Below are 72089 nucleotides of genomic sequence, written 5' to 3' on the forward strand. Positions count from 1 at the left end.
AAATGCTACTCTCCATTTGCTAAACGAAACAAAAACATCATATTTGGTCTTTTCAGTCATAACTTTCATCGGTGCAGATGGACAATTATTGTGTTGTCATTTGTGGACTTATTTACCGTGTTTATGTGTGTTTGTGTCTGCGGGAAAAGGCGCATGCAGGTCAGAAGACAATAAAGGAACTGAAGGTGACATGTTTTAATTTTTTCCAGCAGGTGGTGCCACAGAAACAATGGTAGGTTGGTTATCCACATTGAAATCCACATTCCTTTAGGCCCAATAAATACATACATACATCCATTCTCTATACACCGCTTTATCTTCATTAGGGTCGTGGGGGGTGCTGGAGCCTATCCCAGCTGACTCGGGCGAAGGCAGGGGACACCCTGGACAGGTCGCCAGTCTGTCACAGGGCTACATATACAGACAAACAATCACACTCACATTCACACCTACGGGCAATTTAGAGTAACCAATTAACCTCAGCATATTTTTTGGACTGTGGGAGGAAGTCGGAGTACCCGGAGAAAACCCACGCATGCTCAGGGAGAACATGCAAACTCCATGCAGAAAGATCCCAGGCCCACCCCGGGATTCGAACCGGGGATCTTCTTGCTGCAAGGCAAAAGTGCTAACCACTACCCACTGCGCAGCCCCCAATAAATACATGGGGATATTTATTTCAGTGTATAATGATGAACAGCAGCTGCAGCTTCCCTTTGGACTCACACCTCTGACATATGCAGGAACAGATCCACCGAAGCAACACTCGTAAGTATTCAACCACCCTAAACTCATTAGTGTCTCTCAATAGTATTTGCAAACATGAAATTTTTTCCAACTTACTTGATTCTGACATTTTAACCAAGATATTTCACCATTTCTGTTTTCTGTCTTTGGCAGACATCCCAACGTGGCATCAGCAACACAGACTGATGCTACCAAACAGCTGACGAAATACTCAGAGGTGAATAATGGTGGTTATGGTTTACAAAAGAGTTTGTCTTTACAGATCAGGGATCCTGAGGGTTAGCGCTCCCTCTCTCTTCCTCTTTCCTACATTATGACGGCAGCTTCGTCTCATTCATGCTGCTGAATGGACTCTGCTCTCACACGACTACAAACCGGGCTCACTGTTAGCCTCAGTGTTCACACAGGCCTCACATAAGGCTTAAGTGGCTTATTCAAGTCTCAGCTGCATTTTTGCTTTGGGATATTAAGGCATGTATCTTTATAATGTTATTACATATTGGCCTTTTGACTGAGATGACATATGATGTGATTAAGTGCTGAAATGTGAGATCATCAACATGCTGGGAAAAATATTCTCAATTTCATTCTATACTATAAAGCAAAAATGTAGCTCCAGTTGAAAGGATGCTTACTGTAAAATGTTATATTGTATTTTCATTTAAATCATCTTTAATGGATAGAATACAAGAGGTGCTTTCTATTTGTGCACTGTAAAAAAAAATACATTTTGGTTGGCAAGAACACATACAGTACTAAAGACATTACCATCTATCCAATAGCTTTCTTTATAAAATATTTCAAATTCGGACAGTTACGGAAGATGAAAAAAAAACACATTTCATGGATTAAAACACAACAGACTTGCATAATAATTTCATGATTCTCGTGGAACATTGACTAACAGTTAATCATTGTGAAAATAGCTAAATAAAGTTGTCTTGAAGTTTTGAATATATCAACAAAAAAAACCCATAAAAACTGGAATAGAAGCCGCTGTTCCTCACATCTACAAATACTATAGAAAATCATTGTATTAATGTCAAATTTTCCACATACACAGCATGTTAAGTTTAAAAATGGTGATGTATTTCTAGTATTCTAAACATATGGGCCTATTTGAAACTTTTAAAGTGCATTTTTCTTGCATATTTCTAATTGGGATATAGTAACACAAATGAAAGGAAAAAACATTTTCCTGCTTGTTTGTTAGATAACAAGATAAAAGCCATGAAGAGGTTCAATTAACAATTAACTAAACATTATATTTAGACTGTAAATGTCCAAAACTTGAGGCACATTGAGATGAACAGATATCTTCATCAATAAAGAGATGAACAAATCACATACTGTACAATGTTCTATAAAAAACAATAAACAGAAAGAAAGTGGGCTCTTCACTGTTTGCTGAAGGGATGCTTAAAAAGTCTTTTGTTTCTAAATTCCATTGCAGCTTTCATGAAGTTTTAATAGGTACCAGGAGCCCACTTACATTTTTTGAACAGACTTTCATTGTCTGTCTCAGTAAACAATGAGTCAATGAAATGGCATTTTAATTTACAATCCAATTAGCAGGCATGTGGCTCATCCACTGTCATGTTCCAAGTCCAGACATGCATTTAGTTTAATTATCAGTTCCAGAGACTCATGTCAGCTGCCTGTACTAAAGCAACAGAAAAGGGAAATAGTCATTTTCTGTGCAAAACTTACAAATTCCAGCATTGTAAGTGTCTCCAGTATATATTTAGGCCTGTTCTTTCCATGTTATTAGAAGCTCTTGGGTATTTGTGAAGCTCTGGATACCTTCTTTAATAATCCTGGACAGTACAAGCGGCTCTGTGTTGTTGCCAGGCCTACTTTGGTCATTATATGGACATACATGGTGCACTTTTATCTGCGTAGATTCTGCTATTTGTGTAACTTATTATTTGGCCAACAAAATCAAACAATAAGACTACCAGGAACCCAAAACAGTAGAAAAATTATGAAACAATAAAAAGTTTACATATCCTTCGTGATGTTAAGTCAAAATAATAGTTAAAAATTAAAAAAAAATCAACATCACTATACAATACACTCAAATAAAGCAAGAAAAACTGAAAAAATATGACTATAATGCAGTCTACCTGAATGTGCTCTTGATATACGAATACTACGCGACCACTGTTCATTGATGAATAGACCGACTGTTTCACCATGTTGTTCTTCATCTAGCTAACCTTGGTGAGGTTTCCTTCTTTCTTCTAAATCAAAAGACTGAATAAGAATAGGAAAAACTTTTTCTAATTGTGTGAAACTCGGGCTTATTTAGCTGCTAAAAAGGAACTTGTAGTGCCACAGCAGCCCCTTAAATGTGGCAGTGAGTAGCGCTGATGAGGTGAGAAGCAGAGAATGCCTAAAACAAACTGTAGAGGGACTCCAGCAAAACAGCCAGGGGCTTAAGATATATTAAATTACCATGATTGGGACTTAAAGCATGGTTAAAGCCTGTTTGAGAGGCTGGGGAGCCTCAAAGCAGAGCTATTCATGTCTGGGGAGTTGGGTCAATAGGTTGGGGAAGTTCACAGGACCTGATTCTATTCTTATGCAAACGCAGAGAACAAGACCTAAAGCTCACTCAGTTGGAAGATATAAATGACTGGACAATCATCTGCAGCCCTCCACAGACTCAAGACTGGTCTACAGCTGCCTACTCGTCATTCATGAGGTAGAGCAGCGACATCTGAGTTCACCCTAAACGTCTCACTTCTGCATGCCAAATTGAATGTATGTGTTTTCTAACGTAATGCTACACAGTGACAGCTCTGACAAGCACATAAATTCAGTCCTGTCTCATGGAAAATGTCACCTGTCATTCAGATTCTAGTTTAGAGCTGTTTCATGTATGGGATGTCATGATCCTAAGGCGTGAAGTGTGAGTTTACACTGCAGCCTTAAAACTTCTTTTTCACCTTTGGTGAGTGATAAGACAAGAGACTATTAACACAACAGACATCTATCTGTTTCAATAATAGTTTTAGCATTGTTTTTTCTCTTTGCTTGTTTAGTATTTTCAGCTGAACTAAAGACAGACTGTGATTTTTCTGCTCACATGTTGTGTTGATGTAAACTTACTCTTTTAAATAAATAGCCTCCTAACCCCCTGGAAACCAGTGTTTGTCCCTTTTTTGTGTCGCTCCTCGGCGACCCTAGACAGCCGGTCGTAATGTTTTTGAGCAACACACCATACTATGACGTTTTTACAGTGAAGGTTCTACTATATAACCAGTTTGACATGTTCAGGCATTCTATGTGTGAAAACGCAGATTTCAGGTATCAGAAGGTAGTTTTCAACTTTCTTTGTTAACTTTCTGCTTCAACTTTAAACTAAATTTACTTCACTAAGCCAGCCCCCTGGACTTCCAGTAAGCTGTGTTCCTATTGGCTGTCCAGGTGGCTGCTTGGTGTTATCAGGAACACCTGAGCAGCTCAGTGTCTTCATTTGTCTGCAGTCAAACATTTCCTCTGCTTGTCTTCACTGAACCGGGTTTGGCTCCGTTGCTTTAGGCTCCATCCACACAAAGACAAACCGGGATCTAAACGCATAAGTTTCTTGCCAAATCTGCGTATCATCCACACAAAGACGGCGTTTTGGGGGTCTGTAAACGATCATTTTTGAAACCAGGTTCCAGAGTGGAAAGATTCTGAAATGCCGTATACGCAGCTCTGTGTTTACTGGCTCTCCGCTACTTTTCAGATACGCTTGTGTCACAGTTTCGTATCTTCATTGACACGCATGCGCCACACGGAGCAACGACAACAACAATGGCGGCGTACAGTGTAGCAAATGTGCTGATGAAGCTAGTGACACTACTATCCCTGTTGCAGCAAAATCTCCTTCTCAATCACCACCGAGTTGAACAAACAATTATCGAGGACACATTTCAGCACTTTATGGATACACCCCGGAGAAGGACCCACTGTTTTTTTCTTCTGTTTGCGCGTGTTTCTGTCATATCGTTACAGTGCCCCTAGAGGTCTGGCATGTGTTTTACAGCGTTTCCATGCGTATCGAGTGCATTCATGTAGACGCACACATTTTCTGAGACTCCTTCGTCTTTACGCCGATCGTTTTTGAAACTGTTAAGTGTTTTGTCTTCGTGTGGATGGGGCCTTAGTTTGTCCCTTAGGTGTTGGCTTGCAGCTTCCAGCAGTAAAATTATCTTTAATGTGTTTATTGGTATGTTTTGAAAGCTTTGTACTGGATAGTTGAAAAAAACACTATAGAGCAGTTTTCTTTGAAAAAAAAAATTATCATGAATTTTGTCCAAAAAAAAGCCATAGTATACTATGTCGAAAAAAATTTAGATTTTTTTTCAACATGTCGCAAAAACATGCCATATGAAGAAATAATGTAAAGTAGGCTGTGAAAAACACTATAGAGCAGTTTTCTTTGGAAAAAAAAAAAAACATCATGAATTTTGTCCAAAAAAACGCCATAGTACACTATGTCATATTTTGGACGACATACTAAACTATGATGTTTTTGTCACATCCTGTTCCTGGTCACCTTAGTGGGGCTGTGCGGTGCTCTGAAGCACCACCAGTTCCTGCTCTTTTTTTACATGATCATTCTCTTTGCAGTGTTTGTCTTGCTAAACTGTGACATTTTTGTCATATTTTGGACAACATACTAAACTATGACGTTCTACTGATATTTTCGACGACATACGAAACTGATGTTTTTGTCATATTTTGGACGACATACGAAACTATGCCGCTTTTGTCACATTTTGGATAACATACTAAACTATGACGTATTACTGATATTTTGGACGACAGACTAAACTCTGACGTTTTAGTGACATTTTATCTATACTTGTAGTTGGAATACTTCCTGAAACCATCCTTTTAGGTCGATATTCAAAGATTTAAGGTGGAATATTCCTTTAAACCAAACTAAATTTCATTTTTTGATCATTATCAAGTGAGAAACCTCAATCCAGACTTCTCATAAAGACGTTTAGATTTATGCTCCTGTAATTTGTTTAGTCCAGATTAAATGACAGCAATCCACAACTGCAATTATATTTCAGGACTTGGTTATTAAATGTCAAAACAATCCATGTTACTCTAAAAACTCAACAGCTTTACAACTTATAAGATTAAACTCTCCACAAGGATCCAAAATGTTGGACCTCTACATGAGAGCTGTCATTAGTTTTCATCTAACTAAAAGTTTGGTCAACAAAAAAAAACTAATATTTTCAGCTGAACTAAAGACAGACTTTGTGATTTTCTGCTCACGTGTTGTTGTAAACTTACTCTTTTAAATTAATAGCAGCCTAATCCCCTGGAAACCAGCGCTTGTCCTGTTTTTGTCTCGCTCCTCGGCGACCCTAGACAGTCATAATGTTTTCTGAGCAACACACCATACCACGACGTTTTTACAGTGATGGTTCTACTATGGAACCAGTTTGACATGTTCAGGTGTTCTATGTGTAAAAGCTCAGATTTCAGGTATCAGAAGGTGGTTTTCAACTTGTTTTGTTAACTTTCTGCTTCAATTTTAAATTTACTTCACTAAGCCAGCTCTCTGGACTTCCAGTAAGCTGTGTTCCTATTGGCTGTCGAGGTGGCTGCTTGTTATCAGGAACACCTGAGCAGTTCAGTGTCTTCCTGCTTTATGGCTGCAGTCAAACATTTCCTCTGCTTCTCTTCACTGAACTGGATTTGTCTCTTAGGCGTTGGCTTGCAGCTTCCAGCAGTAAAATCCTCTTTAATGTGTTTCTTGGTGTGTTTTAGGGCTTTGTACTGGATAGTTGTCTTGTCAAATGTGGTTCTTTAGCCACAGTTAGCACATGGTGCTAATGTGTGCGGTGATTAGTGGATTTGGTGCAGCTGAGTTGTGTCTTTATCTTGTCTGTAGTGAGTCTTTAGAGGTTTTTGATCAGACACATTCTGTATTCTTGTTTGTGAACCAATATTGGTTGTCCAGAAGGTAAGAGTTCCTGTCCTGATTCTCTGTTTAAAGAGGTGCTCTGGTAGGCTGCAGGAGACTTAAGCGTTTGGGTTGTACTAGTTTGGTTTTTGTACGGTTTCATTTGAACGACTATCTTGAGGCCCCTCCATGTGGTTTACTGAGGTTTTCTGTAACAGTTATGCAAAGCAACCTGCAGCAGAAGAGACTTTGAGAGTTTTTGGGAAGTTCTGGAGACCAGACTTTAGAGCAGCAGAAACATTTGTCAGCAGTTTGAGCAGGAGAAGGTGAGCTTCAGAGTAGCAATAAATAGAAGGAAACCTTCTTGACCCGTGTAGTGAGGTCCTGTACCAAGAGTTTGAGCAGGTTGTGAAGAGTCTGTAGTTCTTTGGTCTGAAAGCACATGAAGTCGATTCATTAAAGGAGAAAACAGGAGGTATTGTTGGTTCTTCTGTTGCTCTGCAGTTTCCTTAAACTGAAAATCAAGTTTCTCACTTAAATGATTTACTGTGCGAGCCCAAGAAGACTTCAATAAACTCCCTCCATCCCCTGCACACAACATACTTTACCATGTTAAATCTTTTTTTCAATATGTTTTGAGTTTCAATAATGGTTTTAGCATTGTTTTTTTTTCTTTGCTTGTTTAGTTTTGTCATCTGTGTAAAAGGTGCTAAACAAATAAAGCTGAATTGATAAACTGAATAATTGACTAACTCATGATTGTGACAACAGAAATATTTTCATTATGATTTAAGGGTTTGCTTCATTTTTGGAGTTGGGGTTAAAATCTTGACAGAAAAAAAAAGATTAAAGAAATGAATTACATTCAAAAAGCAAATAAGTCAAAGGAAAAAACATTAAATACAATAAAACTTTAAAAAAGAAAATTAAACATTAAATACAATAAAACTATATTAAACAGAAAATATTTAATTAGATAATTAAACAGAAGATACAAAACATGTAATTATGAAATTAAACATTTTTAAACAATTGTCAAACATTAAAGATGAAATATTTTAGAGTATTAAACATTTAAAAATACAATTAAAGAAGAATATCAAAACAAAAAATACAAAACATTTAATGAGATTATTAAACCTTAAAAACCTTTAAAACATTTAATTAAAAAATTTAATGTTTAATTTTTAATTTAAATGTTAAAGACAATTAAACTTTAAATGGGAATTAAACAGAAAATACAATGAAGCATTAAAAAATTACACATTAAAAGGTGCTAAATCATTTAAAAAGAAAAACCTTAAAGATTTAATTTAAAAAATTAAACATTGGGAAAGAAAAGGAAATTTTTCAAACAAGCTGATAAAACATTTGAAAAAACAACAGTTAAACATTAAAAAGACAAAACATTTCATAACCAAATCAGACATTAGAAAAGAGCAAAACTAAACATTCAAGAAGAATCAAACTAAAGACAAAACATTTGAAAAGACACCAGTTAGACTTTAGAAGATCAAACTAAACAGAAGAGACGATAAAACGATCAAAAAGAGCAAAAACAGATAAAGGTCTTAAAGCATTTTCTAGTCTGAAATGAAAACATCAAGTTGTTTCTTCAAACATTTCCTCTTTCTATGTTCTGGGTTTGATTGTGGACAGATTTACTAAGACCTCATTTCAGAAAACTGCTTTCCAGATAAAGTCTACTCGTAGTTGAAGGCATCGATCAAACTAATGTTACCTTCTGATCTCCACAAACTTTACTGTTCAGTGAAGAGAATCAAAGTTTGTTCAGGATTTCTAAAGAACCCACAGGTGAAGGTCTGAGAAGAACTCGAATGGATGGTCTAAATGTGAAATCAAGACTCATGGTCACAAGTTTTAAGGCTTCTGTTAACCACAAAGTTCAAACTAACAGAAGTGCTGAGAAACTTTTAAAACTTCAACCCTCAGACTGTCTAAAGGTTCAAACTAACAGGGATCTACTCAGGAACTTCTTAAATTTCAGCCCTTGAACTGTCTCAAAGTTCAAACTAACAGGGATCTACTCACTTAGAAAATTTCAGCCCTCAGACTGTGTGAAAGCTCAAGTTCTGAGGACTCGGGAGGTCTCGAGGCTTTGGAAAGTCTTGGAAGTGAGGGTTAAACCCTCCAGCACAAAGGCTGAAGTCCACCCCCCTGAGAAAAACAGTCAAGACGAAACTCAAGTTAAAAAAACCTCGAAAACGACAACAAATAGATGATAAATATGCAAAAAAAAAGAAGAATTACTATCTGAGCAAGTAGCTTAGGGGGTAAGAAAAGAGACTACACAGTGGAAGGTAGCAGGTTCAAGACCTACCAGTGGCATTTTCTTTCTTTGTCTAAGTTTTTCAAAAAATTTAAGAAGGGTCTAGCCTTGAACCAGCAACCTGCAGCTCTATAGGCAAACCCTTAACTCACTGAGCTACAGATCAGATAAAAACTGTAATTTCGTCATCCCTTTGTCATTGTAGTTCCTGTTCCTAATAAAGTGACCATATGGGTGGAGCCAAGGTGGAGTCAGGGCCTCTTACATGTTTATTAATAATCTCGATTTTTTTCTGTTTTGTTTTTTGACAGGATTACCACAGACCTGACCGTGAACACCGTTGACACCCACCTGAGGGAGATGCTGCCTAAGATCTCCAGGCTGCTTGGTCGTGGTCTTTCTGGCCCTGCTGAAGAACATCTTCATCAACTACGTCTTCTTTTGAAGAGGCCCTTAGATGTTGCAATCTCTGACCTTAAGGAGAAACTTCTACTTTCACTCTGTAACGAGACGGCGATTATTTTAAAGACCCAGCTGCTGGCGGCTTTGAGTAAAAATTTAACATCCATCAAAACAGAACTGCAGACAGTTAAATCTGAGCTGTCGGTCAGTATTTCAAACATCAAGTCCGACCTGGGTGTCCTAAAGCACGATGTGGGTGAAACGGAAACTTCCGTCTCCACATCACCTACGACATCGTCACACTCCAAAACAGAGCACCTGTCTGCTGAACTTTGAAAAGTGGACTATAAAGGTGAAGAATGTGAGCAGCGGAACAGATGTGATCAGAAAGAAGTCATTTTATTTTTTCTTTTCTTTCTGGTTGACTTGATGCTGTCAGATGCAGATGTTGGAGCTGATTCTGCTCTTTCAGGATAAAAAGCTGCTTTTCATTCGTAGACTTTTATTTTCTTTCTTGTACTTCTGATACTTGAACTAAATGTGTCTTCAACATGGATCATCTGGTTTTAATGAATCAGCAGCAACATTACAACAACAAATGAGACAATTTTCAACAAATTAATGAAACCGATGTCATTTAAAACTATCAGAGTCTGTTTAAGTGTCAAATTAAAGCTCATTACTGACAAAGAGAACATTAATGTTACTGTTTTAATCACATTTAAGTTTCCTGAACGTTACAGTCAAGTTACCGGAATTATGGATAAACAATGTTTCCAGGTTGCAAAATAAACCTGGAAAGACGGAAAAATTACATGATTTCAAAAATGTGACTTTGAAAATGTAAATCAAACTTTAATTAGCGTTAGTTAGCTGCTCCACTTGGTCTGAATATTTTTGTTCTCATCTTTGTCAAGCCCAAACGAAAAATGAATCCATATTCTGACTCCATTACCGGCAACCGCATCCATGGAGTGACCGGAAGTTGGCCGACCTAGCGGAAGTGCTAATGAGGTCTGCTCTGGCACGGATTGCTACCGTTACACGTGTAGTTTTGAAAATAAATTCTGTCCAAGTCACAGAGCTGTAGCTCCGTTTCAGTGTGAGGTCTCATGTGTCTCTGTGTGACTGTCTCTGACTTCCTCTAACAAAACCCTCCTGTTCCATGGGAGCTGCAGCCATAGATATGTATCTATCTACTGATTCATATCTATGCTAACTGGTCTGGTCCGAGGCAGTCTGGATGATGACGTTTCACGAGTACGTGAGAACGCAAGTACGGACAGTTACGTGCTGAGAAACGGCCAGTCTTCTTTGTACCGCAAAGGTACAAAGCTGCTCCTCTTCTCCTCCGGCATCAGGAAACTTCTCTAAAGCTTCTTCAAATCCAAACGAAATACAATCAAAAGATCAAACAAACGTCATTGGTGCATTCTGGTGCAGTCAGACAACAAAGTTGCGTTCAGGAGCGTCGGAAATCGGAGTATCAGTAATGTAAATTTCCAACGAAAATTTTGGGGGGACACATGGGGTGGCCAATCAGATCACGGGGTGGGGGGGGGGCACTGATCCACCACTGATTGATACTCATATTTTGCAGAAAAATAACAATTAATGTAGTGACAGTATACTTTATGTTATAGCTACAAGTATGTGGTGACCTGAAAACCACACACACAAAAAATAATTTCTGAGATCTTTTGTGTAGAGATAATCTCACATTAGGACATGAACATGATCGAGAATGCAAAATTCTCTCCAAAATCAAGTGCATTTTTTAAGGAATTCTGATATTTAATAAATGTATCTGTAAACAGACAGATGACAAATAAAAGGAAAAATGAATATAAATTGTCTTAGTAAAGTGGCCGTGACATTCCACCACAGCACCTTCAATGCAGCTTGACAATGACTCTGTAACTCTGGAGGAATGGGCACAATTCCTCCACAAGCTTTTCCCATATTTGGTATTTTGATGACAGAAAAGCCAAATCATATTATTCACATCACTTTCATCAAATCATTCAGTGTCTGACCACTCAGTTCTGTCCTATGGATTGGGGACATTGTTGTCCTGGAAGAGAAATGTGATGTGTATTTTGCATGAATTTTCAATGAACTTTTCCTCTAAGGAGTCAAGTGGCCCCAAGTCATACCAGTAAAATGCCCCACAGTATAACAGAGCCACTGGATCCCCACACTGTAGAGGCCAAGCATTCAAGAATGTTCTGCTCTTTTGGTGTATGCCACACATGCACTCACTCACCCCTAAAAAAAAGATAATAATAAAAAAATGGCAATGGATGACTCATCTGACCATTCTTTCCACATCTCTGTAGAGCAGTGCCTGCAGTTTCTGCACTGCAGCTCCATTAATTTATTGTTCCCCCCTCTGTAACTGTTGATTGATCGTTCCTACTGACAGTTGGATCACATCATACACCGACATTTACTGTCTTCTGTTTTTTCTTACAAATCACACTAATGTACGAGCATCGCTATCATCACGTGTCACCCACAATTTTCAACCACAGTTATCAATGAACTCTCTCATAAATCTAAATGCAGAAGTCATATTAGTCCCTGTTACCATTGAAACACTAACCAGTTGACCAGGCCTTGTGACTGAAGCTCCTGTCATCTGTGCCCCAACACCGAACCCTTTCTCTCTATTCATTAGATCGTCCTGCCATCCTTAAAGAAAATCAGAACCAAGTGGGTCTGCTGAGCATTTTTATTCATGCCACAGAGCATGACTGGATTACAATTTAATTTGCTTAATTGCAGCAAACAGTGCAACTGTATGCAAACATCTGCATTAGTTGTTCTATTTATTGGTTTTTGACCTTGAATTTGTCACCTTAGCTGAACTTCGACCTTTCACTGACCTAAAATATCCTAAGGACAAACTCTTCTCACTCGCTTTCTCTCTTTCTTTCTTTCTTTCTTTGACAAACTATATTATAAATATCGGCCTGCATCCCACAAGGATATCATCTGGCAAAGCCAGGTCAGGTTTAACACGAGGTTTATCTGGGTGTTTGACATTAGAACAGCAGTGGAAACAGAATAGAAGAGAATGGAACAACAAAAACGTTGCTTGTCACACAGTCTGAGGGGTCATCAGAAGAAAAGCCTGCACACGTGTCCGCAGTCTTGTGTCGGGTCAAGTTGTGTCCCAAGAGAGTAAAAGGTCAAGACTCTGTCCAGCAGCAGACTAATGCTCTCTGGACCTGAGGCAGTTTAAGCTCCAGCAAAACAACAACCAAATGGCTACAGAAAGCCACAAAGAGTGAGAGTGGGTTCAGTATTACTGCTGCTGTTATTTTTGTGTCTGGCAGCTGACATTTTTCAATTGTTGTACTTTTTCATTATAATCCTACAAATATATTTTTAAAACAAAGTTTGCACACAACGATTAATTAAGGGGCTCATGGTTTGAAATTTACTAAACTATTACAGGAACACAGTAGAACTTTTTTCCCAAAAACAAGCTTTTTTGAAAAAGAGATGCATTCACGCTCTTGTCCAGGTAAACCAACATTTTCGTCTATCATCTGTTTTTGAATCAAAATATGCACCTGATGTTTTCAGTCAGTGGCCTCTGTTCAAGGTGCCGATAGACATTATTCTTTATGAACTGTTTCAGCAAAGTAAATGACGACACAGTCATCACATTTCTGGGTCATTTTATTGAGTAAAGAGCAAACACATTTCAATCACCTTCCTTCAACAATCTCAAATACCATTTGAATAATTTCAACAAATAAGAACCTTTCAACATTATCTTCTTAAAATGTTAATACAAAATTAATATCAGTGTAATTTTTAGACAAATCATTCATACATTATTAAAATCAAAATAAAGAGACAATAACAATGTGGAAACAACCATTTTGGGAAAAAACAATTCAAATAAACTGGCATCACAGTAAAAAATCCATTTGTACTTTTGCTAATTTTGCAGAAATTGCTCTTACATTTTTTTTTCTAGAACATACAACACATTAAAAAAACATAAAGAATCTGGATTGTGTTTTTAAAATACAAAAATGTTTTAAACATGCGGTTTTGCAGCATAAAAAGTGTAAACATATTTTATTTACGGTGAACTGGTAACTTTTTGTTTAGTCTATCTTGCATAAAGTGACACAAAACCCCTTCCAAAATGTTGTCTCATTATGTTCAGGCTTGTTGTACTGAGAAAAGACTTCAGGTTTTGGCCGCTAGTTCCAACAGACTGATATGAAAATCCTCCACAGCATGTTGTGGCACCACTTTCATTATGGTCCATTTCTGAAGAAAAGAGAAAAAAACAAAAGCAATCCACATCAGCTGTGGTTGAACTTTAACACATTTTGTTGTTCATGTGTGGATATGCAAAAGTCAACAGAAAGTGCTGGTAGTGAATGAGGCTGGACATTTTCACTCTTCTTTAAGTGGTTGCATCATCTCAGCATATACGTAACTCTTGTCAAATTAAGTTCATTCAGACGCTCCGTGTACGATCAGGCTGAGTTCAACCCTGCAGCCATGCTGCTGCCAGATTCACCAAATTATATATAGAGAGGTTCCCGGACAATTTAATCCTACTGGGAGACATGGTAAGGCCCTTTCTCTGCCAATTTTCACCCTCTCTCTTATTCAAGCCTCCTCTTTCTTCCTCCTGCTCCACAATGCAGGATTGTGCTTTCTTTTTTTTCCATGTTCTCTCATATCTTTTCTCAGTATGGCTGCCTCCCCCAAAAAACCCTCAGACAGCATGCAGTTTATGCAAATGATTAGCCTTTCAAGCTCAAAGTTGAATGAGACCTCAACAAAATCTCTCTCTTTCTCACACACACACACACACACACACACACACACACACACACACACACAACCACACATGCGCACACACACATGCACACATAGACACACACACACACACACACAGACGGGGTGACTGAGTTTAAAAATACACTCAGGTATCATCTTGGCCATCATCATTCTTTAAATATCAGTTTTCATTTTTAAATATGAAATTCTTTGCTTTATACCACAGTACAGGTGGAGTTGGAGGGGCGCTGAGAGTATAGTAGATGTGTGTGTGTGTGTGTGTGTGTGTGTGTGTGTGTGTGTGTGTGTGTGTGTGTGTGTATGGAGGTGTAAGTGAAGAGTGATGTTAAATGATGGATGGATGTGTGGATACATACAGAGTTAGGAGTTGGTTAATAGTGGGAGAAGGCTGCTGAGGGGGGCGTGCACGGTGTGTGTGAGAATGATGAATGTGGAATTCTTAGTGTTCCCAGGGTCTGGATGGTGTTTGAAAGGCCTGAGGGGGGAGGCTGCAGGGGGGTGGCTGCAGGGGGGAGGCTGTGCCCAGCTGTTGGGGGGATCCTGAGTTTCTCTCTCTCCCTGACAGGCTGTCCTTTTCACCAGCACATAGCCGGACCGACCAGGCCGCTGCCATAACAACGCCACAGCCCCTCTGTCATAGCGATGGAGGGAGTTTGGGGGAGGCACGCCGGGAGTGAATGAAGAGTCGAGACATTTCTACCCTTGTGAACTTGAACTTGACTGACAGTCTGAACGACAGGCGGGAAAGTATGGAAATCAATTCCTGTCTGAAATTTTGCATCATGATTTAATAGAATGAATTATATGTTTTGAAGTTCCTAAAAAAATCGAGTTTGCAAATCATGGATGAGAAAATGTTTAGAATAAGTTTATGAAGATTAGGCAATTTTAATAATAAGATTGTGAAAGCTCATTTTTTACTCAGGAAACAGTTTTACAAAAGACAAAATTTATGTCAAGCTCTTTTTGTGAAGGTCAGATCCCCAGAAACTTACGTTAAATCGATTTTTAAGCAACTAAACAACTACACTAAATTGCAAATATAGCACTATACAATACTTTATCATTAAAACAGAAATCCAACGAGAAATAATATAAATATTACAATAAAATAAACACTAATCATAGTGATGATAATTATGATTTCTCTACCCACAGAAGGTAAAGAGATCACATCAGGATCTTCTCTGTTACAGACGGTGAGGAGCTGCAGCTCAGTGACTCTCTGGCTAATATTTTCATCGTTTAGTGTCTAGCTGCCTTCGGGTCGGTGTGACGTGCTTGTTTGCTTCAGGCTAAAGCTGATGAATGGCGACTGGTCCACATCGGGGGTCTTAGCTGCTCAGACCCACTCGGCCATGGGAAAAAGGGAGCTGTGAAAGGTCCCCTGTCGCCGTTACAAAGCCAAGAACAAGCCATAGCAGGATAATCGTGTTTATCCCCAGATTAAGACAGAATCGCAGCTGCGGTGTCCTTGTGGAGGGAAAGGGGGCTGCAGGGACGCAAAACATACAATGTTCTGCTTCAGGAGAGCCCACAGTCGCCATTACTCTACATTGGTTCTTACCCTAAGATTTGAGACCGTCCTGTTTGGAGGAGGGTCATTCCCCTGTAGGAGAATCCTGCAGTGAGATCATCAATCTCACAACAGTCTATCACTGTGGTCGCCACACCTCATCCAGACAGAGTTAATCAAAGCCTGATCTGTGCATGTGTTGTATTTGAATGTCTGTCTCTATTAACACTCTGCTGTCGATGACACATGACAGCAACACCGATCAGCCAAACCTGTGACGAAACACTGCTATGCCAACTTTCTCAGAAATTCTCCTTGCACCTCAACCAACCTCCCTCATAATCAAAGTTGAATTGTTTTTCATTTGTCTCTTTGTGTTTTACTCTACTGATGATGATTCTGCATTTCTGTACTTACTGCCCCTTTACAGAGGAATTTAAAAATGTCTCAGCTTTTTGTTCTGTTTTTCTTTACCTTCTATGCAACTGGTGCAGATTTAAGAGGGAAAATATCATAACATAGCAGCATCAGTGTAAAAGAAAATGTTTTGGAAAACGATGCTACACGTGTGTTGCTAAAGATAGAATAAAACCAAACTACAGGATAGGGAGGCTGCATCTGTGCAGACTGAAGAATTGTGTGGGAAAATGAGCTCTCTCCAGTAAAATGAATTGAGCAGGATGCATCTTTGAAACAACGGTCTCATTCTTTGTCATTAACATTAGCTCCTAAATGAGAGCACACATCCATACGCTGACTGTGAGAGTCAGAGGCAGACATAAAGAGGCAGGAAGACAAAGAGACAACTTCTCCAGGAGACACTCTTATGGCTGCTGTGCTAATGCAGGCATCTGCCACTGTCTGGTCTGGACTGTTGTTCCCACCTCATTGCTCGGGGTTTACTGCAGCAGCCGCTCACCTATACAACGTTGGGAAAAGCAGTGGCGGACCTTTGTCAAGTGCTCCTTTCACAAAGCAGCCATTGTGGAGAGAAGCCAGGATCAGAATTATAATGTGGACCGAGGCCACTGTTTACCAACAGGCCAACAGGTCTCCTGAAGCTGCACACGAGCAAACTGCAGAAAAAATAATACTTTACATGTGTAGAGGTGTATATAAGTGTAGATCAGTCTGAGTTTGTCTATTAATGCCTTGTATATATGACCTAAATCAAGTGTTTTTCATCAAAATCAATTTGTGTTCTATATCATTAGAGCTAGATATATTTTGGAGATAAAAAAAAAGAATTAGAAACCTGGTCACTCCTGACCTTCCAGAGGTTTAACTGGTTTACGGAACCAATGCAAATACATTATATTTATTATAATCTATGATTCAAACAACCATAAACACAGATAATTTGGAACAGATATTGACAGCTTTCATTAAAAGGCCAGTATAGGTGATTCACTCATGTTCTCTGTGTGTTTTGGTGCATGATTTCCTATAATCAGCCAGCCTCTCACTGACCCCTCCCCCAGCTGCATGTCTAATTACAGGCTGGTTTCTAATAAAGGAACAGTTCCCCTTTTATTTTACAAGTCCTGGTGCTGGTTATTAAATCCAAAGCATCAACCTTTACATAAAGCACAAGAGAGCGAGAGGAAACCAGCCAGTTAACTGCTTGAGAGGTTTAAACTCAGAAATTACAATTCATATTAAAACCAGTGACCTATTTTTTATTATTGTTATAGTAAGAATTATTATTGTTATAATAATAATTATCATTATTATTATTAAGAGTAACTTTGTGCATTGGCTGAATATTCTGAATTAGAGAGAAATGCTTACAGCAGGGCCTTATTGAAGATGTTCAGGTGAAGCCTTTGTAGGAGGGGTTTATCTTTTACAATAAAAAATGTGCACTTGATGGTTTCTATGGGCAATTTGTAAGACATGTGGAGCTACTCCGAACTCGGTAATAAAAGATTCAGTATTTTATTTGCAGAATTTGAAATAACAGCATTGTGGAGAAATAAATACATTTTACTGGTAACAACCTGGACAGTGAGCAGCACAGTAAAGATGCACTCTCATGACTTCAGGATCTCTATGTCCTATGATGGGTATCTTCATTGGCATATATGTGACTACAGCTATTTTTTTCCCCCCAGTCCTGTGCTGTTACAGGCATCTGGAGGCAGCATTTCTAAAGATATTATAGGTTAGGATAAACTAGAATGACAAATATACTGCATCTTTATAGAAATGTTTACTGGCGACAGAATTAGTCTTATTTCAGACAAACTGGAAAAACACGCAGTATTTTCTCAGTATTCCGGGCTCTCCTCCAGACCCTGGTACAGTAGGAGGACGTGCTGCTGCGCCTTTAAACAGGCCTGCTGTCTCTGCGCCCACTTCGCTGTAATTATGTTAATATGCGGAGCCTGTCTGCGTCCAATTCATTGCGGGATTGTTTCCTTTATTTTGCACCATTGTGGAGCTCTGGGTGTTTTTCGGCTGGTCTTGGGTCGAGACCAACAGAGAGCGCAAATGTCGGTAAATATTTAGTCCAAGCAGCGCTGTTCAGTGTGAGGCCACCGAGAAAACACACCGAACTGCAGGTAAAATGATCGAGTTTTTTTTTTTTTTTTTTTTTTTTTAATAAATGTTCGCTGATTATTTTGTTGAGCTGCAGGTTGAGCTACAGTAAAGGCCTCTATGTTCATAAGACCTCATATTCAGCCTTTAAAATCACTTCAATGTCACATCACGACAGAAGGACAGAAACGCTCAAACAATACCTCTAAACTGAAAGCAAAAAGAAACGCGTTGTTTTTAATCTACACAACACAAAATGCAATGCTCATTAAAAAAAAAAAAAGAAGAAAGAAACAGAGAAGAAACACGCGTGCTGTTTGGATGGGGGCTTGTGTTTTTCTCTGTAAATGTGCGATAATTAGCCTTTTAGGTGTGTTTTTATTATTTAAAAAAAGCCAAATTATTATTTATAATTTAAACATGTAAAACTTCAGTCTTCAGCTGACATATTTAGTGATTTTTTAAAACTAAAATGTCCACTAGTGTTTCCACCACTCTTTCTAATCCCATCTGTTTAATAAAAATGTTCGAAAAAAAACTTCATCATTCAGAGGACAGACTCGTGTATCTCTGCCCATTACACCTAAAAGTATTTTAATAGAGAAATATTTAACCAGTTAACATGCACTGATGGCCCATAACATTTTACCTGAGCAGGTTTAGAAAATAAAAGGCCTCTAATTATCTTCCACTTCCTGTTATTCTTTTACTATATTTGAAATGATTATATCTGGTCGTTTCTGCAAATCTAAACTAGCAATATTTTGTACAATTTAACTGAGAGATCAGCTTTAAGAGTAATAAATAAACAGAAATAATATACAGAATCATTTGAAATGCATCTGATGGTTGATTGGCTGTCTGGTTTTACTCAGTATAGATGGAGTTAAACAAAAGAAAGTGATAGTTTTAATTATCTAATGTCAGGAGAATATTTTTTTATGTTTCATGCTTACTATAATCTTTTATTTTTACTTGAATCAGGGTGTAAAGTTTTATTTTCACTATAGAAACAGAATAGTACTCATGCATTCTTTTCTTCAGTGGGCCGTTTCTGTAAACTTGACAGACTTTTTTTGCCCCCCTTGTTCCACTTGTGACATTTGTGGGATCAAAGAGAGTCAGGTGTAAGAACCAGCAGCTTCAATATCATCAAATGTCATGAGATCGTCAACCGGTGAATCGATGGCTTCTCCTCTGTCTGTTCAATTACAACAGCGGTTAAACGTGCAGTGAGCCGCCGGATGACCTTCAAAAGGCCACAGAAATGTGACCTCAGTAATCACCTACATCTGCAGCAGCCACGGCGAGATCACAGCAGAGAGGAAATTAAAGGCAGGAAGGCTCGATTGAGGTCTGATAGACGGCTAATGATGGAACAATTAACGTGGATCTGCTTTGTGCCAACAAAGCCGGTTTTAAGGCAGCAGGGAGACTCAAAAGACAACATGGAACTCCAACAGTCCTTCATATATCTGTACATCCTTCAGTTACAGGAATCCCTTTCATTCAGAGATGAAGATAGCACCTTTATAATGACTGTGAAAATAAAAAATAAACTTTTTAACACAAACAAAGGGGTGTTTTTGTGTCTTTTGTGATATATACAGTAAACTGGCACGTGTCCTTTCTTGTCTGCAGCTTGATCATTTTAGTATTGGGGATTTTTGGGACTGATAAGAGGAAACATTCAGACTTTTTCGTGCTTTAGTGTTCATGGTGTGCATTCTGCTGAGGGGAATTCATGTAAAACTTCACGTCTTATGGAGTAACACTGTTTCTACAGTCGCTCAGTTTGCATCATTTTCAACATTAGGATAAAATGTAGCAGCAGTCTGGGACGGTTTTGACCCATTTGTAAAAGAAAATTAGAATTTCATAACATTTTGAAGAATGTTGTAAGTAAAAAGCTGAATTTATATTCAATATATAATTGAACAGAAGTAGATTAAAATGAGGCCAATTGAAGGTTTTGAGTTTTATAAAAGCAATCTGAATCCTGACTTGGTGACATTTTAGATTTTTTTCCAGCTGAGATTTAACGAAGGAACAACTCCGCTGCAAATAAATTGAAACAAAGAAATGACATCAGGGGGTTTTCTGAAGTCTGTGTCCAAAGAAAGTGTGGGACATGAACATTTAACTGTATTCATACAGCAGGGGCACCTTTTTAGATTTTTTAATTTCCAAATATATGCAAGAGAGTTAAGAGAGAAAGTGTGAATCTAATTAGCTGAAATAATTATTCACAGGTTCACAGTGTCCACACATGAAAAATACATTTTTTTTTTTTTACAAGTTATTAGTAAAAATACAAGAGTTTATTCAAGGTGTGTTTCTGGCTTCAGTGTACTTGAACGTTGGATAAATGATAATTATCGCTCTTCAACAAGAGATCAACAAAAACTGTCCCATAGGGCTGTAAATGATCAGATTATTTCATTAATCTAATGGCTTTATTTAATTTAGATCAGCTAAGATTAAGATTATGTCCTTGTATTACGTATTTATCTGTACAATGCTTCAAAATTCCAGGATATTTAATAAACCATCACACCACAAATGAGAAGGTAAAAGGAGGCAAATTCTGACATTTCTGGATTTTAAAAAAACCCAGTTGATTAGCAGCAACATTTTCACTGTATTTCCATGAATCCACTTTTGAGCCTTGATCTGTTGGAGGTTTCTTGCTGTCCAAGTGGAGTTTTTTTCTTTCCACTGGCACAAAAAACTGCTCAAATCACTGCATTCGTTGTGTTTCCCTTTATAATACAATATTGTGGATTCTTCATCTTGCTATCTGAATTCCACCTAACATGACTTATGAACTGAACAGCTGACTAATCATTTTGAAAATAAAACCTTCAACAAAAGGTGGAATCATTTAGTAAAACAATTCACTTTGTCACAGCCTACCTGCAGAGACTTGATGTCCTCCTGAGCCGGTGTTTCTTTTCCGGTTTCACCTCGTGGAGGAGGACTTGGAGGTCATTCCTACTTTCGGTTATCTAGCTTTATGATGGCTGATTAACACTCATACAGCTAGATAACCAAAGACAGGAACAGGCTCCGTTCTTTCTCAGAACAGCAAAAAGGTAAATCTGAGGCTTCCTGGGAACACAGAGGATGATGACGACATTAATACATGTTTGAATACAGCTTTAATTTAACATTAAACAGCTTCAACTGAAAATTTCTATTACATTTTTTTTGAAAGTCTAATATCTCATCCTTAAATTTCTTACATACCTTTTCCATGACCAACAAAACCGCTTTGAGTTCATAAAGTGATGCTGGATGATAAAACCACTGTATATGTGCATGTTCATACTGCATTTTGTCACATAATAGTTTTTAGACATGCTAGTTTCGTCTTCTACTGCCTCTCATACTTTTATAATAAACCTGTGACATTTTTGCAAAGAAAACTGCTTCAGTACTGCAATCACCTGTCTTGATGCTGCTCCATTAAGGCCCTTACAGTAAAGTTTTTGCTGAAGATTCACTATTTAAACAATGATAGTCTTAATATTTTTTCACCTGCATGCTTTGCTGCATCATTATTATTTTATTCTGATTCTGTAGTTGCTTTAGTCAATGATGACCCTGTTACACCTGAAAATCATCCATCAGCCATTAAGAATCCAAGGTCACAGTGTCACATATTTAAATCCACATTTTTTAAAATGAGAATATAAACGTTTAACTGAAATTAACCTGGTGATGACCTCACGCTTTTCTTAGTCAGTGCGTCTGACGTCAGCTGTTTTAATTGGGAAATGGGTGCACTGACGAGGCGTGCGTCACTTTCTTTGCATGTCCAATAGGAAACACTGACAAAAAATACCACAATTATCACAATTTCTTAATATAATAATGATTTTCAGAATTACTTAGTACTGTCAACACTGAGTCAAATTTTAAACAAGCAAGATAAATACTAAATGTGACACTGTAGGTAACAAATACTCCATGATGAGCACACAACAGGCCTGCACATCCACAGCTTCACACTCACAACAAATACCCTAATGCCGTCAAATAGGTCAAACCATGGCAGACTTTCTTCATTTTAATAAGAGAAATGTGTTTGTCATGATGTTAACTTGACATTGTTGCTGTGGGTTTGACAATGCATCCTGTTTAAAGGATAATACTTGAATAAATCACGCTTCAATGAATGCTTATATGTCTAGAACCCTGAATATTTCTAGTATGAGACCATCTGCAGCCATAGCATGAGATGCATTCATTTAAACACGTCTGTAGATCATATGAGCAGCTCTGATGTGTGGAAACTCATCACCAAAACACTCACTTGTGATGGTGGAAGATTCCTCCTCCTGCATCCACGGAGACCTAAAACATCCACATGTGGCAAAAGGAGGGACGCAGCATCAGCGGGGATCCAGATGTGCATGAGTTTGTGTGCAGACAAACAGGTGAGCGCGTGGATCAGATCGATAAATCCCATCTGCACGGCGGGCTGTGGACGGATGTCAGATCCCCGGTGGGTTGCGTGTTTGTATCCGTGATCAGGAGGCTCCTGGGTCCGGCCGCTGGTCCCCGACATGAGGGACGGTCAGCCGCACGGAAGACCCTGGTCCAGACGTGGTCCAGGCGGTCCCGAGGCTGCGGTGTGTCCCCTGACAGAGACTCCAGTGGTCTCCTCTCACCTCCTCGCTGCCTTTTTTCCCCTCAACGCTTCCTCCTCCTTTGGCTGACGTCGCACGGACGGTAAGTTGCTAACAGCCAATCAGAGACTCTCCGACCGAGTGTGTATGCGCGTGTTTTTGGGGGTGCTGTAGCTTGAAATGACATCGTATTGTCGAGCAAACACATAAAAATTGAAAATTAGACAAATAAAAAATAAAAAAAAATTATGAAAGCATTGGTAAAGTCTAAAGATTATTTTTTGTGCTGCACTGGAAAATAAAATAAATAAAGTTAATAAATAAACAAGTTCATTCAGTTTAAGTTCTCCTGCTGCCTCTAAAATGTACTGCACTGGGTTGATTGTTCATTTTAAAATCATCCTATGAGCTGTGAAAATGTACAACTAAATGAGGTAAATTAACTTTACTCAAGAAAACGAGTTCAATAAGCATAAAATATTGAGTTGAATCAATTTGTCACTCAGACTATGGTAACAAACAGACTTGCTCTAATTTTACTTTTTTTTAAGTTTATTGAGTTTCTTCTTCATTTCTACAGTTCTACGATTTCATTTTGCAGACACTTCTATTCAAAGCGACGTACATCTGAGAGTGAATACAACAAAAACTCATTTAACATTGAATACTTCTAGCCTCAGCTGTTGAGGGCTGCTCCCATAAGGCTGCTCCTTATAAATGATTAGTTTAATCTCCAGACTCAATTCATTGCTAACTTCGTCATGGTTAGAACTGATTCATTAAAATGCAAAGAAACTCAATTGAACATATATTAAAGGCATACTGCACTTTCTCAGACCTAAAAAAAAGGGTCTCTCACAATGTATCATGGAAAGCCTGTTTATATATCATGTTTGTTTCTTGAAAACTTAGTTTACAAGAAACTAAGTTGAGTGAACTAATAAACGAACCAGTGTTTATAGATTTAAAGTGTTTTCAAAACAAACAAAAAAAACCGGACAGTTTAAGCTTAATTTACTAGAAATGTGCAAATTCATATATTTACATTAAATAAACTAGAAAATATCAGTTTCCATGATTATCATAGAATTTTCCCTCATGCGTGTCTCCTTCAGTTATAAGACGTGATGGATTATTACCTATTTATCAATAATTAGGCTACAGCACTGTACAGAAATGGCAAATGTCTGACTTTAGCACCTCCCAGTGTATCTGAACTTCAAAATTTAAAATGAAATGGTAGGAATTACTAGCAATTAATACTAAGAGTGTATATGAAAATAAGGAAAATAAGGAAATCAGACAAAAGATATGATTTCACTTCAGTTTTTCCTCTTAGAAACTATGTCAGAGACTCTGAAACTTTCCCACATACTTCTCTTCTGAAGCTAAGCGAGGTGATGGATTATCATTTATTTCCCATAATTAGACTATGCCACTACATAGAATTGTAAATTGTAAAATATTAGCGCCACCCAGTGGTAGTGAAGTCTAGAATACTGTGGCAGTCACACCTGCAAACCCTACCTCCATTTACTTGTTTTTGTCCTTATTTACAATTCATTAAATACACCAGCTACTGACTGATATGCAGCCCTCTGCTATAAATGTGTAAAGAAAAAAAGAAAACAATTATATACACCTGCTCTAAACTTCTTGGGGTTATTTAAGACAGAAACAGGCTTATATAATGAGAAACGATGGATGGCATTGTAAACAGTCTAAATAATTATTCTTGAATATAAACAAAAGGTCGTGTGTCATTAGGTCATGAAACTTCTTCTACAACACCACCTCACAAGAAAACTTTTAACAGGTATCACGAGGTAAGCCTGCTTTAAAGTTATTCTAAAAGCTATTTGCCCACTGTCCTAAAAGTGCGCAAGCTGGTGGAGTTAAACACAATTTTTCATTCATTTTGAACTGACTAAAGGCATCAGTGACACATAAACAACTTATTCCAGTTAGATATTCTAACAAGGATGAGGCCTGAGTCCAGAAACACTGGACATGTTGAGCACTGAGGTTTTACTGCCATCTAGTGGTCAGAAGGTGTCGAGCCACATTCCCAACTCACCTGTAATAGGATTCAGGAAATACAAAAAAGAAAAATAACTGGAATATTTTTTGATCAGGCAAATGCAAGAATAATTCTGACGGTAATAATACTTCCATAAGAAAACATTAAAAACCTACTTTCCATCTCTGTATGCTAACAATAATGTCTATTTGTAATCTACCAAAGCATGAGACTAAAGCCAGCTCTACCTAGAATCTAGGATTTTATTCATCAGATCAGCTGGAGGTGGTACCAGTTTGAGATGTACAACACATGGATGAATAAATTCTGATGACAAGTGTGGCTTTGACTCAAATAGAAATTTAAAAAAAACAAGCAACACAAGTGTCGAAGGCAAAAATATTTTAATACAAAATATTGTGGTAGGTCAGAAGATCACATGACCAGAGAGAACCTCATATTGTAACGACACAAAAGAATATCTGTGATAAGACTGTATACCTACCATCTGTAAAAAATGAAAAACTTTACCTTAGTGAAAAGTGCTTTGTATAAAAATCAGTGGGTGTACGTTTAAAAAAAAATAAGTACAAAAACTGAAATACAAAAACTCAAGTCTGATGAAGCAACCAAATCTTTCACAAGCCACAGAACAAAAGTCTATGTGGATGGTCTTGAGCTTTACAATACAGTTATTTCAGACAGGATTCCTCCGTACGTCAATTAATGCATTGTTTGAGGTCAGTGGTCCAATGTTGAGGCTGGAGCGACGGGACTCTCGTCGAGATTTCACCACCGGCAAAGACGTCGGCGCGCCCCAGGACCCCAGACCAGTCTGAACTACACGGTTAACGGGAATATCTCCAGTCACTTGAAGCCACAGCTCCTCCATGGCAGCAGGTTCCTCTGTGGGGAGAGAAGAGCGCCTCCATGTGGACGGGAGAGGCGTGTTCACCAGCTCACGCATCTCCTCTCTGGACCTGGAAGGCTTTTCCAGCTGACCGGCCCCTCTGCTTCCTGAGCCGTCGTCAGGGCAACGGGTCAGCTTCTCCATGCTGCCAACATTCGCAGGTTTACCTTCAGATGGCATGACTGAAAGACAGCAAGTCAGCAGGACAGTCAGTCCCACAATTATGAGAACATTGGACTTTATGACAAACATTGAGAGAAATCTGAGGGCAAAACAGATGATCAAGGAGACACGATGTTACATATTAGACTAGCTATACTCACACTGAGGCAAAGCAAAAAACAGAAAGTAAATATAAACAACAGACTAAAGGAAGGCAGTTAAAGTCTGACCTTCTACATATTTGTGCATTTGAGTAAATTTGATCATTCCAAGTCAAAACAGCATGAAACCAGCAGAGAGCATTATTAATCAACTTTTAAGGAGGTGGTATACAAGTGATCATGTCTGTCAGTGATCATCAGCGATTAGATCGAAAAATCTTTTTACCTTTAGGATGCTCTTTTGGCTGACTGGCTGAACCACAGAACTCTCTCAGTTTGTTGCTTAGTTCAAGATTAGCTGCCTTGTAGTGGTTGAGCTCTTTGCTGAGGTTATGGATCCATCCCTCATACTGCCGCTGCCTTCCTGCCAGGCCCTCGTCCATTTGTTCTGATAGGATGGAAGAACACACACAAGGGTCGCAATTACTATCAATAACAATGGCTGACTTTGAAAATAATCTGATGAAAACAAACAAAAACTGATCTAAATACATCTTGGCATTCATTTGCTTTAATCCAACCTTTCCTCTAAACCTAACATGCATGTAGTGCAGACATATGAGGGAGGAATTGTAACATATTGTGAATGATTACTGTTTCTCAGCCTTTGTAAAAAGGGTGCATTCTTACCTCGACACTGCTGCAGCAAGAGCTGCACACTCCTCTCATGTTCTTTCTGCTGCTGTGTCAGCCGGCGATCTGTGTCGAGCTGTGTGCGATCAAGGGCATTTTCCAACCACTGCACCAGCCTCTGCTGCTCATCTAGCTGCATCTCCAGCTCAGCCAGGGCAAGTTGCAGCTTACGCTCCTCCTCACGCAGAGACACCACCTACACAACACGTTCACACAGACACTGATCAGCATACATACTGCTGTGTTCACAGTGACGCCTTGCATAATTTGGCACTGCTCAGTTGTCTCACGAAAAGGGTCTAGCAATGATATTCCTAATAAAAACCTTAAGTGACAGTAGCGTAACCAGTTAAAATGGTACGCTTGACATTCTACGATGCCGAAATAAGTAAGAATATTGTAAAAATAAAAAATGTATTATCACGTCGATCACCTTGTCAAAGTATTTGCACAGCAGAGCTCTGGTCTCAGACGCAGACAGGTAACTGAGTTTGGCCATGAGGTTCATCTCCCACTGGGAGAGCATGCTGGCAGAAGCCCTCAGCTGTCTCTGCCTTTGAGTGATAGCCTCATTCTTGTACTCAATAGCTGCATCCAGAGCCTCGATTGCCTCGTCCAACTGGAAAAGTGTTCGTTCCTCCTGGTAAACATCAGAGTGAACAGATGGGCTTCATGAGGACATAAACAGACATTCAGCAACAGACAGCTATTACTACATTTTCCAGTGAGGACTAATCAGTACCTGCCACACTCTTGTTAGTTTCTGCTGCTGCTATGTGAGGACTTGATATTGCATTTCCTGGAAAGCTAACTCTTGTCTCATCTAAAGACAAAATCATATTAAGCTGCTTGAACCCCAGAGTAACATCTGACCTCAGGTGAAAGCAGGTTACCCTGCCGCAGCTTGTCGTCCAGCTCAACTCGCTGTTTGAGCAGTGAGTCTTTCTCTTGACGCAGGTTGGAGATCTCTTGGCGAATCTGTTGGGAGTCTTGAGCACTGCTGCTGCGAAGGAGACCATTCCTCTCACTCAGCTCTCGCTCAAGTGTCTCAATACGCCCAGTAAGCGTCACCAGATCCTTACTTAGGGCCTGGAGGAAAGAAAAATAAAAAAATTCAACTTTTGCAAATTTCTGTGTCACTGAGCTGAGATGTTTGTGTTTGTTAATACCTGACTGGAGCGGAGCCTCTTGGTCTCCAGTCCACTGCGCTCCTGCAGCAAGGCTTCTTTCTTGGCGAGGATTTCCTCTCGTTTAGTCAGCTCTCCTTCCAGATCTTCCAGTCCTCTCCTCTGCTCTAGTACCCGCTCCATTTCCTCATCCAGCCAACGCTTTTGTTCCTCAATCTTCTGCTCTCAGGGACACACAAAAGTAGACGGAAAAAATGCACACAACACATTAGCAGAAGGTTGCAGGCAGGATAGAGCATTACTATATGACTAGGTTAAAAAATGTAGTATTTCAAAGTGCAGAAAAACTAGATAGATAAAACTAATGAAATTCTGTGCCTACACAGCTAAAGTTACAAGTTTAATTTGTAAATAAAGCATTAATGTTATGTATAAAATTAATAAACGGTTACTGCATTCAGACCAGTTCTCAACGCACCTGTTGCTCTTCTAATGAGATGACAGAGCCGTTGCTGCCGCTGCGTCTCTGCCTCTGGAAAGCTGCAATTTCTTCAGTTTTTATCCTCAGAATCTTCTGCTGCTGCTCATTCTTTATCTCGAGTTCCTGCAATGGTGTCAGGGAGAGAAGATTAAGATCAGCTACAGGACATCTGCAGAAGAAAACTACCTCTTTCGAGAGTAAACAAAAAGGTGCCAAATGCTATTAAGTCATGTGGGATTGTTTTGCTCATTTTCGTTCAAATTAAGTGCCACATCATTTTCAAAAAGGTTAATTCTCTACTAAATTCTGCAGCATTAGGTGTGACATTCATTTATATTAATTGCAATGATGTTGGATAAGGTACAATCTTTCTTTAATCATTAAAAATACTGTTGTCACCCAGCAGTACCTTGACTCTGTGAGTTCTTCGTTGCATTTCGTTTTCCAGACGTCGTTTCTGCTGACTTTCCTGACGCAGACGTTTCTGCAGCTGCTCCTGCTGCTGTCTCATAGACAGGACACTTCGTTCCAGCTCTAACACACGACGTTCACTCTGGACGGGGAGGTTGGCGAGATGAGCAGTATCCCTCTGTCGCTGACGTAGTACCTAATGATCAGAAATTGTTTGCCATTCAGAATTTTACACATCTGAAAGATCTTGTCTTTAATGATAAAAAATTACGTATACACAAGAAAATAGTCATTGAGCAAGAACATCGGTTTAAACTAGCATCTTAGAAACAAAATATGAATCCAGGTACAGCACAGTTAAGCATCGTGTATTCATTTATGAGTGTACCACTGGGTGGTATAATACATGGATTCAGATATCTGAAATTCGAACCTGAACTTTGCTCTGAGCAGCAGCTATCTTCCTGCGACATTCCTGTGCTCTGGTCTTGTCTGTCGCGCTGATCTCTCTCTCTTGCCTCTCCAGATCCTGCAGCTGCCGTTGGGCGTCCTGCAGCTCCTGTCGAGCCTGAACAGCTTCACTCTCCAGAGCTGTAATTTTATGGCTGTACTGCTTGTTGAGGGCCTGAGCATCCTTACCTAAACAAACACAAACAGTTGATTTACCAAATCAAATGAGAAAACATCTATTTTATAAACATGTAGCAAAGGAGATGTAACAACAATGAAATTGCTACCAGTTTTGACCAGTTCCTTGATGAGTTCCTCTTTCATGCGGATGGTGACTGACAGCTCTCTGATCTTCTGCTGAGCCTGAAGAAGTCCCCACTCTGTAACACCTTCAAAACTTTTCAGACTTTCCCCTGTACTGGAGTTTGCTACACAGAAATTTGAGAGAGCAGATGAGAGGTCAGTGGGGTGGGTATATGACAGAATGGCACAGAGCTTCAATGCAACAGCCCCACAGGTTCAAACCAACATGTGTGATCTATCTCAGGTATCCACACAGATCCATAAACCCAGTTTGACTTGCAACCCTTCACTTCTGCGTAAACTGATGATAATATGACTTGAACAGAAACCAAAACATATCATACAGAGGCTATCAAATCACACAGGAACCACACCACAATGAAATCCCTATGTAAGAGTTAGTGTCTATAGTAACTGACTCTCCACAAGCAAACAGTTCAACACAGGACAATGAACTTAAAGGATCAAAATGCGGGAGGTTCCATACTATCTTTCTCCATAAATGAAAGAAGTGTTCATATTTCTGACTGATAGCAAATAGGGAAATATGATCACACAAACAGTCTTAACATGCAACAGGTGGAGGATTCTTTCTTTGTGCTTCATCAAATCAACTTTGAACCTCCCAGGACATCTTGCTCGGGAGCCAGTTGTTACACTTACATGCTTTTCTGGCTAAACAGGGGTGTTGGTCTGGTTCAGGCAGCTGAGATGTTGGCCCTTTGCCGCCAGCTGCCAGTCCTCCTGACAGCATATCCCGCTTGGTCCAGGTCATGTTCACCTGCCTGACAGAATCATAGAGTTACAGCGTATATGCAGGTGTAATGACATTGATGCTGTCCACAAATACAAGTCTAGTATCAGTAGTAGTCTCGTATTTAATGTAACAGAATGTATTACATGAACGCTGGATTTAAATAGTCTAAAACTAACATACTTGTATCTGTCTTGGCTGAGGCTGGAATGACTGCCATCTCTTTCTCTGTAATGCGTTTCTGCTCCTCCTGAGATCTCCTGCTCCTCATAAGATTTTCCCTCCTGATCACCACAAGGTCCATTGCCGAGGCAGCCCACTGGACTGACCTGCAATCAAAAAAATATAAACACACATATGCAATAAAGCAAGCCATGACACATATGTTATACTGCCTCAATAAAAATGTCATCAAACATCTAATAAGATCAAACAAACTGCACTGTCCTGTGCATCTCTAACGAGATTTTTCCACTTCTTGTCTTCAGGCTGTGAAAGTATCTCTGCTGATTGGTTACCTGTCTGTATGGGCCTCCGTTCTGACTGTGCTGCATGGAGCCCATAGGGGCGGTGTGCGGCCGCAACCTCAAGTTAAGTCCCAGACCCATCAGTCCTGAAGCAGACAGCTGGCACTGTAGGTCTGCTATCAGGTCCTGTTGCTCCTGCAGCTTATCACTCTGACACAAAATGAAAACAATAAAATCAGTAACACATCATCGCAGGTAATATATGATACAGCTTAGGTGAGGATCAAATTTAGTGTTTCCTCTAGGATACTTTTCAGCAACAGTAGGAAAGCGCTTTGTTGAACCTGAGCGGTGTGTGCATGTAGAAGCAGTTATTAAAAAATATGAAAGGGACAAACTCAAGTGGCATTATTCGTCATTCTTCATGCAGTATTACACTGAAATACATTAAACTGCATGATATGGTGCAAAGGTGATGGGTGGATCTTTGACCTGTCTAACCATATCACCCCCAGTCTGATAGCCTGTACTTTGTCTTCATTTCCTCTCCTGCATCACTCTGATCCAGGACCCTGTCCTGCTCTGCTTTCCTCTATTTCTCCTGTTGTCTACTTGTCTAACAAGGTTGTACACTCAACAAAATATAAATGCAACATTTTTGTTTTTGCTCCCATTTTTATGAGACTAACTCAAAGATCTAAAACTTTTTCCACATACACAATATCACCATTTCTCTCAAATATTGTTCACAAATCTGTCTAAATCTGTGATAGTGAGTGCTTCTCCTTTGCTGAGCTAATCCATCCCACCTCACAGGTGTACCATATCAAGATGCTGATTAGACACCATGATTAGTGCACAGGTGTGCCTTAGACTGCCCACAATAAAAGGCCACTCTGAAAGGTGCAGTTTTATCACACAGCACAATGCCACTAGGGCTGGACCCGAATATCCGAATATTCGTTCGCTACGGCACTATCCGGATATTAATTTTGGTATCTGAATATTCGCCAACTTCATGTCATTTCATGTAATCTTGTAGCAGCAGTGGCAGCAATTTTGCAGTAGTGGCAAATGTATATAACAAATATTTCAGTTGTGGGTGAGTCCTGCTAACTCTGTGGTGACTATCCAGATGATAAATAAATCAATGCAAAGGAGCAGTAATAGTTTAACTGTGACATATGGCTAGAATGGAGAAAAAACATTAGAAATAAATTATGTCCAACCTGCTGCTTGTACTGCTCCATCGCATCCTCCAGAGCTGCTAAAAAGTCTGTGTTCTCCCTCTCCAGTCGTTGGATCTGTGACTGAAGATGTGCAATACTGTCTTCCTTCTCTCCATCTTTGTCACTTTCATGCTCGTGGCTCCACCTCTCTTCCACAGCTTCTGCATCCTGGTTGATAAGTCACAGTCATAAGCATATCGATACTCTACCCCTAAATCTGAAGAATGTGACTAAACCAATTTTTACTATTGATTTGAGAGTGGGAAAGAGACCTATCGTACCTGATTCCTTACAGAAGGTCTTCCTCTCCTCAACGCAAGACTGTCCTCAGTGGAGCTGTTCTCGATACCACTGTCTGGTCCTGAAGCTGTGGTCAACCCACTTCGTTCCTCCTCCACTGAACAAAGCCACTCCTTCACTCTCAGACTCTGTTCTGCAGTCAGAGCTCCTTCACTCTGCAGCTCCCGCAGCAACCTGTGACACATCAGCAAGATAAAATTTAAGGGGCATATACTAAACAGAAATATTTATTAAAACCTTCAAAAATTAAGCCATCAAAACATCTCATACTTAAAGCTGACGAGTCACTACATCCCTAGCTCAAGAGGTCTGTTGTTGAACATATCTGCAGCTTTATATCTATCAGTTCCATTGAGCCGCTTTGTAGTTTAAAAACTATGTAATTGTCAGTATTTTAATGGAGCAAACATGTATGCATGGCGGTACTTCAGTGCACTACAGAACTGCTGTCCAGACATCAAAGAGACCCGCAGATTCAGAAAAAAGTACATTTACAGCATGACAGTAGCTAAACCTGGAAATTCTTTGCTGGATTTGGCCTCTTGATGGATTAAGAAATTAAAGAAAACCCTGTGTTATTCTGAAAACTGTGTTTAATTCCTAAGGTTTACTCTGGTTTCAGCTTTGACCTGTATGTCATAAAATAAAACAATAACGGCCATATTAAAATATCCAAAATTTTGTATCTATATATGCACAGCAGTTGTACTGACTAGTGAACTATACCTGGGTATTAATTCACAAATGAACATACGACTGAATGGTTGAAAAAATGTAGCTTGTACAACAACCAAGACATCCAGAATAGTTGGAACATGTTTTATAACTGGAATGAGCAGTCAAGCAGGATATTGCACCATTAAAGAGCAGATAATGTGTAATAAATGTGCTTTACCTGTACGCAGTGTCTGTACAAGTCCTATAGTGAGCACTCTGGACTTGCAGTCTGCTGATTTCTCCCTCTCCAAGCCGAGGCCGCCTGTTTGGGTCAGCGTGAGCAATGATGCGGGTTTCTGAACGCTGGCGGTTTTCAAGGGCTCTGCGAAGGGCCTTGATTTGTTGCTCCAACCCTTCCACGCGATCTGGCTCGCGCTTGCAGTTGACTGTGGCCCGGTTCTGAATGTTTCTGGCTCTTGTGGCATAGTTTAGTGTATTCAGACTCTCATCAAAGTCTGAGGAAGATGGGCTGATGCAGGCAATCATCAGTGTTTTTGAATTTCCTCCCAAAGAGTCTTTAAGTATCCTGGTTGAAACAAGGACAACACAAATTAAATCAAACTGATATTTCAAAACAACGCTTTGTTAGATGGAACTAGTTCACTAATTCTTATTTACCTTGTGATTTTAGAGTCTCTGTATGGGATGTGAGAGCCTTTCCTCTTGGGGTCCCCTAGTGCCCCGATAACATTTCCCAGAGCTAGAAGACCACTGTTAATCTGGATGCTCTCCTTAAGTCTCTCTCCAGTGTTCCCCGTCCTTAAGATGCGCTCTGATCCTGCCAGGTCAACAAAGTGGAACTTAGAAGACAACATTTGTGGTCCAGAACTTGTAGCGGTCCCATAAAGGCGAGAGCTTCCCCGACGCTGGTCCATGTACACGGTAAAAATAGTGTGTGACCGGCTGGAGTTTGGATTCATCTGAGTTGCCCCAGTGTGCCTGGCTGTGTTTCCCGACTCCAGTAAACTCAACACCTCATCAAGACCCTCCACTTCACACTCCTTCACACCACATAAAACTATAAAGACACAAAGACAAAATATAAATGGCAGATCAATACAAACACAAAACCTTTTTTTAAATTGGGAAAATGTTGCACAATATTTACGCATCTTTATCGTTTCAAAAGAATAAGGCTGCTTATTCCTTACCAATGTTGCCTTTATCCTCCCGGATGTGAATGTCCTTGCTGGCGGTCTCCACCTCCAGTAGGTCCTTGAATTCCTCTTTGTAGACCTCCAGGTAGGACACTCGAACAGAGAAGTCTGTGAGGTCATTTTCATCTAGCAGCTTGAAGACATCCGCAACAGCCCTGGGGATGATGCCCTGCTCCTCGTCTCTGAAGGAACCTAGAAGCAGGTAAAATGCATCATCGCATATTGTTGATTTGGTCAGTAACACTTACTATATTGAAAAGGACAAAGTAACAAAGAAAAAATAAACAAGTAACTTACAAATATTAGCTTCTCCAATGGTGTAAGTCTTGCCTGAGCCTGTCTGCCCATAGGCAAAAACAGTAGCATTGAAACCTTGGAAGAAGGCATCTATGAGAGGCTGGACAGACACAGAGTAAACCTCCTCCTGACAGCAAGTTTCCTCAAACACAAAGTCACAAAGAAAGTGTCGGTCGTGGCCCAGAGTCACTCGATGCAGTTCAGGGTCCACGGTGATACAGCTCTCGTGGCAGTGTAGAAGTTCTTTGGGCAGAAGGGGACGTACTCGAACAGCCACTTGCACTGCACAGAAGTCCCCTCTGCCTTGGCCACCGGGAACTTTGGGAGACATTTCTTCTGCACCGTCACAGCTCCTCTGTTCAGCTGTTATGTATTGATCATCTTTGGGCCACTAGAGAGAACAGAAATCATCTGCAATTAGTTATTCAGCAAAGGAATTCATGAAGTCATGAATGAGCGACAGAGGACATGATAATGTCAAGAAACCAGCTCAAACACAGATATTTCTCAATTTCAGTTATAGTAAAAGTGATCTGAATTAAATCCTCAATCAGTAAATTATTATTTTCTTATAAGTTGTCACGACTATATTGCAACATAGCTACAGTTGTGGAAATCACTAATTTGGACTAATTCAGAAGTAATTGACAAATAAGATACTTCTTCATATATCTGGAAAAAAAAAACTTCAAGAATTCCAAGTGTCATAAAGTTCACAACAATGCCATCAAAGATCTGATACAGCTGCTGTTTCAGTAAAAATGCCACATCTCAGAAAAAACACAAATTCTTTTAGATATATCTGTCTGCCTTAAGCTACAATATATAATGAATTTTAATAATCTTACCCATATCTCTCTCAGTAAGGCTACTTTATAATTCACAGGTCTTTTGCATTTATATTCAAAGTTAAGACAAGGCTGCTTCTGCCTCTTATTTGACAGCTGAGCACAAAGCATAGCCACAGCGCTGTTAAATAATAAAAAAAAAAGCAGACAAAAGCTGTCCAAAAGCAAGTGTGAGAGTATTTTTCATGCCCATATTCTGTTCATGCAAACAAACAACTCAATATTAAAAGGAAAAAATGTCGAAAAGAACTTTTAACAAATCCAGACATACAGATTTTAGTTTAGCTTTTTAGGGGCTATTGAGACTGGATCTACTAACGGGTGATGAATTATTTTAGTGAGTAAAGTGTTGGTCCACCACATGCCGCCTTTGACAGCTTCAGTGCACCTTTGTATTGATTCTATAAGTCCCTGGGACTTTACTGGAGGGATAAACATCACTCTTCCAAAAAAAGATGTTTTGATAATGGTGCTATCTCACAAGTTGGTCCAGAACCTCTCTGAGGTTTCGATTAGGTTGAGATATGGTGACTTCAACGGCCATTCTCAGCAGACCATTCAGATACACCTCAGGCACTGTCATCCTGGAAGAAACCACCGCCATCAGGATAAATGTGATCACTCAGAACAGACACCTGTACTGCACAAAAGTCCCCTCTGTATTGATATGCACTACTAAGGGAACAAATGGACCCAAACCATGTCAGTAAAATGTCCCTCACAGCTCAACAGCCACCGGATATATCTTGTAGTGTGAAAGGTTCAAGTTTTTCCTTTAATCTGTCACTCATCTGTACCTCCCAAAGGTGGTGAAAATCTGCACTGCCTTTTAATTTAAACTTTACAGTAATTAAACACTTCAAGGATGGTTATTATACCTCGGGCCTGTTTTCTAGCATCTTAACATTTAACTCTCCACTAACTAGACGACACAGCAAAGTTAAAGATGGTATGGTTTGCTAAAAGTGGAGTTATATGCTTTTTTTAAAGGTTGGCGTTGATTTGTGGATCCTTATTTTGGTCAAGTATTATCATTGCATGTTAACCTAACGAACGGAAGTGTTGCAGCACTGTTAACTTAGACAAAAAATGATTTAAAGTACAGATATTTACTAGCTGGTTGTGTGTGGCTAACATCCTAACTAGCTGCTATGACGACGCTGATAACTTCTGTTGACCAAGTTAGCAAGCTGATGTTAGCTAGCTACTGTTTAGATCAACTAAGTAAACGGCCAAGTCCCGTTATCAGAAACCGAAAACTTAACAGAAGTCAACTTATTGTGCTGCTGCTGTAAAGTCTCACAGCCTCATAACGTCCACATAGTCGCTGTGCTGCTTGTTTACCAGAATAACTTCAGCTAAGCTAAAGTTAGCAGCAGCCCGAACAACAAAACCAAAAGAACATATGAGGATGAGGGAGGATAAACAGAAGAGAAACAGCGTATCCCCGTAAGAAATGGAGAAAAGTGAACTGCATGCACTGATTTGGGCGAGTTATCGTAGTCACTAACAGGCACTACAACTTACTTTAAAGTAGCAGAAGTTAGACCATGGATTCAGGATAACACTGGAGTTTTTTTTTTTTTTTTTTTTTTTGGGAGAATGGAAGCTGAGGGGCAGTCAGAGGGAGGAGCCCGAAGTTTGGGCTCAGTTTGGGTTTGGTCTGCAGTGAGGCATCGTGGCTGAGAAGATTCAACCAGACACTGATTATAATAGACCTACAATTAAATGCAGTGTCTGGGTTCAACAAACAGAGATGTGCAAAATATTATCTGTTAACACTTTAGTGCATTTCACGCTATTTAAAAAGAAGCGTTTAATTTCAGCCACTTGAAGCCTCAGTTTCTGCAAGGACGCTGAAGTTAGTTTCTCATTCGCTATTAAGGGAAAAGTTCAGAGAAACTTCCCTGAAAAAACAGTAGGGGCAAGACCGATTTGTGGCACTGGCAGCTAGCAGTGACACTTTTTGTGGCACCGCCGCGGTGCCATGGTTAATGCCACTGTGCAGTGACACTTTTTGTGGCACCGCCGCGGTGCCACGGTTAATGCCACTGTGCAGTGACACTTTTTGTGGCACCGCCGCGGTGCCACGGTTAATGCCACTGTGCATTGACACTTTTTGTGGCACCGCCGCCGTGCCACGGTTAATGCCACTGTGCAGTGACACTTTTTTCGGCACCGCCGCCGTGCCACGGTTAATGCCACTGTGCAGTGACACTTTTTGTGGCACCGCCGCCGTGCCACGGTTAATGCCACTGTGCATTGACACTTTCTGTGGCACCGCCGCCGTGCCACGGTTAATGCCACTGTTTGGGCGAGATGCCACTGCCGCAGCGGCATTTCCAGTGGCCTCTGGAGATGTCAGCAGAGGTGCCACGGTTAACGTCACTGTTTAGGGCAGGGGTCGGCAAGTAGATGTGGCTTCGGGACAAAATGTTTGTAAACAATCGAACAGCGGGCCAACCTGCGAGGGGGAGCGCTCCGATTCCGCGAGCGGGGGGGCGATACCGTGAGCAGCGGAGCTTCTACAGCTGATCGCTGCTGCTTGGGACACACGTCTCAATTCTGATCACAGATGTATTAAAAATGACTCCCGAGACACACACACGTTTTGCACACACTGTTGCTCAGTGAAATCTGGCTGGTACAACCGTGTCCGACCAGTAGCGCAAACGCGGAAATGCCCGGCAGCAGCCGACCACGCGAGTTTCGTGTTACGGTGACGGACTGGCTTGGTTCCCTGCCAAATCAAATTTTCAAAATCATCTGGTGGGCCAGATATTATTCCTGACGGGCCAGTTTTGGCCCACGGGCCGGCAGTTGCCGACCACTGGTTTAGGGGATACCACGGTTAATGCCACTGTGAGGTGCCACGGTTAATGCCACGGTCTGGTAGAGATGCCACATTTTAAGCCAGTTGGCTACTTTTACCGCTGTTTGGACGAGATGCTACGGTTAATGTCACTCTTTTGGGGAGATGCCACTACTACTATTACTATCTGGATGGGGTTATCCGATTCTGTGGTTTGTCCGGTGACCGAACTCGTGGTCGTTGCCCCGAGGGGCGCTAAAGACACTAGTTATTTGAGGGAACAAACTGCTGCCAAATGCTGGCAGACTGGTAGCCTAGCCATGCTATACCCATGTTTCTGACGGCACAAGGGTCTAGGGAAGCTCGACAGGGAGGGAGGCGGGCTAAAAGGTTGTCTATCAAATCCCTCTGCAGCAATTGGGTATGTATACAACCAATCAACGCAAGGAATAGGCTGGCGTAGTTCCGAGAGCACCGGCGGATTGTGGCTAAGTCTCATTAGCTTCCCAACCAGCAGAGCCGTGGAGCCAACTGGTATATTAAGGATTTGCCATATCCAGTCGGCATAAGTCCAAATACGTCTTTCTTCTCAATGAAACACTTAAGTGCCGTCCTTTGTTTATCTTTCAAGTTGAATTTTAGCTTCAAATCTTTAAGGGCTGTGGCCAAAGCCGAGTCGAAAGATAACTGTTTATTGTGCGCCGGTTGTTTCTGTCAGAATTGTCACGCCTCTGTCGTCACTTCGTTACGCCGGCCTTCTGACTCTACACTTCATGGCGATTGGTCCGGCCAGTTTTAGGAGAATCCAGCCTCGAGCCTTATGGAGGGTAACTAGACCCACCCTGGCAGAGAATTAAATTCGTTGCCATGGGTTGTCTAGCGCGGCTAGGCTAGCAGACTGGAGTAATGTGAAACAAATTCATCTTCAGTTCTCTTGAAAGAGGCTATTTTATTTCCATTTTCATTCAGTTGTTACACATGTTGTGTGGATTGTCACCAGAAAATATGTTTACTAAAACTGTTTGAAATAACTTGTCTGTGTGCTTTCTTGATTATTACAGCCTTTAACAGGCGTGGGTTACAACTGCCACAAAGATGCCACAGCTGATGTTGCTTTTTGGGAAAGATGCCAGGGATGTAAACATGATACATGAATAAAAGCATATAAACAATTGTGCTACAATTTTGAGGAACAATTTTACAATTTATATATTCTACATATCTAAGTCTACTTCTGTAGACTTTGACTTGGTCTGACTGTACCGTTACTGGACTGTCATGTCTTATGCTGTTTATCTTTCAGTTACATCTTTCAATCATGCATTTTGCCTCAGGTTTTGAAAGTAATATGTTCCCGAAATATGTTTCTTGTAGAGACCACAGATCCAGACATGTCATGCTCACAGTGTCAGTACATTAAACCAATTAGCCTTGAAACCAGTCTTCTGGTTCTTCTGGTATATTGCACAAAGAAGAAGGTATTTTAGGTGTTAATTAGCCTCGTCTCTGTGCGAGGCTCTGATGAGAATTCTTCAGAACAGCATGGAGACGAGGGAGGGGGCTAAACGCTGAATGCCATTCATAACAGAGTTGCTGGAGTGCTGGTAAAAAAAATACTTTAAGATCCCAATGCACCGTGGCATGAACCGTGGCATCTCCCTCAGACAGCGGAATAAACCGTGGCATCTCGCCCAAACAGCGGTAAAAGTACTGGCATTAACCATGGCATGTTCCCTAAACAGTGGCATTAACCGTGGCATCTCTGATGGCATTTCCAGAGGCCACTGGAAATGCCGCTGCGGCAGTGGCATCTCGCCCAAACAGTGGCATTAACCGTGTCACCGCGGCGGTGCCACAGAAAGTGTCACTGCTCGCTGCCAGTGCCACAAATCGGACCTGCTGTCTCTCCGAAAAAAAAGAAAACACAAGAAATCCTTTCCCGCATTGCTAAAAATGTGCTTTAAAGAGTTATTTGTCTTTCTGGAATTTTTTTCTCTCTTCAGTTTTGATTTGAGGATCTAAGCATGTTATTTATTTATTTTTTAACTGGACTTGATACTTTCCAGATGAGATAAAAGCAGTTAAATCTCCCCTTTTTGTGTCCAGGGTGTCCCCTGCCTTCGCCAAAGTCAGCTGGGATAGGCTCCAGCACCCCCCGCGATCCTAGTGAGGATAACGCGGTGTATAGAGAATGGATGGATGGCTCAATATTATAATAATGCATGAGTTCTGTTTTTGCTTGAGTCTGAAGATGCAAACGAATGCTGGCACAGTGTTTCATTCTTCTCATTAATGCTTATATTTTTCATCTTTCAACCTTCAAGTTATGTGTTTAAAATTATGTACAGTGTTGGTCATAAATCACATTTGGGCTGTGGCTCTAATGTCCGTTTTAGTCAGTCCAGCGGTTTTATCACATTACATCATCAAAAAGAGCCCGCAGACCATTTGTGATGTAAGGATCAGAGTTTCATATAAAATATGAGTGGGTATTTTTATTGAAAAACCTCTCTGAACTGCGAGAGTACGGACCATTTATTTTAGCTGACTTTCCCATGGGTCAATCAGATCAAACAGGTTTTCCATACTTTTATGATCAGATTTTAACTTTTATTTCACTTTAAAGGTTTACATATTTTTCCACATACATGTTACAATGTGAGACTTTACACTCCAAAGTGAGGGAAACAATAAATCACTCTGAAAGGAATGGCAACTGCTGGGGAAATAGGAGGATGATGATCTTTACTGTTAGCAGACTTTGGGTGTGTGCTTCTTTCTTTTCTTTTTCTCTTCCTTTTTTTCAAAGTTTTTTGTTAACTCTGTCGCTGTGTGCTTCAATGTCATGTTGATGTTGGATGCTATCTGTGACTTTTTGAAATAAAAAAAACAAAGAACTTTGGGTGTGTGCCACATTAAAGCCATGAACAACAGGGGGCAGTGTTTTATTATAGTTAGGAACTGTACATGAACATACAGGGGTTTCTTTTTTCAACAACTCCACCAAGATGCAGATACAACAATAAATGTTCTTGTTGATCTTTGCCTGGGTAATATTTGACAGAAAATGAAGAAACAGAGAAGAGATATAAAAAAAGCATCAGTGTGCTCTTGACGAGAGAGGTGATAAGAGCCTCTGGGATCTGAAAATGAGGTGCAGACTACCATCAGGTGCCTTCACATCCCACCACTTCAAGCATATTTTCAGTTAACATGAAGTTAGCCATAGTGTGTGTGTGCACTACTCCCTGTCTCTTCCCCTCAGCTGCTCACAGTCTCTGGAGCCTCAGCAGACCTCATCACGCTCCCCTTTGTTCTGTTAAACTTCAGATGAAACCAAGGTATTCACTGTCAAACATAAGTACCGCTGATAACACAAGCTGCTGTCAAAGTGAGGATGCTGGTTTCTGATGACAGTACCCCCGCAAGCAGCCTGAGATCAGGATATTCATTTCAGTCCCCCCCGCAAGCACTCATTAAAAGGCTTTTTTATCTGCACAGTGTGACTCAGCTACATTGGGGAGAGCTGTAGAGAAAAGGCAGTGACGCTGGAGGAGCGGGGATAGAATGATGAGGAGAGTGGATGTAATATGATAAGATTAAGGAAGGGAAGAAAAGAGAGGACAGTGAGGTGAAGAGAACAGACAAAACATCACATTCTCAGAAAGCTCCTTTCACAGATTTTCTATGAGCCCCATTTGTAGATATTTGTGGGCTGCTGTGCACCAAGCTGATGATGAGCAGGGCTTTAGGTGAGCGCTGGAATGGAAGGTATGACAGGAACAGGAGTAACAGAAGAGGAATTTCGGTGAACTTTAAATACAAAATCAACATCTATTGTGGATCCCTGAGGGACAGACACAAGGTCAGCCTCCCATTCAGCTTCCCCTTTGCACACTCCTCCATTGAGACAGAAGAGGGCGAGATGGACTAAAGAACACTGAGAGTTCTATTCTCTGGTGATAATAAAGGCAGCAGTTTTAATTCAGCCTGCTCTTCAGCCAGTGACTGACTGGCTTTCGTGAATTGTCTTCTATTCAGCCGTCTCTATTCATCTATCACTCTCTGTCTACCTCCACTATCTCTGTGCATCTTTTTTTTTCACTCAGCATGCAAACTCGTTTTCTAATGGAGCTGAAGCTCTCTTTCTCCCTTACTGCCATTACTGGTGAGTCTCAGCCTCAGTATGAAGCTTTCATTGCAACTAAAGACATCCTGTTTCTCTCCAGTCAAACTTCACTCTGCCTCACTATCCACACGTGTACTTTTATGTGGTTTCTTTTCCACAAAGTTACATAACACCAAGGAGGAGATAGATGGCTGACGCAGCACAAAACGATCAGACTTTACTTTTAGAGTGCGTGACAAAAATATTTTTCTGTGTGTGCTCGTTTTTGCAAATTCAAAAGTTAAAAGTCATTCATGCACTGTAGGAACACAGAGGGTCTTTCAGCAGCCCATCGCCGGCTGTCTGTCTGCTGAACAGCGTCGCTCTGTTCTGCAAGAACTGAAGTGTTAAACAGCCACTGCTCACATACATCACTGCTTACAGTATATCAGGCTGCTCTTTTAGCATGTTTCAGAAGGCAGAGAGTGCAGAAAGTGTAAAGATTCAAACTGTACAGAACATTTTTAAAAGATTTTATAAATTGGCAAATAGAGGCCAAGTTTTTATTGGTTTACATGTTGTTTAATAATCAGAGGAAATGAATATTATGGCTCTTTTGATCTCGTTCTGAAAAAAAAATAAAATAAATATAGCATGAATTGAAAGTAAAGAGGATTATAAAATGTTCACACATCACGGCTACATGTCCAGTATACATATCAATTTAGCCTTTACAAAAATAATACTTATTTCATGGTGGACGGCCTACCTTTTTGCCTGTTCCAGCTTGTCGTCCTCCACTCAAGTGCTGCTTTACTTTGCTGCTACATCATGTCATTCACCTTTCACATCCTCTACGCTCACTGCTATCTTTGTGCGATATGTGTGTTTCTGTTAGAACTCATACTGAGACACAAACATGGTGACTTTGGTGATGTATCTCCCCAGCTGGTTTCTCCTCTCCATCTCGCTCATCTCCACTCTGCCTCCAGAGTGACCGGGCCCTGCACGGGGCTCACCAGCATCAGCTGACCTGTCACACGGTCTGAACGCTGGACTGTGAAGTGGCGTCGAGCGTGCCTTCCTCCCAGCAGGGAGAAGCGAAGCGTGTCCCCTATTGGACGCAACGCCGAGATCTGAACATGACGCGAGGAGCTGACAGGTTGGACACAACGGCCAGGTAATGGTAGGGAGAAGGAGTTGGGGGCCTGAGAACAAGCCTTGTTGTCCACAGGGCAGGGGTTACGCTCACAACGCCTGGAATGGAATCAAAGCAGGTAAACTGTCAGACTTTGATCTGAAGTCCCAAAATCACTTTTATTTGTGCATCTGGGAGTTGACTTGCTCACATAGGTGACGTCTTGACATATGTAGCATTTGGGATTTTTAGGGCATTCCACACGAACACACTGGAAACCACCGTATGTATTAATGCACATCTGATCCTTTGTGCAGTCGTTTTGTCTGGTGGCACCATTCATCTATATCTGTGAGGGAAAATAGAACCACAATGTCATTAATTTAAAGAAAAAACAATAGCCTAGTGTATGGAAATTAAATTCAGTTATTTTTTTGCGGAAGATTCCACATGATGCCATTACTTAGAAAAAGGAATTCCTTAATGTTTCTTAAATTTGTGATCATCTGGAGAGTACTGGTGCAATTCGTGGCCAACAGAAACTGTATTTCATTGGATGAGGCAGTTTTGCTTCATGACTGATGACATTCTGCCTCATTTATTCTGAAACTTTGAGTACTGCTGAGTACAGATTCACCAAACAAAGATTTATTTTGTTGACTGTGCTCACTTCAGTGATTACTCGAGATCTAAATAATATCTTCAAGATCCCTTTTAATGTTTAACTGTTTTATGCTTTTATACCAGCTCTGTCTTACTTGTTTGGTTTGTTTTTATTATCTGCCTATCAACTGTAAAGTGTCTTTGGAGTGCCCAGAAAAGGGCTATGCAAATAAAATTGTCAGACTGAATGAATTGAAAAGGGAACACAAACTGAACACAGTGAAACAGTGGAGTTCACCTTTACATGCTGCGTCCATTCGCGGGTTACATATATCCAACAGGACAGACAGCGATAGCCCTTCCTTAGCAGTGTTTACACAAGCATGTAAACCTAACTGCCAGCCTGTCCATTTATGGAAGCAGCTCCACATTCACTCGATATCTGAAATTCATAAACACAGACACAGTTAGCTTCCCATTGGCAGAAGCATTACATAGCTTACAATTTGTAGCTGAGGGTTGATGAAGGTGGAAGGCATGAAGCATACCAGTGCAGATGTTGCTGTCTCTGCCAGAGATGGTGTTTCCTGGCTCACAGGTGCAGTGGGGTGGTTCCCTGAACTGTATGCAACGTGACTGACGAACAAAAGGCCCGGCGGTGGCAGCTGGTAGGGTAGCGGTAGCAGCAGAGGTGCTGGGGAGGGTGCGGCAGAGGTGTTGTCATGGTGACAAAGACTGAATGAGGACGTCAGAGGAAAGGAGAGGTAACAGTGGTGTTTAGCTGTAACGAGTTTTAACTTGTTGCAATATCCGCCCCAGCTTTAAGCATTGTTTATTTGCCTGAGAGTATGTGACAGTCATCAGTGATGCACCGAATGTGAGGTTCAGTCCAACTGGCTGTGACAAATGGATTCAATTGGAGATTGACTTGGTGGTAAAAAGGACACCTCTTCTGTATTATAAGCTTGATATACTGAAAAATGGCATTTTTTAGGTCCTGAGAGCTTTATCGAGTGTGCAGATATTCTCAGTATCTACATTATATCGTGAAACCATGAAAATTCGATACCCATCTGCTTTTCATTCTTTAATAGGTTGTTTAATGATGCTGGGTGTTTTTCTTTTTCATTTCTTGTGGTTTCTATTGATTTCTCAATATTGGTCGTTGGGTGTGATCAGCAGGTAGCGATGCGATTACTGTTAAAAGTCTTTTTCTTCTTCAACAACATACACTTTCAAGATTCAGCTGCAACAAAATAAGTTAAGTGCAGATATATTGTCTAAGTGTATTTGTGGACTGATTAGCAAGAAAGAGAGATAGCAGTGCAGAAATATGAAACCTGATATGTTTGGAATCATTTAGACCAGGGGTGTCAAACTCATTTTGGTCCAGCAGCATGTGGGCCAGGTAAATATATATTATCAAATAAATATATTTATAATATATTTATGATATTATTTAATATATATATATATATATATATTATATTATATATATATATATATATGTAATCACTAGATATTTTTAGGATTTTTTTGAAGATTTTTACTCATTTTCTGAAAATATTTACAACAAATTTCTTGTCGAATTTGGGGGATTTTTTTTTTTTAAAAGAAACTTTCAAGAGAATCTTTTAAGGAATTATTGGCATTTTCTTTCTGAAGGTTTTGCAAATTTTCAAAAAATTTGGGGAATTTTTTTGCTAAATTTTCCAATTTTTGTCAGACAAGGAAACAATATTTTTTGGTGCCCATAAATGAAGACAACAGGAGGGCTAATTGAGCCTTATCAGTCATGTTTATGTATATTATGTTTTAATGTAATGACATAGGGATATAATCAGATATTTAAACCTCTCAACAAACTGTAAGATACATAGAAATTATAAATATATAAACGAAACAAACTGGGCTCCAGAGAATACCTCCATCATTCACATAAGAGAGCAGACTGCTGCTGCTCAGCCAGCACCATCGAGGGCTTCAGGCTGGAATTCAATAAAACCCACTGTGTGGAATGTAGCACTGCCTTGTATTGGCAAACCAAACCCCTGGCCAATGTAATCTCCTTCAGCAGACTGGAAGGGTTTGGATACCGGCCTATGAAAATATGTGTCGTCCTAAATACTTGGTTGTTAAGTATGAAGATCATGCAGGTAAAATATTAATATCTTTGGAGTGTTGCATGTTGTCTACATGTGAACTGCAGTGCGATGGTGAAGTAAACCTACATTTCAAACACACGTGTGTGGTCTGTGTATTGTCCTTACATGTTGGCACTGGGCTTTGACAGGTAACTCCAGCCCAAGCCTTTGGCACAGGTACAATAAACTGGTCACCTCATCCACACACGTGCCACGTTCATACAGGGAGAAGATGCACACTCATTTGATATCTGAGGGAAATAACACATAAAGTAGGTTATAAGAGGAACTTCGGTGCTGAGTTTAAACCCTGCCGAGATACAAGGACATATGCAACTTAATAACTTTGATGCTTGGAAACTCACAGAACATGACATCATGACATATGATGTATTAGAGAGAAATATGAGGAAATAATGGAGCGCAGGAGTTAATGTTGGGTGCAGCATAGTGCAGGAGAGGAAGCCACATCTTGATCAAACAGCCTTTGAGCCGTTATCTCAAAGTCAGCGAGCTGTCAGAGGACACAGAGGTTTGGAAATATCGCATGACAAAGCATTCAAAAAGCTCTCTGGACAATGACCGAAGTACATAAAAAAGGAAATATGATCATGGGTCACATATGAATTGCATCTCTACATAGAAAAATGCTGGTGACACGCATGAGCACAGAGAGAGGAAGGACAAGAGAAAGCAGGAGACAGAGAGGTTACAAAGAGCACGATGACAGGGTCGTAAAAGTGATCAGTGGGCTAGATAACCGGATGAGTGATGGCCAGGGAGAAGAAGCTGGTGGGAAGAGATGACGAGGACATAATGGAGGAAATGACCATCTCTGTGACGCCAGGCAGCAGAATAATGATCTCTCACCTCGGCAGGTGGGTTGCTGGCCGCTCCAGGTTCAGACTCTCTGACAAACTCTGCTCTCTGCTCCCACAAGTTCGTATCCAGGGTCACACAGGAAGTGAACCTCGTGGCCCACGCTCTGTGATTTGCCAAGTTTCCTCCCACTGAGGGGGAGCGTCCAGTTTGGGGCAGGTACCTGTTAGAGGGTGTTAAAGACTGGCAGATTGGCAATAATTTGACATGTAACACTTGAATAAATCAACATTTTTGGTGTTTTCCTTACTGTTGATCGCTTTTGTGGTCTGTCTCCCAGCAGCACTCTGCAGTAAATTTATTTTCTTCTTCAGGTTTCGAAGACTCTGCAGGTAGGAGGCTTCATGTGCTGACAGAAGCCTTCTGGACCTGCTTAAGAGACCTTGTATTTCCTGCTTACTAGACAATCTGGACAAAACGGAGAGGTTGAATAAATTCAGAATATTTTTGAGTATTGTTCAAAATTGATCATGTTATTCAATGATTTGTCAGAAAAATTTTTGGCAAAAAGGTTTTTTTTATACATTAATTTTTGATATGCAAGAACCTTGGGAGCATGTTGTGGATTGCATTTCTTTATGACATTAACTGGATACGTATCTGGATTTTGAAAAACGACAACACATTTTCAAGTTTTCTCTGAAAGTATTACTGTCTTTGCTGAATTTATGAATGAAAAAAGCCATTGCTTCTGGCTTTGCTCAGTTGAAATAAATATTTATCAACAGAGAAAACTCCCTCAAGTGAGAGACCACAGGACCACAAGTCAATGATGTCACTGATTTATTAGCAGGAGAACTTTCCATTCATTCAGAAGACTTTAAAAAGATGCTCAGTGTTTGTTTTGTTAAACCTCAAATGATAAAATGAAAAAATGTTCACACTAGCATATCAATTTCCCTTCTCAGCCTCAGAGGATGGTCCTGCTCTGGGCAGATTTATGCATTTTCATATTCCTGCCATTTCCTAAAGACTGACTAAATTGTAGTCCAATGGATAACAATATTCTGACATGGACATTTTTGAGAGTCCTTTTTTCTTCAAAATAGATAGATAGATAGATAGATAGATAGATAGATAGATAGATAGATAGATAGATCTTTGAAACACAATTTTTTTTAATGCATTTTAAAATTCGTCTTATGTGAAAACATCCTTAAATTCCTTAAAAATGGAAATTTTATGCTTACTTGCAGTTACAGGATTGTAATGTTAACTGACATTAGGCATTTAAATTTATTGTCTGTTTTGCAATTTTATAGATATTTTCATATCTACTTTTATTTATTAACAAATCACTAAAACAAAAAGAAATTCTCCAAAGTTACACTTTTTAAAAAGTGTGCACTACCATTGCCATTGGGGATATCATTCCTACATCTATGTACATATACACATTTTGGCAATCAAATAGTTCAATTTTGCACAACATAAAAACGCCATACAAATGAACTGATGTTGTAACCAAAACACAGATTCCAAATGTCAAGACAAGTCTCCTGAAGGACTGCACATGGAGACTTGTCTATTACAGGAGGCCAAGGTGTTCAAATGAGGGGGTAAATGCTGCAGGGATCAGAGTCCTGTTTGGTTACTTGTAATATTTGCGAGCTGGAACCTCGTCACTCGGCCAGACCGCCTTGATTCTGTAACTCAGTCATGAACACAGAAACAGCCTGTGTGTAACTCTGTGTATTCTTGTGATGAGGTTTTAGGTGTGACCTTCCGCAGAGGTTTGAAATCTTCTTTAAACAAAGTTATGTAACGAGTCATTTAGGAAGGGGATAATATCAAACGCTATATATCTTGCATTAAGGGTAATTACTTTGCGGAGTTTGGGGCCACTCAAGCAGTTATGGAACGTCCCCGGCATAAACATCAACTGTTACAACCTCCCTTCACATTGGCTGGAGGGTCGAGGGAGTGGATGGAGTTGTTTGCTGCCCAATCTGCCCTTTCCCTCATTACTCTGCCTCTTTCAACAGCCATCGTTCTCGACCTCCCCTGTCCTCAACATGCATGTTTTCAGACAACCAATTAGTGTTTTCATCCAGCAGGAGTTATGTAGAAGTGTCAATATTTGTTGAAACACCTTTCTTATTTAGCATGACGGGGGTTTTGAAGTCATTTGGAGGGTGGTGGCTGGTGTTTATAGTGTAGTTGTCAAAGGTCTCTTTCTGCCCGTGCAAGGCGACATTTTGCATGGCTTCATGTTTGCTGGGTGATGTTACCACAGCATGTAGGAGACATGTAGGGCTGGAGCTCCAAATCACAGTACAGTTCTAATTAATCTAATCAGATTTATAACTATGAAAAAAACAGCACACACTGATACATGCATACAGCATGCACGCACGCGCGCACGCGCGCGCACACACACACACACACACACACACACACACACACACACACACACACACACACACACACACACACACACACACACACACAAGATCTAAACTGTCACGCTCACATCACAAACACATAATCAGGGTGGTTGTTTCTCACTAGAACACAACCAAACACACAAGCACATATGCAGACACGCATGCAGAGGCCTAAAGAGAGGCATTCACAGACAGATGCAGCTTCTTGGAAATGTTTAGCAGGTTTGCAGTGAAGCACAGCCGAGATATACTGAGTTAATTCAGTCACTGGGGCCTCTGGGATGTTGTTTCTGAAGCTTGCGTGCAAAGTAGTGGTGACTCAAGGTTCACTTTGTCAAAAATGTTCTCTGCCATGTAAGCACATTCAAAGTAGGACTTGTTGTTCATTTCAGAAGAAAGAAAATATTATTTAGGTTTGAGCAACTGTGCCTTTTAAGCCATACATGATTCGAACAAGAACATATTGAAATCAACTCCTTTAAGCTTCAATAGAAATGACTAAACTTATTTAACTGGAATGATCTATTAGCAAATGCACTCTTTAGCCAACATCATTGTGCTGCATACTTGCTTACCTGTCCAAAAGTAGGATGGAGCGAGCAGAAGCACAGAAAGGTGGTGACAATCACAGCTGACGCAAACATGTTTCCACCAACACCAATCCAACGCACAGCCGATTAGCAGTCCTCGAACGTGTTAGAAGCTGCCAGCAGTGTGAACTTCGAGTGGGCAGCCCTCCGAGTCTGTGGAGAGTCCAGGTGAGAGGAAAGACCACAGTTGGCAGTGGGAACGCTGCTGCAGCTAAACGGGGTGGAATGCAGGGTTTACTCCTCAGGAACCAATCAGCAAAAGAGACTTGAAGAAAAATGTGACCACAATATTATCCCTTTACTTAATTTGGAGTGCACTTCCTGCTCAAAGCAGTTTGGTGATGGTGGGAATGTAAAGAGAAGCTGTGCCCTCTGCAGGAACATGTGCATACGTGCATTCCTGTACTGTACAGTAGCAGGATTGAACACAACAACACAGACTGCTCTCAGGTTACAAGCACAGAGCCGTACCTGTCCTGGTTATTATAATGACTATGGGTTCTGGGGAGGTGTTTGACAGTGAGTTAAGGGACATTTCAATAAAAGTTGTGATTTACAGATATTCCTGACCATAAAACAACACTAAATTGAAAATTCTCCAGTGTGTTGTTACTGGTCTGAATCTCAGCACTTTTCCCAGTGACCCTGCCTGCAAAGTAATAGACTATACGGCTCTCAAGTTACCTTGTGAGTGTTCCTCTGTATGTATGCATTATGAACTGTTGGCTGTGGAGAAAATAAGATGACAGTGTTTCTTGAAAAGCTGTCTTTTGGAGGAATTGGATCAGTTAAATGAAATGATAAATATGTGCTGTTAAAACAGCATTCATTGTGTAAATGGACTTTTCTTTTTTATCAGCGTGTGAGTTCAACACTACTGCAGTCTGCAGTTCAAAGTGTAATATGCATTGAGGAGATTGAGGTCTAAAGTATTGCTTTAAGATCAAGTAGAAGGTAGCTTTGGTTGTTGGATTTACCTGAGAAATCATCTTGGTGGGTGGTCATGTCTGACTGAGGCCAGAACAAACTGTGTGTCTAACTGTCGTTTGGCTCAGCGTGGTCAGACAGTCCTGATGCAGCAAAACAAAGAAACAAGAAATAACTGGACTTCTGGGGGCTGATTCCTCAGTGTAAAATACACACAGCCCACAGAAGTGAATGAGACTCTATTGTGTCGCTTTTCAGACTCTGAATCACACCGCAGTGTACAGATCATGACTCACGCTTCCCACACCAGATCCCTAAATAAAACATTATGACCACTTCTAAACAGGCATCCAGACAGCTCCATCCTGGATCTTTCCACACTTAGACCTATCTGATCTTTTGTACCCTTATACTCCTACCATGTCTTGCTCTGCCATGCTAATATAAAGATTGCATCGAGCATCCTAGCCTGTCCATAGTCTTAAAATATAGTGTCTATAAAATACATTCGCCCTCACAAAGAACGTTTTTCCATTTATTGCTTTTCAGCAATGCCTCATAGTTGATTTTATTTGTCCAGCCACAATCTCTCAGTTGGACTGAGGTCTGGGTTCTGATTTACCTTGTTGGATTTAAACCATTTCTGTTTATCCATCCATCCATTCTCTATGCACCGCTTTATCCTCACTAGGGTCGCGGGGGGTGCTGGAGCCTATCTCAGTTGACTCGGGCGAAGGCAGGGACACCCTGGACAGGTCGCCAGTCTGTCGGCAGGGCCACATATAGAGACAAGCAATCACACTCACATTCACACCTACGGACAATTTAGAGTTATCAATTAACCTCAGTATATTTTTGGACTGTGGGAGGAAGCCGGAGGGCCCGGAGAAAACCCACGCATGCACAGGGAGAACATGCAAACCGGGGATCTTCTTGCTGCAAGGCGAAAGTGCTAACCACTACTCCACTGTGCAGCCCCATTTCTGTTTAGTTTTAGCTATATGGTTTGGGTTGTTGTCTGGCTGAAAAAACAGTTCTTTCCTTGACGCAGATTCACTTGCACAACATTGTCTCTCAGGGTTTCCTCATACTTTGCTGCATTAATTTTACCCTCTACCTTTACAATCCTTCCAGGGCCTGCTGCTGAGAAGCATTTTCGCATCATGATGCTGCCACCACCATGCCTCACAGTGCAGATGCATGTTTGTGATGATGTGCACTGTTTGGTGTCCATCCAATATAACGTCTAGTCTGATGCTAAAAAGCAAAATGTTGGTCTTATCAGACCAAAGAAGCTTCTTTTGCTTTACTTCAGAGCCTCCCACATGCCTTCTGGGGAACTCTAATGGAAATCTGATATGAATTTCTGTCATTAGTAACTTTCTCTTTGCCATGAGTGGTGAAGTTCAAGCAGCACCTCTCCCATCTCAGCCACCAAAGCTTGTAAGTCCTTCAGAGGAGTCATAGGTGTCTTGATGGCCACCTTCACTATTCTCTTTCTGGCACGGTTATTGAATTTTTGAGGATGTCCTGCTCTAGGCACATTTATGCATATTCAATATTCCTTCCATTTCCTGATGACTGACTTAATTGTATTCTAATGAATATATTGTAACACGGACATTTTCTTGTATCCGTGTGATGAAGAAAATAGCACACCTTTAGCTACTAGTGTCATACGTCAACCCCTTCATTCATTTTATAGTGTTGGTCAGAGAGTGGGTCAGAGGGTAAGGAGGGGGCTGAATAGAAATACAAGGGTAAAAAGTGGTTAATTTGGATATGCTTGCTAATACAGAGGGTATGACAAAAATAACAAAAAGTAATTGACTCCAAGAATCTGGCAAACAGTTGCAAATGGAAAGGTGTGACAACAAAAGGTGAGGGGGAGTCTGACAGACAGTAACAAATAACAGAGACAAAGGAATTGTGGACAACCGTGGGAATGGGGTACTGTCCAAATGCTCTGGGTCGGCTTACCTTCGAGGACTCATGCTCTGTGTTGGTAAGCCATAAGAGTACTTATTCACCAGTGACTGGACCTTCCAAACAGTCCTTATACAGCAATCACTTGAGATACATTGACTGCACTCAGATGATCTCCTAAATTCGCTGATTATGTGACTTGTAATACCAATTGATTGTACCTGTGTTAAATCAGGTGGGCCATTTTAAAGGTGATGAATAATTACCAACCCATTTTTTACATTTTAGATTCAATTAATTGAAATTACAATGTACAATCAGTTTTCAATTTCATATAAATATGGATTGTTTTTTGTAAATTATTGTCAAAAAGCCAAATTAAATTGACCACAATTCAATGTTGAAAGTAACGAAAAGGGAAAACTTTTTATAGTCACTGTAAGACTCATGTGACTCATATGAAAGTAGACTAGATGAGGCCCTCAAAATCACCTTCCCATCAACAACAATGATGAACATTCTTGTTCAACTTCGTCATCAGAGTGGCTCAGTGCTCTTTTTGTCATTTAGAGGTGGTGGATTACGGTAGAGATGATTCAGTTGTATGCTTTGTCTTTATTGTCTGACAGCCAGAAGTTACACAGCTGTTGCAGACAAACAAAGCATTTTGTTTTAAATGTCCTTAAGACTTAATTGCAATGTTGAGATACTTTAATGTCGAATTCCATTTTATATTACAGTACAATTATGATCCACCACATTGTACCCTTGAGAAAACACTTGCACATTTATAGCAGGTACTTAGCCATCATTCATGATATGACATGCACATCACAGCCATCTAACTGATGCATTGAATTGTTGTAGATGAAATCACTAAATGGCAGAACCTTCTTAAAATCAGCTCAGCTAGCTACAGCTTTAGAAAGCTGCTTATATTACATCAGTAACAGTAATCCAACAATGTGAGTAGAAATGTAAAATGGGGCAATTGTGCAGTAAGAGCATTGGCTCTGATGCTCAGCTCTGACTGTTGGACGGTGGGAACCTAAACTGTTCCTTCTGCATGTTTGCACCCACCTGCGCTGCAAAACCTCCACGAATCACTTCGGCCAGTTGGGCTCCAGCAGCCTGAGAGTCCTTGTGAGAACAGAAAGCTCAACTTTGACATGTGCTTGGCGCTGCAGCAGGAGGTGAAGCTCGTTAGCCGGTGAGCAGCGAGGAGGGAGGAGAGGAGAGGAGAGGAGCCGGGAGGCAGGGTGACTGGGAACAAGTGGCCACTGTTGTTCAGAACGCTTCAGGAGTTTATCATGAGGTTTCCAACAGCCCATCGGTGCTCGGATCTGTTTATGGTTTTGTTTCTGCTGCCCTCTCTCACCTCACAGAACCGGATTACGGCAGAGACACCGGACCGTCAGATGCTCTCCTCCTCCGGTAAATCAACTAAAGTTATTCAGAAGTCAGGTGGCCACGACGGACATCGTTCCAGTGCAGAAAGATCTTTATCAGTGCACACTTTAGGCTTTTTGTTGTTGTTATTGTAGCAAGTTTAGTCTTTGACAGTTTTATAAATAGAAGTTTTTATCCTCATTTTGGCAACCAGGTGGAAATCATTTAAGCTGCAGACTCAAGTGGGATTTTCTCAGCTGCCTAAATTCAGCTGGCAAAGCACCAACTGCCTGCTGTGCAGCAGAACTGTGACATTACCCTGAACAAATTTGCAGTCTGATGTTATTTTGCCAAACACATGGCAGAATTATTAACCCATCACTGGGGAGCTGAGTTGTATACTATTTACCTTCTTGATAAAATGTGCTGTGTAAGAAGAAACTTCAGTAAAATAAGCTGGTTTGACACCTAACAGAGCAAAGCCAGATCTAAAGTTCATGCTCATCCACATTATGTCTTTTAATGAATGATTTCAGGATACTAGATCCAATTTAATGTGTTTATATTTAGTATAGGTGAGAATGGGTAGAAAAATTGTGTTTTAATGAAGGAACAGGCAAACACAAGGACATAATAGTGTTTATTGCCATACAGTATCTTCAATGTCTCCTATGCTTTCTATATCAAATCTAATTATTTAGACAGTATGTTTAAAACTGCTTGATTTGACGAAAGTGATGTACATGTTATTAGTAGAAGCATCCAGAAAAATATGCGCAAAAAACAAGATAAGATGAAGATTCCTAGATTTAATTTGTAAAACAAGGCTAAAAAAGTGTAAAATATTGAAAGCAAGGCAAAAATGCAAAGTGACTTCTAAAATCAATGTTAATAGGAGAAATAAGAACAATAAGATAATAACTAGCAACCAAAAGTCATTGAAAATCATGGATGAGTTTTTTCTGAGCTGTGGTCGTAGAGGAGGAACATTTGACTGAGAGAGGAAGAATATTCCAAAGTTATGGGACTGTCACTGCAGATATTATATATTTATAATACTGTCACATATAACACAGGAGTCACTAAAAATGGTTCAACCACTGCATTCTGTTTGGACTGAAATTTTATGCGTTTAACCCAAATGACCCCTAAATGAGACTGTGACAGACTGCGTAAAACCACGCTCCAAACTTTCACGCTCCTTCCCTGACATCCGCTCAAACAACCCGCCTGCACATTTGCATTCTGTTGCCACAGTGACAGCAGGAGAGGTATAGTAAATCAGCATTTGTGTTTCCTTGCAGGGCTCGGGGTGAAGGAGCACTCGCAGATTGTTGCCCAGCACAATAGACTGCGCAGCCGGGTCAAACCCATGGCGGCTAACATGCAAAAAATGGTTTGTGGCACCTATTGTCTGTCTCCTCTGTGAGTGCTTGAATGGTGCATGATGCCTGTCACGTTAATGTGAGTTTGACATTATCCTTTTGTGAACGATCTGTGCTCTTGTTGAAAACTGGGGGTGGGTACACTGTCCACAGAGTTGATAATCACACTGGATTTTAGTCCGTCTATCACATATTCTACTTCATAAGAATTACTCACTACTGAATGCCTCTCCCTACTTTTACTTGTGGAAAGAATTAATCAATATGTTTTAGTGTTCAAACAACATTGCAGCTCCCATCCCAAGGCCCAGAGAAAAACAGCAATGAATAAGTGATGATGTGTGTACGGATGTGAATGTGAGCCAGCAACTGAGAACTGCAACAGGTAGTAGGATGGTCACAGGCAAAACAAAATAGCACACAAAGCACTGAAATGTTTTTGGTTCTATCCATTAAAGCAGGTTAGTGCTTCATTTGTTCTGCTCTGCTGCAGGCTGAGTGATAGTGACGACTGTTAGAATGAAGCCAGAAATCAATTAGCTTGAGTCTTGTGATGGTTATGCAGTGAACTGACACCAGTAAAATATTTTTTCTTATTATTTTAGACAAAAAAGGGTTTACGCAAAGCAGCATTTTCACTTGTTTGTATCTCAGTGCTAATGATCAGCACATGCACTTAAAGGCTTGATGTCAGAGGGTCATGGTTCGATGCTGATGAATGTCCAGCAATTTTCGATACTGAAATTTGTCTCAGGTCTTTGTAATCTCGTTAACTGATACACAGCTGGAGCTAAATTGTCTCCCTATCTCACTTCATCTATTGCTTTCCCGTACTGTACTTATCTGCTCAACTGTCTTGCCTACACGTGATTACAACCAAGAGGTAATGGCGGATTATGAAACTCACAATTCACTAGATACCCTTCGGGGCCTAATATGAGATTTGTGCCCGGGCAAACTGTCACTTTGTCATAGATTACATCCTCAAAGCCACCCGTACAGACTGAGCCCCTTTTTCTTCGACTGCTCTTCAGCCTCAGAGAACTGTTCTCAACTGATAAGGCAGTAATGAGAAAAAGAGGATGTGGATAATCATTCTGCATTCACAACTCTGGTATTACAGGTAATTTTCCCGTGAAAACCCTCAGAGGAAGCTTTGCCGAACTGAAGAGGCATATTAAAGAGCTTTACTGATAAACGCTAAAAGGCTCAAGGCTTCGGCTGTGTTTGTGAATATCTGAATAAGGGCTCTTTTTTTTGCCCTATGCAGAAATGAACCAGAAAGCATTGTGGTGAGATTGTGTTGAAGTGATTATTATATAGTCCTTCAGGCTTTGCTCTCAGGATAAGATAAAATACCTATACTTTGAGAATAAATGATGCTCCCCCTTTTTCTGCACCTAATGCAGGTTTTCTTGGAGCTCTTTAGGCTAAGAAGCATTATGAGGTCGCTCACACAGACAGAAATTAAAGTTCACTTTTGACCACTGTTGTGAGATTTGATCTGATTAATCTCTCTCAGAACTTCCTGAAGCTCCAACACCTCATACTGACATACTGACTGAAACCGTTCTCCAGAACATTAGGGAGAAATGCGCAGCTTCATTCATTTATCTGCGACCACATACAGCACAAATAAGGCAGGAAACACACAGATCCTTCATGCTCTCAGGGAGTCACTCAAATCTCACAGCTGATGTGACATGACATGCTTGAAAATGAAATATCTCAGATGAAATATTGCCCAGTGACCTTATACCCCCCCGGTGGCATCAAAGACTTTGGCTGGCTGACATCAGACAGCAGAGTGAACAATGAACTTAAAGGGATAGTTCGGGATTTTTGACATGAATCTGTATGGCATCCCCGTCAGCAGTGTTGTTCACTCACACAGACTTACTGCCGACAGCGTCCAGTGAGCAGAGATCCTGTCCGGTTTTGGTCCAGACGAAGGTAGTCCGGCAAGTTTGCTGGGGTCAGAAAAATAAAGCGTTTTCTTCTCAAACCAATATGTGTTCGAAAGAGTGATATATTTGCATTACAAAACCGTTGTCCACGAAAAAGTCAGACCTCGTAAATGCTTGGCACTATTTTCTCTCCCTTCATATCACTCCGCGCTGCCTCCAGCTGGCAACCACGCAGGTTTCACTTTGTTTACTGCTCGTAAAGTTAACAACAACATGTCTGACTACGACAGCGACGATGAATATATTGACTTCAGCATTCAGCCAAGGGGATATCTTTATGAACCCGAATATACTGAAGCCGAAATTCACCAGATGGAGTTAGAAAGGGCAGAGAGAGAGAGAGAGGGTTTCAGTATATTCGGGTTCATAAAGATATCCCCTTGGCTGAATGCTGAAGTCAATATATTCATCGTCGCTGTCGTAGTCAGACATGTTGTTGTTAACTTTACGAGCAGTAAACAAAGTGAAACCTGTGCGGCTGCCAGCTGGAGGCAGCGCGGAGTGATACGAAGGGAGAGAAAATAGTGCCAAGCGTTTACGAGGTCTGACTTTTTCGTGGACAACGGTTTTGTAATGCAAATATATCACTCTTTCGTACACATATTGGTTTGAGAAGAAAACGCTTTATTTTCGTGACCCCAGCAAACTGGCTGGACTACCTTCGTCTGGACCAAAACCGGACAGGATCTCTGCTCACTGGATGCTGTCGGTAGTAAGTCTGTGAGAGTGAACAACACTGCTGACGGGGATGCCATACAGATTCATGTCAAAAATCCCGAACTATCCCTTTAAGGGGCCTCTGCTGTTTCACTCCACACATCAGTGTCATACCTATGATGGCTGTTGGTTATTGGATGGACATTAGATCATTTGGACAGTAATGAGGATTCTATGGTTTCTTTATTGACCGGTCAGATGTGTGGCTAAACTCACTGTGGAGTCCACCCTTCAAGCTTGAACCAAAACACATCACTGCTTAACTTATTGTGGTGGTTTTTATACCCTGAGTCGTATTCTTCACCGTTTGATCGAGACAAACCCATTTCAGTCCTTTATCATTAAGCTTAATCTGTACATTTCTGCACGTTGTTGCTTTTGCTCATAGTGAAAGTACCTGTGGAGTGAATGTGGAATCCTGCTGTTTATTCAAAACAGCCACTCCAAACCTTGTGCCACTTAGCGAAGTGTTTATACAAGCACAGCACACAATGAGTGTCAGTCTGTGTTTGTTGGCCCTGTCATGGACTGGCAGCTCGCTTAAGGTGTCTCCCTGCTTGTAGCCTGCTGTATGCTGCGATTGGCTCTCAACCCTGAAAAAGGATTAAGCATCTAAAGAAAATCACTCATGCACTATTAGCAGTGACTCTCATGCCAAGGAGTTTTTTTTAAAATCCAGTCTTACATCAGTATCTACAAAGCACAATATGACTATTATTCCATGAAGGTGCAAGCCCAAGTCGAACAGATGCTAGTAATTTTGATAATTACATGAGCAGTGAAGACAGATGATTCCTGTTTCTAATAGTTGATTTAATTGCAAATTTATTGTGATAAATGATCAGTTATTCATTTATATACATCGGTTTCCAAAAGACAAACAAAGTCATGTGTTTAGAACATCTGACAAACACAAGGCACTTCACAGAAGTTTCACAACACTGATTATCAACTTTCCCCACGCATAGTGAAATCCAATCGAACTGTACATGCAGCTGAAGAAACTTCTTTTATTAAGTTTTACTGTGGAGATGAAAATGAAAGCCAGGTGGCAGTCCTATTAAATAACAGTAATGTCTTTATCTGTAGGAGTGGAATGAGAAGTTGGCAGTACTTGCAAAGGAGAGAGCTGCATTGTGTCACGCAGAGCCTTCACTTGAACGCTCCTCGTCTTTCAGTCACACCGGCTGGAACACACATCTTTCTGTTTACGGTGTCACATCATTTTCTAACATCATTGACTCGTGGTTTGAGGAGGGAAACGATTTTCTCTACTCGAGCGGGCGATGCAGAGAAAATGCCACCTGTCAGCACTATACACAGGTAAGTTTACAAACTGTACAAACCGTACATTTATATAGAACCCTATGTTCATGCTTTTAAAATGCTAATGTCGTGCATCTAAACCTTTTGTTGTTGTGTAGCTGGTCTGGGCTACTTCAAGTCACTTGGGATGTGCTAGTCAGCTGTGTCTGAAAGATGGGGAACTGTGGGAGACATTTGCCTGCGCGTATTACCCTGGGTAACGATTTAAACACTTTTGAAATGAAAATGGTGAATTCATCTAAGTTTAAACAAACCTGCTGATACTTTTGATTCTGCATCTCTTTGTGTTGCTGCAGGGGTAACTGGGAGGTGAATGGTCAGCTGGTGATGCCCTATAAGTCGGGGCTGTACTGTTCACTCTGCACCTCCTCCATGCCTGGCTGTTTTCGACTGTGGGACCATGTAGGTGGACTATGTGGTAAGACAGTGCACACACATATGAACGATTATTTTTGCTGCATCGATTTGTATAAAATGATCACTTGTACAATTTCCAGCGCTCACTTTTGTGTGTGTGTTTGGTGTCAGAGGTTCCAAAGAATCCATGTCGTATGAGCTGTGGTCAACACGGTCATCTTAACGTATCGTCCTGCAAATGCAAGTGTGACCTTGGCTTCACTGGACGCTTCTGCCAAGGTACCAGTCATAAAAGGTTAATTTTTGCACATATTGCTACAAATCCCCATTAAACTGGGTCTATTGCGTGCATCTTATTACATGAAAAGAAAGAGGAGATGCAGATTTTTATTGTACTGGTGTCTGTTTTTTTCAGTTCGATGCAGTGTGCAGTGTGTTCACGGTCGTTTCAAAGAAGAAGAATGCTCCTGCTTGTGTGATGTTGGCTATGGTGGTGCTGAATGTGCAGGTGAGTGCAGCGGGCTTCCTTGTGTTTTTATGTACTTCAGCAAGCAGCAAAGGAGGAAATCAATCTAGTTTGCTGCTACATTCTTTATCTTAATGGATGTTAAGTCTGATAACAGAGTGGAAGTGCGAACATACTGACTTGATGAAAGCTGCATCAAAGACCATTAGCGAGGATGAAAAATTGACAGAATTTATCAAGAAGTGGCACATTTTTACACTTTTATATCTTCTGGCTGAACAGGCAACAGATTAGTTAAGATTAGTACAAGTTTAAGGCTGTTCATTGAACCTGAAACAAGATGATTTGTAATGTTGTTAAATTTCAGTGCATTCTGGCTATTTGTGTTCCAACAGAGAAGGTGCAGTTTCCCTTCCACCGCTGTGATGTCATGATAGATGGAAACTGCTTCACGGTGTCTTCAGAAGCTGAAACCTTCTACGGAGCCAAAAGTCACTGTCAGGTGAGAGATAAATGTATGCTACCCACTATATACAACATAAAGGGCATCGTGTAAGTCATCATATCAACAGTTTTCTGTTCTCAGTTTGCTCTTTTATTTGCTCAAACCACCAGGAACTAGGAGGCTCTTTAGCTCAGATCCATAGTCAGAAGGTTCAGGACATCCTGGCGTTTTATCTCACTCAGCTGGAGACGAGCAATGAAGTCACGAACACTGACTTTGAAACACGAAACTTCTGGATAGGTAGGTCTTTTCTGTTGGTCATCCAAGTTTAAGCTAGAATATCATAGCATTCTCTATTACTGTGACTGGATAGCATCGCCAGACTGAGTTGTTGTGTTTTTAGAACAGATATACTACCAGGAGGAGGTAGAGGAGATGGTGCATGGATAAAACAGCACTATTTTTGCCCCACAGGTTTGACTTATAAGCCTCCGAAAGACTCATTTCGCTGGGACACAGGAGAGATCCCAACATTCAGCAGCTTTGCCTTTGGACAGCCTGACAACCAAGGGTAAGAGACACATTTAGGCACAGACATTAGCTACTATATCACAGAAAGAGAAAGAGCTGAGGGGCAGTGGACCTGAGCAAACAAACAAAACACATCTCCTTAAGGGGGTAATCTATTTCTCTGTTTAAGCTGCAGGATTTTTGTGAACGTTTCATGTTCCTGCAAAACAATTTATTGTCATCTTGAAATTAAACTGTTTTTAACTCACTGGAAAAAAAACAGATAGACATACAACCTACACTTTGACCACTAGATGTCTCTCTATTTCCCTCTGTGTCTGCCTGATCTACGCCCCATCTACTTCTACTCTAATCTCCTGTTCTCTCAGTTCTCTTTGCACTGGCAGTCAGTTGAATTAATCACAATGTTCAGCCTAAATTGTCTAGATGGCAACACCAAAAATGTGTTTGCTTTGAACTTACTTAAATGAGTCTGCAGGTCATGTATCTGCCTCAAACAAATATACTGCCCCCCCCCAAAAAAAAAAACAAAAAAAAAAACATTTTTTTTCTTTCTTCTAATAAAATTCCTGCAGGCATAGCCCATGCATCTGCTGTTCCTCACAGCTTCTCACTCTCTGTCCAGGTTTGGAAACTGTGTGGAGCTGCAGGCGTTAAGTGCCTTCAACTGGAATGACCAGCGCTGTAAAACACGGAACCGATACATCTGCCAGCATGGTGAGGCTGCTGCTGGGAGGGGGTGGATGAAAGTGTGGATTAGGTGAAGGCAGAGTTCTCGTTTGCACAGCTGACTGCCCAGTGCGATCCAACGGGCCTTCCTGCTCGGGGGCAGCAGTGCGAACCGCTCAGCCACGGAGCTACCACCAATCTGATGTTAAGGACATTAGGTTCAGGCTGTAAGAACTCCTGTCCAGAGATATGGGCTCAAAAGCAAATAGCCAAGTGTTGATAAAGCACTTTTCTCTCTTTCCTATAATCTCTACACATTTGGCTGCTTCTCTTCAGTTGCTGCAGGATGCCCACAGTTGACTTGCACTGCATTGTCCTCTCATATCTCCCCCAAAACTTGGCATTGTGCTGTCGTTTGTCCAGCAGTAGCTGCTTTGAAGCAGAAAACCACCAGGCTCTGGGCTTCATGGTGAAACAGATCTGCCTCTCCAAAGGTCCCCATGGCTATAGTGCTATTAAAACAGGATTCAGTACGAGCTCCCTTTTTTTGTAATTAAATTTTTTTTGACATTTGTGCAGTTTTATGAGAGCTGACAGTAAAGATATTACTATGACATCACAGTTCATGGTCAGTATTTTATCTCTTAAGCCTTGTGGTGCAAGCAATCCCTTTAAATTACAAAGAGTGATTTGATTTAGCGTTTAAAATAAAAATATCACTTAATGGAGCTTTTTGATATTTATATTTGTTTGAGTAGTAGAATGACTGTTATTCTCTTTTCTCTGATTCAACATCAACTGCTCTTTACAATCACTGCTGCCACTCCCTCAGTCTCTGTGTGCAGGCAATTAGTATTACCTGCTTCACTGGTAATCACTGCACTGTCGAGTGTAAAATGTTAAGCCAGTGTGTCCAAGAATGATGTGAAAACAACCCTTAAATCTCAATGTGATCCTGCCTACACATTTAAACATGCCTCTCAGTCTAAATCAATGGCACTCAGTGCTCGCCATCAAGAACCTTTGAGCAATCAATATACGTCAGCTCCACAAAGGCCTGTGGTGCTTAGACACACACATCCCACTTACATTGATTGTGAGCAATGAGATGGTGGCAGATGTTCAGTTTTGCCCACTTGAGTGTGTCTTAGCAACTGTCGGCTGTGTAATCTGGTATTGATCATGCATAGCGGAATGATCTGCTCTGAATGTGGTCAGCGTTGCTAAGTCGACATTTTTAACACCCTACATTTTGAAAACCTTTCAAAGATGTGTTGTGTTTTTATTTGGAACAGGGTTGTATGAGGTACTTGTCCCCCTCTCAGTGTATTGCCAACAGGAGATGATGGTCTGCACTTCCCCAGTGTGGAGAAGCAAACAGGAGGATCAGCACAGATGCAATGCAATGTAGTGCTGTGGATGGAGTCAACAACAAAATGTATTTAAACCATGTGGAAAAAAGCTTTTAAAAATCCGTATGGCTTAAGTGTACACCATACTTACAAAATTTTCACTACTTTGTCTCGGTGTAAGACAAATTTTTCCACCCAGGAGGTGAAGTTTTATGTTGATCTCTTCAGAACCAGACTCCTTTGATAAAAAACAACAATTTTACCTACAACTGCAAAAGGAGTTTCTGGTCTTTTATTGTATGACTGTAGTGTTTTAATGTGTTAGTTTAGATCCAAACCAATGTGTTAAACCCATCAGTCACACAATAACACAAACAATAACTGACTGAGGCAACAGAAGACCAGTTACTTCTATTTTCTTAGATGTAAAATTACAGTTTTTGTCGAGGGAGTCTGGTCACTTTTTAAGATAATGTCGAACAATGCAAAACCTTCAGTTCCCTGTCTGAAATTGTTGTAAAGCAGTGAAAATATTCTAAATATAGCATGCATATATTATATTTTAGCTGACTAAATTACATTTTGTTGATGCCATTTCAAAAAGAAAACTCTTTGTAGTCTGTGTTTGTGTAAAATATGATTAGTAGCTCATGATCAAGAGAAGGCTTGAGGGTTGGACTGTATATGGTAGTTACTGCTACAGTAGTATTGAGGTTAATAAAGCTAAACACATGTGAATATTCTCCCTCAATCAAGAATTTTTCTCTCCCTTCATCTCGAAATAACTGCAGACCTTCACTGAGGCAACTAAGGGTGAGGTGCATAAATTCCGCTGATTATAAGCGCACAGAGCCTTGGAGCCCATCAGAGTAATTTCCACCCATCATTGCTGTGTTGTTTTAATTGGTAATAAAATGATAAGTGGATATCAAACAGCCTGAGGCCGACACAAAGCTATGTTTCTCCAGAGTACTGCTTCTGCGTATGGGTGTGTGTGTGTTTCCAAATGCATGTAAACGAATCTACAGTTTTTGTCCCTTATATCACATTAACAGTTTCTTCAAGGGCATCTTTGAGTGAAATTAAAAGCACAAATCCCACATACATCACTATTTCTTTTCTTTTTTTTACAGTGCTTTTGTGCTCAACATGTTACATTTCCTGCCTATTATTAGCTCTATAATGTGTTTTATGTGTGTGTTTCACAGGTGCAGAGCATATTTCCCAGTGGGACGATGGCAGCTGACCTGGATTTTCTCTTCGAGGTGAAATAGGTGTGCGATGTGTTACAATGAGCACTGTTGTGTGTCTGGATCAGTGTAGTTTAGATGTACTGTATATACTTTACATGCTTGAATGTTTTATGTAAATGTTTTATCATTAAATGCTTGTATGCTACTTGGAGAAGTTGCTATTTATTCTTTGCATGTATACTTTCAATGAGCAGCTTGAATAGGAATATAAACTCTGGTATTCACTGCCGTACATGCTTGCTCTTTTTTAAAAATGTCTTCTCCATCCTCATGCACCCCAGAAATCGATTTGGTCTTAAAGGATGTTGGAGTTCTGTTAATATTGCTTGAAGGAATCAGGAGAAAGGAAAGGAAAATGCCTCTTGTAATTGTGATGGTGGGTTGCTTTGGAACCACATCATTTGTCCCAGAATAGTGTAGAGAGGACAAATAACACAGCAACAAAACACACTCAAGCCAAAAGCTAAATAATTCAAGCTCCTGTACATTACAGCAACAATTTTGTAGGATCCACACATATGCATGAATATTCGCCATTATTAACTGTTCACGTCGATGAAAACGGATGTAGAATTTTCTAAATATACAAGCTGTTTTCATTTTGTCAGACTTTCTCAGAATAGATCATGTGCAGATTTGGTGTTCAGGATAATGATTCTTTATCATGGAAAGCGCTATGCAACACCACTTTGATCCAAACTAATTTATTTTTTTAATTGTGGATGGATTGGCACAAATATTTTCACAACCACTATTGATCCAAATCAATGAATCCAAGTGTCTTTCCTTTAGCATCAATATAACATTTAAAACTCAAGTTTGGAGCAAAATGTCTCATTAAATGTTTCACTCATTTTAAGTAAACGTTTAACTTCTGATCAAGCGCCTCCAGCAGGTCAAAATTATAATTTGTCAGTACTTGGATTTGTCACCAATATCTGTAAAACTAAACAAGTTTTACGTTCGCTCCAGCTGGGCTTAGTTGTAAGTGTCAAACATTACAGTCCTCTAGCTCAACTCTTAATCTTACATTTTGACCCTCATAACCTGAGTAACTTTCAGAACTTGCAAAAGTAGAATGAGCTTTAGTTCCTCTCATAATGGCCTGCCCCCCAGACAATATTCATCTGACCTTAAAGCAGAGAAAACCTGAGGATGAAAAAGAGGGTAGGGGATATATTTTTAAAGAACCGAGAGAGGATAGCAGCAGTTATGGCAGGAAATGGGATTCATTTGGGGGTGCATGTGAATTATTTCTTGAAAGGTTGAATTGTTATGTCACTTGCACCACCTGTGGCACAACACATAACACCAGAGAGGAAGAAAATAGCCATCCAGCGGCAAAATACAATATACAGCTTCATTTCTCTCTTCAGTTGCCCATAACGTTAGAATAAGCTGACAACAAAGTTGGATGAAAATGTTTGATGTGTGAAACAGCAGAAGTTGTTAAAAATTATTCTAATCTTTGAATCTTGTGACGCAGCAGTTTTTGCATTCACAGTTTACATTCAGGTGTTTGGAGGAGGCCTGAAGGTAAATCTGAGCATAACAGGGAGGCGGTAGAACAACTTGGCCTACTGTATGTGAGAAAAACATACTTAAAATGAATAAACTGATTCATCAAGGTGCTTTATGCGTCAGTGTTGCTGGTTTTCCCACAGTGCTCACTGACACTGTGACTCAGCAGCTGGCAACAAAACTGGATCTGTCAACAAGTCGAGGCCACAGACTGAGATCACTGAATACTGCGGATGGAGTTAGAACAGTAAGAGACACTGGTAACCTAACATTACCATTTTACAGATATGTCACCATCATGCAACACAGAACTGTTCTCTTCTATGTACATTTACAGTTTGGTATGTGAGCACATGTAAAGGTATGGCTGGATCAGGTCAGCAAGTGGTTAACAGTGACACAACGGTCGGACATCCTGCTGCCTTCTCACTAAAACGAGGAAGATGCGCCTGGATGGTAGATGATGATCCACTCAGAAGACTGAGATGGATGACTGCTGCTGATAATGAGGTCAGACCAACACGCAGTGCAACGGTGAAAGAGTTACAGTTCTAACTGTCCTTCAGCTCCACTGATTGTCGACTTTACACAGCTTATACTTTTTTCTGTCTGCAAATATCCAGCCATCCTTTATCTATATGTCACTTTATCCTGTGGAAGGTCACGGAGAGGGGACGAGTTTATTCCAGGTGACTTAGGGTGAAAAGGTTCACGCTGGACAGGCCACCAGTCCATCATAGGGCTAACGCAAAGAGACACTCAACCATGCACACTTACACTCACACCTACAGCCAGCTGAGAATCACTACATACCCACAGCTTGTCTTTGGACTGTGGGAAGATGTTGGAGAACCTGGTAAAAACACGTAGGCACTGGAAGAATGTACAGAAAGACCCCAGCTGACCAGTCGATTCAGTCTCTGCAAACACACAGTAAATTTACAGGGTGCATAAAGTTAAAGCTCCTTTAACCTTGGCAGCAACAACACCTGATTCACACTGCATTCACGGGTCTCATCCTCCCAATATAGCACCACAGATAACTCTCCAGAGAGGACATTTGTGGATTAAAGTGCTACTGGTGGGCCGGTGATGCTAAATAAGGTCAAATTTGATATTTACAGATATCACATACACGCAGAGGGAAGGATGCTATAAAGTTAAAGTGAGATGTGCTCAGAAAACTTTTTTGCTGATGTGTTGCTTCATGCCAGTGGCAGATGCTCTAAACAGAGTGTGAGCCTGGATGTGCATGTGTCTAACAGACTGTGTTCCCTGTATGTGTGAATCTCTGCCTCATACAGCCTCCTGCTGGTCTCATGGTGCCCCCTGATAAGCTGGTGCTGCAGAGGGTTTCAGAATGGTGCTAGTGGCAGTGGAATTAGCTTCCATTGTCATGATAATGACAGTGATACTCTTGCCCCTTCCAACTCAGACCAGCCATTGTATGGAAACAGGAATGCAATTTCTCCTGCAGCGGCAACCGACAATCCTCTGTGAGAGTGAAAGGTCCCTAAATGACTCTCCATTCAAGCGGAGCTGAGGGGCCAGCAGCCAATTAAAGTGGGAGTAGCTGAACAGTGCCATCCCTAAGACCTAAGGCTGTCTCTAAACACACACATTAAGCATTTGCAAGACACACACACTTGCTCACATTAGTTGCTGTATTTTCTTTTTGACAAAGAGCATCTAATCCGCTACACTATTTCTCTTCCCCCACAGACCTGATTCTTTCGGGGGCACAGGCAGTTTGTACTAAATAACTCGAGAGGTTTATTCAGCACAATGCGTACACAGATTCAGGAACATGAGTTACTGATTTGAAAATGCCTCGGAGTTGGGGAATTGTGGGACAGAGTTTCTGAGCAAAGGGGAGACGCTCTACAATGCCATCCATCATGGTTAAATTCTTTGGTGGTGTTTATGGTATCAGACAGTCTCCTCTGGGCATTTCTCTGGCAGCTGAAGCAGAGTCACGATGGAAGGTGAAAGGGTTTCCAAAGTGTTCACTCTACTGAGCTGTGAGTTAAATGAATGTGTGCTGTGGGACTCTGTGAGCCTTGAGTTCAGAAGGAGTCTACTGGGCCAGATAAATTTGTTTTAAGCAATGCAGCTAATAATTACCCGCCACCGCGCTGACAATTACTCAGAGTCTCCTCAAACAAAAACACTCCTCTTGAATGCTTCATTTATTCTGCAGTCACCTTCACTCCAAAACATTTTCTCAGTTTGGTTCCACTGCTACCTCATGAATATTTCTCCATTTAGAAGTTCTCTGTCTGTGATAGCTGGTATCACATATATTATTATTATCATTAACATAAGGTGTTGGTGAAGTGCCCCACTGACACTCTACTGAGATAATACAATCCTAAAACAGGTCATCATGCATCCCATGCATAAACCCCAATAAGTCTCAAAGTACTACCAACATTCAAATGAGGAAAAAGATAAAGATGCTGTTCATTTGTAGGACACACTTATTGCACGCTTTCTTAATAAATTACAGGCAAAAACAGCTCTAATCTCAATTATCAGCTTCAGTGTGAACAATTACATAATGAAGTACAAAGACATTTGAGTTATTAGCTCATCACTCCTGTTCATGTATTTTGTTGTTTGTTTGACATTTTGATCTGTAGTCAGCCAGCCTCAACTGAGTATAGATAATCTGGGTTCACCTGCAGCTGAGAAAATGACATGAACAATTTAAATTTGAGTAATGTGAAGATTAAAAATAAAACTTTCCAGCTGTAAGGAAACTGCTGAATATTTAAAGCCTCAAGTGACATAGCTGTTTTAGCAACTAAAAATGCTTTTTTAATGGCTCTATTTGTGTTTATAATTCCTATATCATTAGTTTTTTTCAGCAATAGATAATCTAAAATGTTCTTATACAAATGTTTACGGTTTTCAGTCATTCCTATTGCAAGGAGTTAACAAGTTATCTCTATCAACTGAACAGTTTTCTTTGGCCACTAGGTATATACCTCAAAGCTTCTCCAGCAGTAAAACTTGCTACTATGTCAATATTTAATTTGTAGTGATTAGAAGTGGAAAACCACAATAAAATGAAAGCCTATGACATTAAATATATACATAATGTATGTCCCCTTTGTTATAAACGATACAACTTTCCATTATACTCGACATATCAGTGTCCTAATTCTTGTTAAAGCTATGAAAATTATAGAAGAAGATTAAAATAATCCATGATAGAAAACATTTTTCTGATTTAACACATCACAATGGCACATAAATATAAACCCAGAGTCATAAATGATCCATACTTGGTCCCTCAAAGGTCAAAGAAACTGAAACCATGTATGTGTACCCATCCTTAAAAAAATGCATCTTGCCAATAAGTGTGTTTGAATGTCAAACTGGAAAATTCTGACAAATGGACACATTGTTATTTTAGATTTTGTCAAGGGATTTTCATTCGTCGTATAAGAGTAACTTTGATGTCTTTTACTAAGACAGTATGAGCTTGAATATGAATTAAATCAACATTTGTATCATTAAACTGCCTTTCATTTCTAGCTATACTATGCAGTAGTTTCTATTTCTGTTGCACTGAGGAAGCAAATCTGATCTAACACTATGCCATTCAGTTCTGGAAAATCCTGTCCTCCTGACATTTTCACCATGCTCATGTCACGGAGGAAAATGACTGCAGAGCTGAGACAACACCGTCTTTAACAGGAACTTCATGAAAATAGAGCAGTTCTCCACAAGTGTCGTTGGCTCTTAGCAGCAGGTGTGCTCGAATGAGGCGTAATATGAATTTTAAGGTAGCAACAGACACCGAGTAGAAACTATCTCTCCATCATATGATGTTACAAGACCGGGGATCAGATGAAAGCTCTCATACGGCTGCAATCAGTCTCCAATTATCGCTCTTTACATCTCAATGAGGAAATCCAGCTGCACTGTAGGATCTGATGATACAGGCGGAGGAGTAACTGTGTATGTTTATGAGGACATTCAGATGATACTTACAGACAGAATTATAAGGGGAGTTTCTAATCATCTGAACAAATCAAGCAAAGGACTGCACTAAGAACTCACTTTATATCTTCACCTGCCCCTGGCTGTGTTTCTAAGAAGTGGGACAGTATTTTCATTTTTGTCGTGCTCTTTGCAGCGGTTTGGCATTCCTCTTATGATGGCAAATAACATGAGGGCATTCAGAGAGGCTCCATTGTGTGGGTAAGATTGAATTACGATTATGAATTCTATTTAATTATTTGTGCAAGCCATTTATTCTTCTATAACTTTTTTCTTCAAGCTCTAAAAAATTCAAAAGGACAAAGACAAGTATTGGTTTATGGAAAAAAAAAACATAAGACATACTTATCAGAGTTTCAGATATGAACCCAGTTTAATTTTACATCAAACCAATATTCAGTCTAGTCAGGACTGCAGTGATTATTCTGGCCATCTTCAATCACCATTAAACCATTATTTCTGTGTCTTTTATCAGCACCATGCTCTGCCTCTGTCTCTCTCTCTGTCTGTCTCTGTGTTTTATGCTGCTTGCTTTGTCTTTTTCATTTTCTCTTTTCAGCGCAGTCAGTATTGAGCGGCCCACAGCATTTGGATGCAAGATGAACTTTGATAAGAGTTAATGAGAACACAGCATTGTGCAGGCAAAGAATGGCTCGGGCTGCACTCAAGAGCCTCCTCGCCAGGAAATGGACTGCAAAGAGCTGCAGCCACCCACTCATCCAGGTCTGGAAGAGGAGAGGGAAGGAGGAACAGGAGGAAGAAGGTGGAAGAGACGAGAGAATGGCAGCGAAGAACGTTGAGGAAGGACAAAGAATAGAAGAAAAGTAAGCATAGATTGAGGCACAGAAAGGCAGAATAGAGCAGCACATGGTACAAACACGACAGAAAATTACTGTATTCACACAACCCTTACTTCATTAACCTAGTTTATGCTATGCTGATGTCATCCCAATGACCAGTGATAATTAAAGAAATAACACAAACCTGCGTAGCAAGCCTCCTCTAAAACCAGCATTTATGCCTACAGAGTGAGACCCAAAGATGAGTTCAGACATAACCTTATACTATAAAAATATCTTCTTAGTTATATCTGGAGAACTATTATGAAACTTCGCTTGGATTCATCCATCCATCAAATCAAAACTATTCAATGTTTTGTCTTGTATTGTTGTGACATGTAACTACATATGGGTCAGAAAATATCACTAGTTGACTTCTGCTTTATCATTTTTGTTATATATTTTAAGTAAAGCACAGGCCTGTTAGCGCTTATCAAACACATTCCAACTAGGAAAAAAAGCAGTTGGCTAGCAACCTGACGCACCACTGTTTTCCTGTCAGACATGATGTGCTTTTACACCTGAACAAGCTTTTCTTACAATTGCCGACAAATAACAGATACAAAAGGAAAACAGCTCCGAACAACTGCAACTTCTGTCTTAACATTCAAAGCATCTTCTCTGTGCAGTCTGTCTGTAACTGTTCTCCTGCATGTTTTAATTGGTCCACACTTTGTGCTGTGTGTAAATAATTCCCTGTTAAAAGTACACAGTTCTGCACATTTTCTTTTTTCCCCCATTTGTAAAGCTCGTAATCTTTTTATTATACGGGCATGCCTTATAATTTGCTGGAGAAGATTAACTATTTGTGGCTCACTGTTCAATTATTAAAACAATATATAAGGAATTTCTGAACAAAGAGAGAAGAGAACATTAATCCAAAATGAAGAGAACATTTTCAGAAGCAGCAAAGTAACATTTCAAGCCCCATAAAAACAAGCTGACAGTGTGCCTTGAAACCAGGGCATCTTGGAAAAGATACTTTTTTTATTTGTCAGGTAAGATCAACAGCACTTTCCTGCTTTGATCAC

At 40.4% G+C, this 72089-nt stretch overlaps 2 protein-coding genes, 1 long non-coding RNA gene and 1 pseudogene across 3 annotated transcripts; 1 reads left to right on the forward strand and 3 right to left on the reverse strand.

Annotated features, from left to right (window-relative positions):
- Window positions 1-13031: 13031 nt before the first annotated feature.
- On the reverse strand, window positions 13032-22893 carry LOC127532834 (uncharacterized). The gene is made up of 3 exons (XR_007940491.1): window positions 22574-22893; window positions 21172-21366; window positions 13032-13655 (listed from the first exon to the last, which is right to left on the reverse strand). It is a non-coding gene; the product is annotated as an uncharacterized LOC127532834 (long non-coding RNA).
- Window positions 22894-25296: 2403 nt separating this feature from the next.
- Window positions 25297-36897, reverse strand: kif7 (kinesin family member 7). The gene is made up of 20 exons (XM_022223027.2): window positions 36844-36897; window positions 34469-34859; window positions 34166-34363; window positions 33633-34032; window positions 33193-33540; window positions 32279-32471; window positions 31998-32165; window positions 30820-30978; window positions 30485-30630; window positions 30211-30332; window positions 29532-29672; window positions 29228-29433; window positions 28793-28990; window positions 28381-28506; window positions 27945-28121; window positions 27649-27864; window positions 27209-27415; window positions 26773-26971; window positions 26369-26530; window positions 25297-26001 (listed from the first exon to the last, which is right to left on the reverse strand). Exons 2-20 carry the CDS (start codon window positions 34797-34799, stop codon window positions 25607-25609), a joined length of 4092 nt encoding a protein of 1363 aa, XP_022078719.1. The 5' UTR covers window positions 34800-34859; window positions 36844-36897; the 3' UTR covers window positions 25297-25606.
- A 4160-nt stretch (window positions 36898-41057) lies between these two features.
- LOC110948743 (fibulin-7-like) lies at window positions 41058-43717 on the reverse strand (annotated as a pseudogene).
- A 10234-nt stretch (window positions 43718-53951) lies between these two features.
- Window positions 53952-64832, forward strand: LOC110948763 (C-type lectin domain family 18 member A-like). The gene is made up of 12 exons (XM_022190455.2): window positions 53952-54264; window positions 55524-55615; window positions 59378-59611; window positions 59713-59810; window positions 59911-60032; window positions 60143-60250; window positions 60387-60479; window positions 60833-60939; window positions 61053-61182; window positions 61357-61453; window positions 62039-62130; window positions 64643-64832. The coding sequence occupies exons 1-12, from the start codon at window positions 54141-54143 to the stop codon at window positions 64678-64680; spliced, it is 1335 nt and encodes a 444-aa protein (XP_022046147.2). The 5' UTR covers window positions 53952-54140; the 3' UTR covers window positions 64681-64832.
- The last annotated feature ends 7257 nt before the right edge of the window (window positions 64833-72089 follow it).

Source organism: Acanthochromis polyacanthus, chromosome 2 (assembly GCF_021347895.1).
Source record: "Acanthochromis polyacanthus isolate Apoly-LR-REF ecotype Palm Island chromosome 2, KAUST_Apoly_ChrSc, whole genome shotgun sequence".
Lineage (NCBI taxonomy): Eukaryota > Metazoa > Chordata > Actinopteri > Pomacentridae > Acanthochromis > Acanthochromis polyacanthus.

What these genes read in the sequence shown, in the direction of transcription:
- LOC110948763 (XM_022190455.2), top strand. Translation starts at nt 54,141, where the DNA reads ATGAGGTTTCCAACAGCCCATCGGTGCTCGGATCTGTTTATGGTTTTG. An exon ending in GAGCCAAAAGTCACTGTCAG is followed by an intron (nt 60,940 to 61,052) that starts GTGAGAGATAAA and finishes TCAAACCACCAG; the next exon opens with GAACTAGGAGGCTCTTTAGC. An exon ending in AACACGAAACTTCTGGATAG is followed by an intron (nt 61,183 to 61,356) that starts GTAGGTCTTTTC and finishes TTTGCCCCACAG; the next exon opens with GTTTGACTTATAAGCCTCCG.
- kif7 (XM_022223027.2), bottom strand. Translation starts at nt 34,799, where the DNA reads ATGTCTCCCAAAGTTCCCGGTGGCCAAGGCAGAGGGGACTTCTGTGCA. An exon ending in GGAGGATAAAGGCAACATTG is followed by an intron (nt 34,033 to 34,165) that starts GTAAGGAATAAG and finishes GTGTCTTTATAG; the next exon opens with TTTTATGTGGTGTGAAGGAG. An exon ending in TGTACAGACACTGCGTACAG is followed by an intron (nt 32,472 to 33,192) that starts GTAAAGCACATT and finishes GATGTGTCACAG; the next exon opens with GTTGCTGCGGGAGCTGCAGA.